Here is a 72,089-nt window from a genome sequence, read left to right as displayed (position 1 = left end):
TTATTAGCATTCTCAACTACAGTGACTCCTCCTTTCTTAGTCACAACCTGCACAGGACTCACCCATTGGCTATCAGAAATAGGATAAATGATGCCATGATCCAAGTATTTTAGGATCTCTTTCTTGATTGCCTCTTTCATCACAGGATTAGCCCTCCTTTGGGGTTCCCTAGAAGGTGTGGAACTCTCCATCAGATGTATATGATGTTGAACAATGGAGGGGCTAATACCTTTGATGTCAGACATGGTCCAACCTATGGCTTCCTTATTGTCCTTTAGAAGCTTAATCAACTCTTCTTCCTGAATAGAAGTCAAATCAGAAGCAATAATAACAGGAAGAGTATGATCATGTCCTAAGAAGACATACTTGAGGTTGGAGGGCAATGCCTTCAACTCTAATGTGGGGGGCTCAATAATAAAGGATTTGGGAATGGAAGTGGATAGGGGTCCAAGGGGCTCCAAAGGTGGTTGGATGCTCCAGACCTCAGATAAGGGAGTATCATCAACACCCTCCAATTCTTGTATACATTCTTGAAATCCCGAATCAAAATCAATCTCAAAGAATGTATCAATATCATCGGAAAATCCTTGAAGCATATGCACCTCTTCATCCATGTCAGGCTGCTTGCCCAACCTAAACACATTGAAGTCAACTAAAGTATAGCCAAAAGATAATTTCATGAGACCATTCCTGCAATTGATTAAAGCATTACTGGTAGCTAGGAATGGTCTACCCAATATGATTGGGATTTGGTTCTTGAAGTTGGCAGTGGGTTGGGTATCTAAAACAATAAAATCTACAGGAAAAATAAATTCCCCAACCTTCAACAGGACATCCTCAATCATTCCCTTAGGAACTTTAACCGATCGATCTGCAAGTTGAAGAGTAATTTTGGTCGGTTTCAGTTCTCCCAATCCCAGTTGTTGGTAGACATGAAAGGGTAAGAGGTTCACACTTGCACCAAGGTCCAATAAGGCATGATCAATAGTAGTATGATCTATAGTGCAAGAGATGGTGGGGCTTCCGGATCCTTATGCTTGGCACTCTTGGTGTGAGATTAGAGAACTAATGTTAGCAGCCAAGAATGCCTTTTTAGGCACATTGATGGTCCGCTTTTGGGTGCATAAGTCTTTGAGGACTTTAGCATAAGCGGGGATCTGGGCAATAGCATCCAACAAGGGGATATTCACCTGAACCTGTTTGAACACATCCAATATCTTCTCCATAGAAGGAGACTTCTTGCTAACCAACCTATTTGGGAAAGGGGCAGGTGGGGTATAAATTCTTTCAGGATTGGTCTTTTTAACTTCCTCAACAGAATCCTCTTTGGTTTCCTCAACCAAATCATCTGGTATATCTTTAGGTTCATCAGACGAACCTGAAACAGTAGGCACTTCAATGGCCTCTTCAGAAGGGGGAGAGTCAACAGGAGTATGAGATGATAAAGACTGAGGTGCACTAGCCTGTTGATACTCACGGCCACTCCTTAAAGCATAAACAACATTTACCTGTCTAGAGGGCCCTTGGTGTTGTTGGCCTTGTGCAACATTGATTGGAGGAGCTTGGGTACCTTGCTGAATATGAACCTGATGCCTAGGATTTGGCTCAGGCTGGCTAGGTAACTTCCCTGTTTCCCTCTCATGCAGGATTGTGACAAGCTGGGTGAGTTGTTTTTCCATGTTATTGTGGCTTATCATGAGAAGAGCTATCTTGTTGTCCATCTCATTCAGTCTTGTTGCCTCTCCTATATTGGTAAACCCTGGGGGTTGCTGATAAGGTGCAAGGAGAGGAGGCCTAGCAGAATTAATAGAAGATCCTGGATGAGGACGAGGGGGAAAGGGGTTATGAGACATTCCTTGGCTTTGTGGTGCATAGTTGGTCCTTTGGGCACCAACCTAGCCTTGATGGTTAAAGTTGGATGGGCCTGCTTGGTTCCCTTGATTCCATGAGAAATTGGGGTGATTTCTCCATCCTGGATTGTAAGTATTGCTATATGGGTTATTTTGGTAGAGAGCACTTACATTCTCAGTCTGGGAATTGCCCACCAAGGTGTTGGGGCATTCCTCGGAAAGGTGTCCAGGGGTTTGGCACCAACGCATCTTGACACATGGTTGACCTGGTTGACCGGATTAACTGGTATAGACTCTTTAAGAACTATGGACTCCAACCGTTTTATGAGGCTATCAAGTTTGGCCTCCTTGGCTGGCATACCCTCAATGAGATACCCCTTAGTGGTCCTTTCAGCCTCTTGGGAAGATTCCCATTCCCTAGTCTTATCAGCCAAGTTGGTTAAGAATGTCCATGCATTATTCTCCTCAGAAAAAGAAGTAAAGCCTGTTGGACACATAGATTCTACAAGTTGTTTGGTCTGATAATCAATACCCTCATAAATAATTTGGCATAGCTGCCACAAGTCAAAACCATGGTGAGGGCATTCTAAGAGGAGGTCCTTGAATCTTTCCATGAATTTAGAAAAGGACTCATGTGGTTTCTGCTGAACGGAGGATGTCACTTTTAAGCTTATTGGTCTTGTGAAGAGGGAAGAATTTTCTCAAAAAGACAATGGTGAACTCATCCCATGTATTAATGGAGTTTGTTGGCAGTCCATAGAGCCACTTCTTGGCCTGGTCTTTCAGGGCAAAGGGTATAAACCTAAGCCTAACTGCATCATCAGTTAAATTTTGGACCTTAATTAGAATACAGACCTCCTCAAATTCCCTAAGGAAGAGATATGCATCCTCATTAGCCATCCCATGGAAATGGGGTAGCATGCTGATGAAGTTGGTCTTGAGTTCATAGTTATTTCCTGTAACAACAGGCAGACTAATCCATGAGGGCTGTGCAGCCCTGGTGGGGTAAAATCTATCCTTAAGAGTCTTGGGTTGTTGGTCACCCATGGTCAAAGGTGGTAGAGAAGGTGGTCTTCTAATAAGACGATTACTTGAATCACGAGTCCACACCTTAGCCACCTAAATAGATATGAGGTCTCCTTTAGAAAAATTAAAGAAAAATAAAACACTTAAAAAAAAACTAGAAACAAGAGGGACCCCAAGGTAGATAGTGCATCTCTATCCCTCAAAAATCGAAACAATGGTTCAAAAGCTGTAAGGATGCCATATAGGTTGACAGCAAGGGAACCCGTATAGTCTTCTATAGCCACCTACGTGCGACTCCAATATGGATTCTGATGTAGAATGGAAGTCTACTATACGTTTATGTTTCCAACACTCTCACTATGTCGCTTTCCTGTTATCAAGAGTGGTCACCTCCAAAGATAAGTCACATGTCAATCCACCCAACCAAGTCAAGATGTAGCGTCATAGGTAACTTAATCCTATGAAGGACACCAAAAGATGGAGGGTTGAAGCATATGAAGGATTTTAGATTGGGCGCACACTATTTGAAACAGAAGAGAAACAAGAAGAGGTTTTCAAAAACTGATTTTTTTTTTTTTCAAAAAAAAAAGAAGAGAAAATAATAAACTAAAACACTTCGAACTACTTAAAAATCAGATAAATAAAATGGACAATAATCTCCCCGGCAACGGCGCCAAAAACTTGTTTGAGTTAAAATAAAACCGCAAGCGTACGGGTCAATCGTAGCTACGGGTCGAACACGAGGAGATATACGCCACTCTATTTAACTAACTTAAAAGTAATGCAAAATGAACCAAATTAAAGTGTTAAATTAAACTAATTAAACTAACGAAAATCAATGCATCCTAACTCATAAGCATCTAACAAAATTAAGGGATTAAATCGACGACCTAACACATGAGCATCTAACCTATCAAACTAAAGCTAATTGAAAGGAATAAAAATGTAGCCACACATACTAACCACATAAAAAGAAATAAGGGAATAAAAATGCATCCATAAACCACAACCATATTAAAATAAAAGAAATAGAGGGGGAAGAAGAAGAAGATAGAGAGAGATAGAGGAGATGGAGAATGAGATTGAGAGTTTAGATAGTAAAACCTGGATGTGCTTGCATGAATGTAAATGAAAAGCTTGAATACTTGCATAAACTTACCATGGCCTCCTCTCCTAAATCTTCAAGTCTTGTCATCAACTTAAGAACTTAGACTAGAAGGCTTAAAACCTAAACTAGAATTAAGAAATTACAACCCAATTGAAGACTTAAATTGAAATTAAAGCATAAACTAAACCTATTATAACCATTAACTAAAAATTATAAAAGCAAACTAGAACTTAGAAAAGCCAAAAATCACAAATTAGAAGGAGAAGAAGAGAAGAAATTTCACTAAGTGAATGAGCAAATTTTTACAAGAGAGGTAGGGGGGTATTTATAGGTGGAAGAGAGGAGAAGAGAGAAGATGGAAGTGTAGGAGAAATATTCCCTAAGAAAAGAGAATATTCTCTTCTCTTTCCTCTTTTACAATGCCTTGAATCCTAAGAAAAAAGAAAAAAAATAGAAAGAAGTAGAAGAGAAGATTGTTTACATAGACCTTCTATTTCTAGAAAAATAAACTTCCAATTCTAACAAGTGCTTCCTTTTCTTTGTAGATATCTTCTCCAAGCAATAAAATCAAAGCATCTTTGATTTTTCAACCTTCCATAGATGAGAAAATATAAATCTATCCCAAGTAGAATTCCAGAAGTGCCCTTGAGAAGTTGGAGGAGAGAGAGAGTAAGGGTGATGACTAGGATTCCTTCAAGAATAAATAAAATACCTATTCTGTCCTTCAGAAAACGTGGAGCATGGGGTGCTTATATAGGTCTCACCATTGTGTTCCTTGCGAAAAATCACACAAAATAGACCCAAATTTCATCCAATTCGGAGTTGGGGAGCCCAAGATATCTCAAGTTGAAGTTGGACTGTCCAGAGCCTTCCAAATGGAATCTTTCGGGTACAGTAAAGTAACTTCTGATAATTGCATTAAGACCCCTAAAATCCGAACTTCCGCTTCACTTTGTCCCCATCCGATTATAAATAAACCCATGCAGACCATTTTCATGCATCGTTACGGAAACGGCCATAACTTCTTCGTTTTAACTCGGAATTAAGTGCCGTTTGAACCATTGCGAAGCTGACTCGATGGGCTATGCATCCATTTACACTTCTAAAAAGCTTAAAAACATCTCCTTAGCATCATCTCCTTCATTTTCACAAGAATTCACCTAAACCCTGAAAAGCACAAGAAAGCACCGAGTAACTCTGTCCAATGTGGTAAAATGTATAATTTATGCCCTAAAATTTCACACATAAATGTGCTCATCAGTGTTCTTGTTCCAAGACTTCAAAGACTCCTTACACTTATCAAGCTTTTTAACAAGAATGGCAGCGGTTGAACCCGGTTGAGTAGACGACCAAGCTTTTGAGACCATATTTTTGTATTAAGGGTGCCTAATCCAAGCAGCTTCAAATCTGAAAGGGCGGGGACCAGTGGATCTTCCTCCTCTATGTTGATAAGGAGAGGATTATGGTCAGAAACAAAGGTTGATTTGACGAAGACCGCGGCATTATCATACTTCATCATCCAAGCCGAATTGGCTAATGCCCGATCCAACTTAACTCTGATATTTGCTGATCCTAGCCTCTTGTTGCTCCACGTGTAGATTGGCCCATTGGCTCCCAGATCCATAAGTTTACACCGGTCCATCATATCTTTGAAAGCTGATATATCACGAGCTCCATCGCGGTTCCCTCCCTCCTTTTCATGCCATCCTAGAAATGAATTGAAATCTCCAACACAAACCCAGTCATGTATACGAGCGCCTCCAAAAGAAATGATCGAGTCCCAGACACACTGCCTATGAGCTTCCCTTGGGTCACCATAGACACATGATAAAAGGAATTTCTTTCCTTGAGGAGTAACCACTTCAGAATCGATCACATTGCAATCAGTCTTGATAATTTTCAACCGAACATTGGGTTGCCAAAATAGCGCCAAACCCCTTGAAGCACCAAAGAATCTACCAAAAAGCAATTCTGAAATTTAAGCAAACGTTGAATCTTACAAATCTTCTCAGCATCACGCTTTGATTCCATAAGAAACACTACATCTGGGGAATCGGAACTCACCAAGTTCCGCAGAGCACGAGCTGTCCTAGGATTCCCTAATCCTTGCAATTCCAACTGATCACCTTCATGAGTCCCCGTGGAGCTGATAGACCCCAGCTTCCACGGGTGTAGACAGTAAAAAATGCTCATCCTTGGTCTGCACATCTTGCTTTAAATCTCCGCTACCCTATAGTTTAGGTGTGAAAAGAGTAGGAAGTTAGATATGCGCAATCGTTTCGCCTTCATATTCTTGAACTTTCTACAACAGTGAGAGAGTGGTCGACCCTAGAGTGATCCTTAGATTCCTTTTGAGCCTGCCTTCCCGCTATGATGTGCTTCGCTAAGGAAAGGTTTTTGTCCGTTATGTGATGGCCACTGGGGAGATAGGGACATGTAAGGTTGGGGATGAGGATAGAGGGGTGGTGAATCTCTTGGAGACTGTGCTGGGGTTGGACTTGGGAAGGGACAAAACTAATTTCATTGTTGGGAACAGGGGTGGGATGTAAGTTGGTAGATGGGGGGGCCAACTGCAGAGTGGGGACCATTAGGATAGGAACAGTACTCAGAGGTGTGTTTTTGGGATCAGTGTATGCATGAACCGATATTGTGGTTTACATGGGAACACTTTGATGACCGGGTGATAAGGAACCCATACCTAAGATAGAGACATCCACCATGTGGTGAAGCAAAGAAATAGCCGCCTCTGAATGTTTTGGGCGTTTGAGGAGAAAGTCCTGAATGGGTGATGGGAGGTTTAACGAGGGAAAATATGATTGGTTAAGTTGCATAATTGGGAAAGTATGAGAATTGGAAGATTGATGGGAAAAGGTGTCATGGGAGGGATTATAATTACTCATCGAGGTGTCGCATATGGCCAAAGCACAATCACATGGAGAGCCTTGCTGTTTGGCACACGTGTCTTGCTCTGTAGTAGAGACGCTGTGCAGTCTGCTATTCTAGCTCTCTGCCATCTGTTGGTACTAAATTGCAGGAAAGCAACCTTGATTTCGGGTACTGGGGGGACAACGTGTTGCACCCGGTCGATTGTCTCTCTCAGCTCCGGTCACGGTGTTGCTTCCTCGAATGGCACTACTCTCTGAGCATGTTGGGGATAAGTGTTGTGGATGCCCCTAGTCTCTGTAATCTTCAACTGGGATTATGATGGCTTGATGGACCAATCTTTCATCAGAAGGGATGCCTTTTTGCTCCAACCCGCACTTGGGTTTGGGGGTTTCCTTGCATCTACCAGAGCGATCACAACCATGAGCCTTTTGGTGATTCATAACCTCTTCAAAGAATTGAGTGCAACGTCGTTTACCTGTTCCTCATGCCCTATTCTGCCACAAAAGAAGCAGAAAGTGGGGAGTCTCTCGAACTTGACGACTATGGTGGATACACTCCCAGATTGTCTTTTGATATTGATAGAAAACTTCAAAGGTTTACTAATCTCCATCCGCACTCTCACACGGATATACTGCACTTTGCCCCCAAATTGCATTCCTTTGGAAGAACTGTACGTGTTTTGGACCCTTGTCTCACCCATTATAGAGAACGGGTTTAGCCCCCAGGAAATTATCTTTTTAATTGCATCGATTATTTATGGCTTCCCTACCCCCTTGTTTCTGTGATGACCCACTCATCCCATATGATCACTGTACTCATGCACTACACGATCGCACAAGCAATAGTGGTGCTCTAAATTATTTAATAGATCTCACTTTAGAACATAATGAAAAAATTACAAAAAAATTAGATACAACCCTCACTCTCCTGTCAGATCTGGTTGCCCAACAACCAGAAACACCTCCTGAGTACCCTACCCGGGCTACTTTTCTTGCTATAAGCACCCTTACTGAGGATATTCCTTCTTCTGACCCTCCTCAAGATGATAACTTCGTTTATCATAAGGAAATTATGGACCATTGGAAAGATCGGTATAAAGAATCTAAAAATCAAAATGAACAATCCCGACTTCTCCAGATGATGCAACAATTCTATGTTAACAACCAACAGAGTTTTGTCGCACATAATTTTGTGCTCTTCTCTGACGATGATGAAGACGACGAGATTCAAAACGAATCGTCATCTGACTCTGACTCCGACTCAGTTGACCCCGAGTCTAACCCGGACTCACCTCCCTACTGTACCCCCACTATTGGAGAATCTTCTTCTAAACGTAAGGTGGACCCCCAAGACCATCTTAACACCGACGCGGATTTCCAACCTCAAACAGGTTCCCACACTTCTTTCGGTACAGATGATGTCTTTACCACCACTCCCGATGTCAATATCTATACGCGTAAGGATGACCTCCACAAGTATGGATTAGCATCGTATGGCACATATTTGGACCTCACCAATGTTGCCATTAAAGACTATGATAAGGCAATCACAGAATGGGCTCAAACCTTTTCCCTGTTGATTACCAACAACAAAGCCACATGGAAAGCAGAACAATTTCTGGAATACCTATGTGGATCCCTGCAAGGTGATGTCTTGCAATTCATTAAAAAATTTAACCAGACCGATGATGGGAAAGCTACCAAAACTACCCTCCTCACTTACGTCTCAAACTTTGAGAAAATCTTGGTCGAATTCACTAAAATTCTAAAATCAGAATTTTGTGGTTACCATCACCCTGACAAGCTTGCAGAAGATGTCAGCTTCAACCTCACTAAGATTAAGCTAAATAATTTAAATGAATTTGAAGCTTTTTCTAAATAATATATGTCTCTTTTTCAATTGTTAGATCACTCTAAATCTGACTATTGGAAGGAACAATTCTTTCCTAAACTCCCTCCTCCTTGGAATGAATTATGTCACACGACATATCCCCAATTCATCAACGACTCCAAAAGCGTTGATACCCTTGGTAACCGAATCAATTTCGTGTTTCGCCATATCCTTGATCACTGTTTAAAGGCACGAGCTGCCAAACAGTTAAAACAGAAGGTCTCCCCTGGCCTCTGCAAGGATCTTCTTAACAATGAGTTTGAGTTTGGTACAAAGCCATCTCATGTCTCCAAGTCTAAGTCTAAGTCTAAAACCTTTTCTTTCTCTCAGAAGAAGAAACGGTATCATTGGAAGAAATTCCATAAAAACGACTTCCCTAAAGACTTTTCCTCTTCCCAGAACAAGCGTTTCACCAAAAAACGTTTTGTTTCCAAACGTACTCCGTACACTGGTAAAAAGGACAAATCTCAATGTACCTGCTACCTCTATAACGAAAAGGGCCATTTTGCCAATGAATGCCCAAACAAATCTAAGAATGTCCGTAAAATGATTCGTTACCTCGACGAATGCAACTACGAGATTCTTTTCTTCTCCGAAGTTTCTGACCCCACAGAACTTCTCTATGAAGTCTTCTCTGAATCCGATTTTTTTGATTCTGATGACGACTCTTCTGATTTCATCTTTATGGAACACGAGTCTACAACCGATTTGACTCCATCCCCAATTGAAATCCAACCGATTCCCTCACTTGAAAGTGACTCGGTTTCTCTAAACAATCTCCTCCGTGAAGATGTCTCTTTTGACCCTAACCTCTTCACAAAGCTTAAGTCTATTAAGCACGATGAGGTCTATAAGCTCTCCAAGCTTAACCTCTGGTCTAGGCGTTTCTTTGACCAAGCTTGTGGTAACACCACTGCTCAGTCTACAGACGACGCTACTCTTGAAATCTCCTTGTTCAATCCGGCTCAAATCCAACGATTAGTAGCCAAACATCCTAGATTGAGATACATACACATTGGTCTCATTCAGATTGAACTCACGGCGCTCTTTCGCCAAGGCATAGACACCCCTATTGTCATTGCCGTCTTTGACAAAAGATTCCTTGCCGACCCAATTAATGCTTTAATCGGTGGAATCGAGTCAAACCTCATTCACGGTTCAGTTTGGTTTAAACTGCGACCCAACTTCTTTCTCTCTGTCCAGGATCCCAATCTTTGTGATTCAGTGGTTCTTAAAATTAAGACCCAATGGACTGGCATGAAAGCTGACAGCCATAATCTTGCTGTTAGTTGGAAATGTTTACATGAGCTCACCAACGTTACCTCTACTAAACTACTGCCACTTCTGGATAAACGGTTCGTCAAACTTTTCAAACCACGTCCTTTCGAACACGAGATCCAACCTCGATTACTCGATTGGCATGATATCCAACTCCCCAATGAATGGATGCTTACTGATATTTTGGACACCTCTCCTCATATCACTGCTCCTCCTCCTCCTACCTTTGAACTCCAAGCTTCTGGTAACAACCTTTACTTCAAAAGACGTTCTACTGGTTCTAGTCCTTCTTTAACCCGGACTGCCAGCACCCCTTCGATTAGAACTGCCTCCGCAGGCTCCTCTGCCGCTGGATCTTCTTCTCAATTTTCCTCTTATGTTCCTCGAAATCTCTCTGGAACAAATCCCAAGTGGATACCTCCCTCTGCTCGAGCATTCAAAGCTCCCCTTGCACGAGATTTTGATGACACAGATTCTACTGCTGTCATTAACATCTTCCATCGTTATGTCACTCATGACAACGATATCTTCTTCCAATCCAATCAAAACCCTAAAAACTACACCTATGTTAAAGGACGGTTTTGACTTCCCTGGATTCCAACCTTATAACCTCGATGTCCTTCTGGATACCGGTGCTACCGGATGCATTTGCAAGACAACTGCAATTCCTGGTTATCTTTGGGAAAAAATGGAACAGCCTACTTACATTAGTGGCGTTTCTGGTCCAATAACGACCCTTGAGTACAGAGCTCATAATATCCCAATCTTCTCGCTAACAAGGAATTTTTGATTCCCAAAATTACTTGTTTCCCTAATATGCATGGTGATTTCATAATAGGCACTAACTTCCTCCATAAGTACTTGCCTTTCATTTTGCATTCCTCCTCTGTTCAAATTCACCATCCAACTGGTGATATTTCTCTTCCTTTACTGACTTCTCACAAATCTATCTGTGATGACTCAGCCTTCACTCCTAAACGGATCACAACCTCCGTAATTCAACAAATTACACAATCCGTTATTTGGCCAACTTCTGTCAAAACTGTCGTTCTCCATTGGCTTCTTGACCTGTTAACCCCAAATTTCATTGAAGAACCTCTTCTTTGGTGGGAAAAGAGCCCTCGATGGTGCTCCATCCAACTCAATAATCCCCATGCGATCATTCGAGTTAAACCCATCCTCTACCTCAAAGCCGATATTGAAGAATTTGACACTCAAATTTCTGAATTATTGGCACTCCGACTTATTGAACCTTCAACAAGTCCTCACTCTTGCCCAGCTTTTATGGTTCGCAATCATGCGGAAATAAAACGTGGCAAAGCTCATATGGTTATAAACTACAAACGTTTAAACCAGAATATTATCTTCGATGGATACTTCATTCCACGAAAAGACGTTCTCATCCACCGTGCCAAACAGGCTAAGATTTATAGTAAATTTGACTTAAAATCTGGCTTCTGGCAGATTAAGCTAACTGAGGAATCCAAACCTCTCACAGCTTTCTCCACTCCTTTTAATCGCCATTGCCAATGGACGGTTATGCCCTTCGGATTATGTACTGCCCCTCAAATTTTCCAACGTTGGATTGATTCCATCTTTGGTGACCTTCCTTTTTGAGTGGCGTATATAGACGACATTCTTGTCTTCTCTTCTTCTCCTGCTGAACATACGAAACACCTTCGTATCATCGGTGATTTATTCCTCAAGCATAGAATAATCCTTTTGTCTAAGAAAATCGAACTCGAAAAAACTCGAATCCAATTTCTTGGTCTCATCCTAACCGATCATGGACTCCAACTCCAAGATCACATCTTGATTAAAATCAAGGACTTTCCTTCTGTCTTACGAGACAAACAACATCTCCAGCAATTCCTCAGAATTCTGAATTATGGACAAACTTACATAAAGGACCTCTCTTCTAAAGAACAAAGTCTTTTATTAAAATGTTGACTTCACTTGGACCAAGTCTGACACACAGACAGTCCTCGACATACAAGCCGAGATTGCACAATCCTGTCCCTCGGTTTATTTCCCTCTTGCTGGTGATCTCCTCATTCTGGAAACAGATGCTAGCAATGAACATTGGGGCTGTGTCCTGAAAGCACGTCCCCTAAAAAACCCTTCTGACGAGCAAATTTGCGGATATAACTCCGGAAAATTCACCCCTGCTCAACAGAATTATAATATTTATGAGAAAGAGATTCTAGCCATTGTTAATGCTATTCAACGGTTTAGAATTTTCCTTTTACCTGAGAAGTTTCTGATTCGTACTAATAACCAAGCGGTACGTGATTTTTTGAAAACCAAAAATAAAGAAACTAATTCTCGCCGGATTAATTGGGCCAATTTTATTAATCAATATCAATATGAAATTGTCCATATTAAAGGTACTAACAATTTCTTGGCTGATTATCTTAGCAGGCCACCATGAATCCCCGGCATCCTCCTGATAAAGGTAAAGGTAAAGCTCACGCGACACCACATCGCAAGAGCAAGAAAAAAGCCTCTTCTCTTGGCTTACTCCCTACCCCCCGTGGTGGTATTCTCATTCGAGAACCCCAGGAAACAGCTGCGATACCCCCCCAAGGATCGCCATCTGGTTTCATTCGAGTTCCTGCCACAACAGCGGAATTCTCTCCTTCTCATTCTCAGCCTTTTAGTCCCTATTTCCTCCCCGGGAATAGTAAAGAACAGGACAGTCAGGACCCCTTTTATTTGTGGAATATAACCCCAGCCAGCTACTCCCAGATTGTACAACAACAATCAGCTGTAAATATTCCGCCTTCAATTTTTGGTCTGTCGGTGACAAACACCACTGATTTCTTTCATCATGATGGCATACCTACCAACTGGTACCATCAGATAAACGCCTTGTGGAAGACGCAGGTTGCTGACCAGAAAAAGCCGTTTCGTACTGCTCTTACCGCCTTCTCAAAGGCTCTTGGTATTTTCTATTCCAAGCAGCTCAGCCTTCAGTCTATTGTACTCGACTCGATTAGACAAACTGATTGGGACGATGTTACTTCTCCTGAGAAAGTACACAGCTTTCTTCGGATTGCAGATTGTATTGAAGACCATTTAAAAGATGCGCTCATTCATAAAACATTTAAAATCTGCTTATATTTAAAAGCTAAAGAAATCCTTCCCCGGGAAATATTTCCAATGATACAACTTCATTGTGAAGAAGAACAATACCAGCACTATAAAAATTTCTTGCTGGAATTTCCTAAAAACATCTTGAAGCTTTACTCACAACTTGATCTGGACTCATCTTCTACCAGGCTCCGAACCTTGGAGTATCTCTGCTTTGAATGGGGCCTAGTCGGACAACTTGTCTTCTCTAGTGACAATACCTCTGTCCTCGACCAATTACCCATGATGATCCAAACGATGGTCTCTTATGCCGTCGCTCATTGGAGATTTTCTGGTGGACTCCTCTTCACCATCTACAGCACCCTTGGTTGGCGTGAACGAGAACGCTTCTACCAGCCATACCAAATCTGGCACCTCCAACCAGCTGCCTGTTACACCCTACAGGAACCAGCCCTCATTACAGATGAAGCTGAAGCCCTCCACGTGGCTAATCTTGCTGGCCTTCATGCCGAAGATCTGTACAAGCAGTCTCTTATCGCTTTGCACAACGAAGCCTCACTGCTCACTTTCCCTAACGGAGCCCCCCGCTACCATTACTTGGTCTCTGACGGACGACGAATCTTCGCCACCCAGTTCACGATGGATTACGAAGTCCCTCTTGAAGTTACTGCTGATACCTACCAGCTTATCGATCAGCTCCAGACGTTCTCTCCTCTGCTTGACATCCCTGGCACCCTTCTTGCCGATGCCGCCGAAGCAGCCAAAACTTTAGCCACCGCTGAAGACGCCGCCGAAGAAGCCGCCGCTGATGCCTTCTTCAATGACCCACAAGCTGACGACGAAGATGTCAATCTCGGATCTGACTAATGCATCCCTGACATCAGCATGGACCCACTTGAACAGTGCCGCCGCCCTACGTCACCCATGACGTCATCTGGACCCATGAACAATGTTGAATAGTACCAGCCGCCCTACATCAACACACGTCAGTAGTTACTATTCCAGAATTGAAATAAAATTTTGGAATCCGTAACCGACCTCTCCCTGTAAATAAGGTAGCTCATTTCTTCAGAGAAAGCAGACGTTGCTCCGCCAGCTCTCGAGCTCCGCCTGTCTCACCCCTCTCTGATTTTCTCCTTCACCTTTCGATACCTCCTCAAGGTTCGAACCCATTGCATGTAAATTGGTATCAGAGCTTTAGTACGCTCTTTTCTTTTTCTTTCTTTGTAACTGCACCTAACCAAACAGGTATAGAATTTGCTAAAGATCAGAAGATAGGATTGACGATCTTGGGTAGATCCTCGATACTATCTAGCGGTCATTAGCAGGGGGTACAAACCTTGAGGAGGTATCGAAAGGAGAAGGAGAAGATCAGAGAGGGGCGAGAGAGGCGGAGCTCGAGAGCTGGCGGAGCAAGGTCTCCTTTCTCTGAAGAAATGAGCTGCCTTATATAGAGGGAGAGGTCGGTTACGAATTCCAAAATTTTATTTCAATTCCAGAATAGTAACTGCTGATGTGTGCTGACGTAGGGCGGCTGGTACTATTCAACATTGTTCATGGGTCCAGATAACGTCATGGGTGACGTAGGGCGGCGGCACTGTTCAAGTGGGTCCATGCTAATGTCAGGGATGACGTTAGTCAGATCCGAGATTGACATCTTCGTCGTCAGCTTGTGGGTCATTGAAGAAGGCATCAGCGGTGGCTTCTTCGGCGGCGTCTTCAGCGGCGGCTAAAGTTTCGGCGGCATCGGCAAGAAGGGTGCCAGGGATGTCAAGCAGAGGAGAGAACGTCTAGAGCTGATCGATAAGCTGGTAGGTATCGGTAGCAACTTCAAGAGGGACTTCGTAATCCATCATGAACTGGGTGGCGAAGATTCGTCGTCCGTCAGAGACCAAGTAACTGTAGCGGGGGCCTCCGTTAGGGAAAGTGAGCAGTGAGGCTTCGTTGTGCAAAGTGATAAGAGACTGCTTGTACAGATCTTTGGCATGAAGGCCAGCAAGATTAGCCACGTGGAGGGCTTCAGCTTCATCTGTAATGAGGGCTGGTTCCTGTAGGGTGTAACAGGTAGCTGGTTGGAGGTGCCAGATTTGGTATGGCTGGTAGAAGCGTTCTCGGTCACGCCAACCAAGGATGCTGTAGATGGTGAAGAGGAGTCCACCAGAAAATCTCCAATGAGCGACGGCATGAGAGACCATCGTTCGGATCATCATGGGTAATTGGTCGAGGACAGAGGTATTGTCACTAGAGAAGACAAGTTGTCCGACTAGGCCCCATTCAACAGCAGAGATACTCCAAGGTTCGGAGCCAGGGTAGAAGATGAGTCTGTACTGGTTGTGAGTAACAGTTCTCAAGATGTTTTTGAGAAATTCCAGCAAGAAATTTTTATAGCGCTGGTATTGTTCTTCTTCACAATGAAGTTGTATCATTGGAAATATTTCCCGGGGAAGGATTTCTTTAGCTTTTAAATATAAGCAGATTTTAAATGTTTTATGGAAGAGCGCATCTTTTAAATGGTCTTCAATACAATCTGCAATCCGAAGAAAGCTGTGTACTTTCTCGGGGGAAGTAACATCGTCCCAATCCGTTTGTCGAATCGAGTCGAGTACAATAGACTGAAGGCTGAGCTGCTTGGAATAGAAAATACCAAGAGCCTTTGAGAAGGCGGTAAGAGCAGTACGAAATGGCTTTTTCTGGCCGGCAACCTACGTCTTTCACAAGGCGTTTATCTGATGGTACCAGTTGGTAGGTATGCCATCATGATGAAAGAAATTAGTGGTGTTTGTCATCGACTGACCAAAAACTGAAGGCGGAATATTTGCAGCTGATTGTTGTTGTACAATCTAGGAGTAGCTGGCTGGGGTTATATTCCACAAATAAAAGGGGTCCTGACTGTCCTGTTCTTTACTATTCCCGGGGAGGAAATAGGGACTAAAAGGCTGAGAATGAGAAGGAGAGAATTTCGCTGTTGTGGCAGGAACTCGAATGAAACCAGATGGCGATCCTTGGGTGGGTATCGCAGCTGTTTCCTGGGGTTCTCGAATGAGAATACCACCGCGGGGGGTAGGGAGTAAGCCAAGAGAAGAGGCTTTTTTCTTGCTCTTGCGATGTGGTGTCGCGTGAGCTTTACCTTTACCTTTATAAGGAGGATGCTGGGGATTCATGGTGGCCTGCTAAGATAATCAGCCAAGAAATTGTTAGTACCTTTAATATGGACAATTTCATATTGATATTGATTAATAAAATTGGCCCAATTAATCCGGCGAGAATTAGTTTCTTTATTTTTGGTTTTCAAAAAATCACGTACCGCTTGGTTATCAGTACGAATCAGAAACTTCTCAGGTAAAAGGAAAATTCTAAACCGTTGAATAGCATTAACAATGGCTAGAATCTCTTTCTCATAAATATTATAATTCTGTTGAGCAGGGGTGAATTTTCCGGAGTTATATCCGCAAATTTGCTCGTCAGAAGGGTTTTTTAGGGGACGTGCTTTCAGGACACAACCCCAATGTTCATTGCTAGCATCTATTTCTAGAATGAGGAGATCACCAGCAAGAGGGAAATAAACCGAGAGACAGGATTGTGCAATCTCGGCTTGTATGTCGAGGACTGTCTGTGTGTCAGACTTGGTCCAAGTGAAGTCAACATCTTTTTTCAATTTTAATAAAAGACTTTGTTCTTTAGAAGAGAGGTCCTTTATGTAAGTTCGTCCATAATTCAGAATTCCGAGGAATTGCTAGAGATGTTGTTTGTCTCGTAAGACAGAAGGAAAGTCCTTGATTTTAATCAAAATGTGATCTTGGAGTTGGAGTCCATGATCGGTTAGGATGAGACCAAGAAATTGGATTCGAGTTTTTTCGAGTTCGATTTTCTTAGGCGAAAGGATTATTCCATGCTTGAGGAATAAATCACCGATGATACGAAGGTGTTTTGTATGTTCAGCAGGAGAAGAAGAGAAGACAAGAATGTCGTCTATATACGCCACACAAAAAGGAAGGTCACCAAAGATGGAATCAATCCAACGTTGAAAAATTTGAGGGGCAGTACATAATCCAAAAGGCATAACCGTCCATTGGTAATGGCGATTAAAAGGAGTGGAGAAAGCTGTGAGAGGTTTGGATTCCTCAGTTAGCTTAATCTGCCAGAAGCCAGATTTTAAGTCAAATTTACTATAAATCTTAGCCTGTTTGGCACGGTGGATGAGAACGTCTTTTCGTGGAATGAAGTATCCATCGAAGACAATATTCTGGTTTAAACGTTTGTAGTTTATAACCATACGAGCTTTGCCACATTTTATTTTCGCATGATTGCGAACCATAAAAGCTGGGCAAGAGTGAGGACTTGTTGAAGGTTCAATAAGTCGGAGTGCCAATAATTCAGAAATTTGAGTGTCAAATTCTTCAATATCGGCTTTGAGGTAGAGGATGGGTTTAACTTGAATGATCGCATGGGGATTATTGAGTTGGATGGAGCGCCATCGAGGTTATAAGGTTGGAATCCAGGGAAGTCAAAACGTTCTTTAACATAGGTGTAGTGTTTAGGGTTTTGATTGGATTGGAAGAAGATATCGTTGTCATGAGTGACATAACGATGGAAGATGTTAATGACAGCAGTAGAATCTGTGTCATCAAAATCTCGTGCAAGGGGAGCTTTGAATGCTCGAGCAGAGGGAGGTATCCACTTGGGATTTGTTCCAGAGAGATTTCAAGGAACATAAGGGGAAAATCGAGAAGAAGATCCAACGACAGAGGAGCCTGCGGAGGCAGTTCTAATCGAAGGGGTGCTGGCAGTCCGGGTTAAAGAAGGACTAGAACCAGTAGAACGTCTTATGAAGTAAAGGTTGTGACCAGAAGCTTGGAGTTTAAAGGTAGGAGGAGGAGGAGCAGTGACATGAGGAGAGGTATCCAAAATATCAGTAAGCATCCATTCATTGGGGAGTTGGATATTATGCCAATCGAGTAATCGAAGTTGGATCTCGTGTTCGAAAGGACGTGGTTCGAAAAGTTCGACGAACCGTTTATCCGCAAGTGGCAGTAGTTTAGTAGAGGTAACGTTGGTGAGCTCATGTAAACATTTCCAACTAACAGCAAGATTATGGCTGTCAGCTTTCATGCCAGTCCATTGGGTCTTAATTTTAAGAACCACTGAATCACAAAGATTGGGATCCTGGACAGAGAGAAAGAAGTTGGGTCGCAGTTTAAACCAAACTGAACTGTGAATGAGGTTTGACTCGATTCCACCGATTAAAGCATTAATTGGGTCGGCAAAGAATCTTTTGCCAAAGACGGCAATGACAACAGGGGTGTCTATGCCTTGGCGAAAGAGCGCCATGAGTTCAATCTGAATGAGACCAATGTGTATGTATCTCAATCTAGGATGTTTGGCTACTAATCGTTGGATTTGAGCCGGATTGAACAAGGAGATTTCAAGAGTAGCGTCGTCTGTAGACTGAGCAGTGGTGTTACCACACGCTTGGTCAAAGAAACGCCTAGACTAGAGGTTAAGCTTGGAGAGCTTATAAACCTCATCGTGCTTAATAGACTTAAGCTTTGTGAAGAGGTTAGGGTCAAAAGAGACATCTTCACGGAGGAGATTGTTTAGAGAAACCGAGTCACTTTCAAGTGAGGGAATCGGTTGGATTTCAATTGGGGATGGAGTCGAATCGGTTGTAGACTCGTGTTCCATAAAGATGAAATCGGAAGAGTCGTCATCAGAATCAGAAAAATCGGATTCAGAGAAGACTTCATAGAGAAGTTCTGTGGGGGTCAGAAACTTCGGAGAAGAAAAGAATCTCGTAGTTGCATTCGTCGAGGTAACGAATCATTTTACGGGCATTCTTAAATTTGTTTGGGCATTCATTGGAAAAATGGCCCTTTTCGTTACAGAGGTAGCAGGTACATTGAGATTTGTCTTTTTTAACAGTGTAAGGAGTACGTTTGGAAACAAAACGTTTTTTGGTGAAACGTTTGTTCTGGGAAGAGGAAAAGTCTTTAGGAAAGTCTTTTTTATGGAATTTCTTCCAATGATACCGTTTCTTCTTCTGAGAGAAAGGAAAGGTTTTAGACTTAGACTTAGACTTGGAGACATGAGATGGCTTTGTACCAAACTCAAACTCATTGTTAAGAAGATCCTTGCAGAGGCCAAGGGAGACCTTCTGTTTTAACTGTTTGGCAGCACGTGCCTTTAAACAGTGATCAAGGATATGGCGAAACACGAAATTGATTCGGTTGCCAAGGGTATCAACGCTTTTGGAGTCGTTGATGAATTGGGGATATGTCATGTGACAAAATTCATCCCAAGGAGGAAGGAGTTTAGGAAAGAATTGTTCCTTCCAATAGTCAGATTTAGAGTGATCTAACAATTGAAAAAGAGACATATATTTTTTAGAAAAAGCTTCAAATTCATTTAAATTATTTAGCTTAATCTTAGTGAGGTTGAAGCTGACATCTTCTGCAAGCTTGTCAGGGTGATGGTAACCATAAAATTCTGATTTTAGAATTTTAGTGAATTCGACCAAGATTTTCTCAAAGTTTGAGACGTAAGTGAGGAGGGTAGTTTTGGTAGCTTTCCCATCATCGGTCTGGTCAAATTTTTTAATGAATTGCAAGACATCACCTTGCAGGGATCCACATAGGTATTCCAGAAATTGTTTTGCTTTCCATGTGGCTTTGTTGTTGGTAATCAACAGGGAAAAGGTTTGAGCCCATTTTGTGATTGCCTTATCATAGTCTTTAATGGCAACATTGGTGAGGTCAAAATATGTGCCATACAATGCTAATCCATACTTGTGGAGGTCATCCTTACGCGTATAGATATTGACATCGGGAGTGGTGGTAAAGACATCGCCCGTACCGAAAGAAGTGCGGGAACCTGTTTGAGGTTGGAAATCCGCGTCGGTGTTAAGATGGTCTTGGGGGTCCACCTTACGTTTAGAAGAAGATTCTCCAACAGTGGGGGTACAGTAGGGAGGTGAGTCAGGGTTAGACTCGGGGGAAGACTCAACTGAGTCAGAGGACGATTCGTTTTGAATCTCGTTGTCTTCATCATCGTCAGAGAAGAGCACAAAATTATGTGCGACAAAACTCTGTTGGTTGTCAACATAGAATTGTTGCATCATCTAGAGAAGTCGGGATTGTTCATTTTGATTTTTAGATTCTTTATACCGATCTTTCCAATGGTCCATAATTTTCTTATGATAAACGAAGTTATCATCCTGAGGAGGGTCAGAAGAAGGAATATCCTCAGTAAGGGTGCCAGGGATGTCAAATCAAAGGTGTACCCAGTTTTCTCGCTAGCATGAGAATGCCGTTACGATCTCTAAGTTTGACCGCAACAAGATGAAACTACAAGCAGAACTCGCAGTGCGCGAATTGCCATTATTGTTCGTTGTTCCACTTTTCCAGAAGAATTAAATTCCTTGCAACCGACCAAGGCCCTTCCGGTAGGACATTCATCATGTCCATCTCATGGTGGAACTGGAATAAGTATTTGCGCTCCTAGAGAGGCAAAGTATCTACTTTAAACCTGGGGTTCCAAGCAGTTAACAGACCATCAACTACAGCCTGTTTCCTGAAGGGTTTGCCGTCGATAGTAAGACCCACCGAGAGGTCTCCCATGGTTTTGACAGTTCTTTTTCCATTTCTTCATCGAGGAGGATATCATCGTCCGACTCAACAAGATTCAGATGGGGAGGACAGTTGTTCAGAGGGTGAGTAAACGGAAGGAGATGTAGGTGTTGATGGGGTTTGCTGGTGAGGGGGAAGAAGCAAAGGGTCTAGAGCCAGAGGACGGGTATTGAAGTTCATGGCACCAGGAAGGGAGCCTGGTAGGTCAGGGAAAGGGTTGGCGTGTGTGGGGGCCAAGGGACCAGTGAAAAGACACTGATAGGAGAAGAGGGGGAGAAGGAAAAAGAACTGGGTCGGTCAGCAAGGTTATGTCAATAAGAAATAAAAAAGAACTCGAGAGAAACGTAAGTACGGAGAAGTATGGGGGAGAGCATGGCTTGTACCAGGGTACTAGACAGGAGACTAAGACTTCAAACGTGGAGGATGTCATCATATCTTTGAGCTCCAAAATTCTTACGCCATCGAGCTTGAAGATAGGTGCCGGACCTGGATAACATTCACGCATATAGCGGAGAGGAGCACGCACAACAGCTGAGAAAAAGGCCCTTCCACTCTCTTCAGATCTTCGAGTTGATTTGAAATTTTGAACGCTTTTGTTCACCGGTCACATAAACAAGTCTCCATTTTGGGCAACATCTCTGTTCTCCAAGGAAGTATTACAATGCCAACCACGTACATAATAATTATAAATGCCAACAAAAAAAGAAATATCATTACAGATGTGGAAAGATATCCTGGTTTTCTTTCCTTTTCCCCTTTTTTGTTTTATTCTTTTTTTTTGGGACAAATTTTGGGAGTTGAGGTGCGGGGTTGGGGGAAAGGATGGACTACAAAAGGATGAACAAATTTTGGACAGCTTCCACTGTAACCCCTGATATAACAGTACTACCCTCTCAAACAAAGCCAGTCTACAGCAGGACATAAACCGGTACAGATACAAATAGAACACCACTAAGAGCCCTTCTACCTTCTCTGCTTGTTAATTCGTTTACCTTACGAGCTGCGATAAAGGGGGAAAGCAAAAAGAGAGCAATAATTTCCTGTAGGCACAACCTTATATCTGTACTTGAACATAGGGTTGTATTCTCTCTTGTAGCTGCTTGATATCCAATAATGAATTGTAAAAGAGTGAATTTAGATTACCCATGACTAGGGAGGGACGATATACACATGATTATCCACCTTTGGTTTCTGATGTAAGAAGCCCCATCTGTTCTGTTAGCTGGTTCATATGCTCAGCCTTGTCCCATCCATTCCCCTCTGCTGATTCTTTCTCCTTGTTAGCACCTTCAGGTGTGCTCAAGTCAATCTCATCCGTCTCACCAGAAACCGGGCTCGCGGCGAGAAACTGCTCCCAGAAGACATCATTTATACCTGGAAGCTTAGAAAACCCATCAAGCAAAATCTTATCTATATCTGGGTCAGGTGAGAACTTATCACGTTCCATTGGTATTGTCCCATCTACCCCAACAGACATTGGATCCATGAACCCACCATTGCCAGTCTCATTCCCAATAAAACTTGCACCAGTAATATCAACATCGGTTTCTGGCACCATTCCCGGAATGTGGGTAAACTCGGGCATAACCATTTCTGTTTGGCATGAGACAATGGGCCCGTCTTGCACCCCAGCCAAAACACTCATATCTGAGAATGGAGCTGTTGTAGTAACCATGTCTTTCACTACAGGAGTTGATTGGATCTCAGATATGGCAGGTGAGGGGCGGATTTCTGGAAACCCCAAGGTAGTAACTGGCAAATACGACTGTCGAGAAGTGGGTGGGACTTCTGAGAGAGTCAACCCCGAGATCCTATTTGAAGAGCTCCCACTGTCTAATGCACTGGATGGTGAGGGTACATCATCAATAAAGAAACTATCGGGATTGCTGCTTGGAGATTCCCGCCTAGGAGAAGCATCAAGCTTAAGAATCTGCCTGAACATTGCTTTTGCTGCCTCATTCATCAGAGGCTGGAATTTCACAATCTGTCCATCAGGAGCCGCAGCATGCTCAACCACCGAGTTATCTTCCTGTTTGGGGAGTCTACGCTTTTTGTTCACTCCAGCTATACGCCGGTTGCTTTCATTCTGCTGCTGCACCAACTGTGCTAAGAAACCAGGGCTCTGCATGGCCTTTGCCAGGAATGACATCATTTGCTGCTGCCGTTGCTCCATTCCCTGAAGGCGTTGCCCCATGGTCTGCAACTGGTTATCAGTTGCCTGTTGCTGTTGCCTCAGCCTCACCAGCTCCTGCATAAGCACATTTTTGTCCCTTTTGAGTCTTTCGACCTCTTCCTCAAGCCCAAACTTCCCCACCTCAACACATGCTCCAACGGAAGAATTCTGCCCCTGAGGCTGTTGATGTTGGATATGTACATGGGAGGGTTTTCGCCTATTAATACTCTTCAACAAATGTTTTTGCCCTCTTAGAAACCCCTCATTTGCAAATTCCCATCGGTCTGGATCAACCTTCCTGAAGCCCTGCTCAAAGAAAATGAAACAAAATACAATATCAGCATTACCTAGAACTAAAGATATAACTCTGAATCAAGCCGTCAACCACAAGCATCCATTAGCAAAGATTAAGAATGAAGAAATATTGATCAGCAACTACATTCTATTACTAGGGATAGCTACAGAACATTAAAAAGCTTGGGGATACTTTCTAGCATCCCATTGACTACTGAATAATGTTCAGGAACTACATTCAAGTTCCTTTAATGCTCTGTTTCCAGGCAAAAGCCATGTCAAAGGAAAATTTGTAAGAAAAATCATATAAAATGTTGGGATTTCAGTTGAAAATTTTCCTTCTACAGGGCTTCTACCTGAACAAACAGCCCCCAAGGAACAAAGATATGCTCATAGTCCAAAGTCACTACAATCACGTTAGCAGCATGAAATATCTAGGTTCCTTTTATCATTACTTCTCATCTTCCTCGGATATTAAGAAACATAATCCAGTCTCCGAGGAATGCAAAGAGGTGCTCTACAGTCTGCACAAGCCTTGTTTTGTCACATAGCAGCTGAACCGAACAATAAAATGTAGGGGCATAATATTAAAAGGAACCTCATAAAGATTGACACGGGAAAGTACACTTTACAGAAATGATGTCCCAACAAACCTCAACTCAATGGCAAGTTTCAACCAAGACACATAATTTTGGAAATAATTTAACCACTGAAAATACAAGTAAAAAAGGCTCAATGCACAGTGGGCCATATGGTCTAGATGCACCACAAAATTGACACAATGTACATGTAGAAATTAGTGAATGGCTTAATTGATCAATGAGATCAGTCAAGCTCTCTATTTATAATAATAATAATAAAAGAGATTACAAAGGGAAACACTGTTCATGACACTGTTCACGTGAACAGTATCCCAGCCCAAATATAACTCTAATTCTAACTAGTTAAATAGAGCTAGAATAGAACTAGGAAAGGGAAAATAACTAAAATAGAAATAACACCCCATGGGTCGATCTTATATCATGGATCGACCCATGTCACAAGTAATACCCAAATACCCATATTCCAACACTCCCCCTCAAGTTGGTGCGTAGATATCAATCATGCTCAACTTGCACATTAGAGGTTGAAAAACTTTTCCACTTAAGCCTTTGGTGAACACATCAGCCAACTGTTCCCCAGATTGCACATAAGGAACACAAACCGTCCCATTATCCAGATTCTCCTTGATAAACTGATGATCAATTTCAATATGTTTCGTCCTATCATGCTGCACTGGATTATGGGCAATGCTTATTGCTGATTTACTGTCGCAGTAGAGTCGCATAGGCAAAGTAATAGGAATACTCAAATCTTGTAACAAAGTCTTGAGCCACAATAGTTCCCAAATACCAAGAGCCATAGCTCTAAATTCAGCCTTTGCACTAGAACGGGCCACTACTGTTTGCTTCTTGCTGCGCCATGTAACACAATTTTCACCCACAAATGTACAATAACCTGTGGTGGATTTTCGATCATGGGAACCAGCCCAATCTGAGTCAGTGTAGGCCTCATTCTGTAGATGATCATGACGAGAGAATAATACTCCTTTACCAGGAGCCGACTTCAAGTATCTCAAAATCCTGAATACTGCTTCCAGATGATTAGACCGGGGATCATGCATAAATTGACTGATAAGACTCACAGCATAGGCAATATCAGGCCTAGTGTGAGATAAATAAATTAGTCGCCCAACTAGCCTTTGATATCTCCCTTTGTCCACTGGTTCACACCATCAGTGTCTCGGAAACGAGCATTTGCCTCAATGGGAGTATCCAAAGGAGAACAGCCTAACATGCCAGTTTCAGAAAGAAGATCTAGAGTGTACTTGCGTTGAGATAAGAACAGCCATTGAGAAGAATGGGCCACTTCAATCCCTAGAAAATAGCGAAGTATGCCTAGATCCTTAATCTCAAATTCCTTGGCCAAATAATTCTTCAACTTGGAAATTTCAACAGGGTTATTTCCAGTCACAATTATATCATCGACAGATACTAGGAGGAGAGTAATAATGCTGCCCGATGTCTTGATAAATAAAGTGTGATCTGCATTGCTTTGTTTATAACCAAATGTCAACATCGCTGTCTGAAAAAAACCAAACCATGCACGTGGTGATTGTTTCAGACCATACAACGCACGCTTAAGTTTACAAACCTTGCCATGAGTTGCAGCAGATGAGAACCCAAGAGGGACATCCATATATACCTCTTCCTCTAATTCACCATGGAGGAAGGCATTTTTAACATCAAGCTGCTGTAGACTCCAGCCTAAGTTCACAGCACAAGAGAGAATTACCCTGATAATGTTCATTTTGGCAACAGGTGCAAAAGTCTCCAAATAATCTATCCCATATGTCTGAGTAAATCCGCGAGCAACCAGCCTTGTTTTAAAACGATCAACAGTTCCATCAGCTTTTTGTTTAATTACAAAGACCCCCTTGCAGCCAACAATCTTCTTTTGTGGTGGAAGTGTGACAAGATCCCATGTACCACTCTTCTTTAGAGCTAGCATTTCTTCGATCATGGCCTCCTTCCACCTAGTATCTGCAAATGCCTCTTGCCAAGTCTGTGGTATGGAAACAGAGGATAAAGAGGAAACAAAAGCATGAAATGATGGGGATAAAGATTCATACGAAACAATCTGTGATATTGAATGTTGCGTACAAGACCTTTTTCCCTTTCTAAGAGCAATGGGTAGATCAAGTGATGGATCAGAAGTAATAGGAGAAGTAGCAGCATCTAAAGGATTAGAAATATTACTAGAAGAGGTGTCATTCGATCCTGGGTCAGAGGACAACTCTTGGTCTGGTAATGCTGCAGTGGTGGGCTGTTGTTGCCCTTTTTTCTTTCGATAATACTGCTGTGTGAAATCTTTCACTGGCTGTACCTGCTGCTCCCCTTGAACATCATTACTTAAAGGTACATGATAGTCATCAATAGGTTCATGTAGAGGAGGAATGGGAATCGGTACTTCCTACTCTGTACTTCCTCTAGAGTAGGAATGGACTCCCCCTGAAGAGGTGCCGAAGATGGAAAGAAAACCACAGCCTCATGAAAAACGACATCCATGGAAACAAAAACACGACGAGATGTAGGATGATAACATTTATACCCCTTTTGGGTGGGAGAATAACCAATGAAAATACAGCGGAGACCGGGGGGATCAAGTTTGCCATGGGCATAGTGGTTTCGAACAAAACAAACACACCCAAAAATTTTGGGAGGAATAATATAAGAAGAAGACCCCTTCAAAAGATCAAGAGGAGATTTATAGTCACGTACCCGAGAGGGCATCCTATTGATAAGATAAGCAGCTGTTAAAACAGCCTCCCCCCAGAAATGAGAAGGAACATGCATTTCAAACATAATAGAGTGAGCTACATCAAGAAGATGTCTATTTTTGCGTTCAGCCACTCCATTTTGGGGTGGAGTGTCAACGCAACTGGTTTGATGAATAATACCCTGAGTAGCAAGAAATAATTGAAAGGCTCCATCTAAATATTCACGACCATTGTCACTCCTGAGAGTTTGAATGGTAGCTTGAAACTGAGTTTGAACCATACTATAAAAGACTTTAAAACAGGAAAAAACTTCACTCTTGTGTCACATTAAGTAAACCCAAGTGGTGCGTGTGTGGCAATCAATAAAGGTGACAAACCACTTAAAGCCAGAAATAGAAGAGGTACGTGAGGGACCCCGGACATCGAATGAATCATAGAAAAAGGCTTAGAACATCTTTTATTTGAATTAGAATAAACGAACGAGTTTGTTTTGCGAAAACACAAGCCTCACATAATAAAGAGTGAGGGTTACAATGCTGAAATAAAACAGGAAAAATCTTAGCTAAGGTTCCTAAAGGTAGATGGCCCAGTCGACGATGCCATCGGTGCAATTCAGATAAATGATGTTCAGCGGAAGTAGCAGTAAGAGCCTGGCCAGACATAGTAACAGCATGAGAGATAAGATCATCGTCAAGCAAGTAGAGACCACCACGCATTTTACCAGTTCCAATCGTTCTCCCTGTCCCCAAGTCCTGAAAGACACAATGTGAAGGATAAAAAATAACTTGGCAATTGAGATCAGATGTCAAACTACTGATAGAAAGCAAATTAGAAGTTAACTTAGGAACATGTAAAACAGAGGACAAAGATAAAGAAGGAGAACAATGGATGGCTCCCTTCCCTGAGACAGAGGAAAGAGAACCATCGGCTATTTTAATTTTATCTTTGCCTAAACAAGGAGAATAACGAAAAAATAAATTGGATTGACCAGTCATGTGGTCAGTGGCTCCGGAATCGATTATTCAAGGATGAGATAATGCCGAAGCACAATGACCAGCAAAAGAAATACCTGGTTTGGAGAAAACAAGGTTCGATTCAAAAGAGGGAACCACAGTCGAGGTAGAGGCAGGTGCAGATGAAGAGGTGAAGGTAGTCATCATACGACGAAAGGCAGCAAGTTCCTCTGCAGAAAGTGTGGTAGTAGGGGTTGTTTTAACTATGCAGATCTTCAATCTTCGAGAAAAATAAATCTGCAGTTCTAAAAAAAATCTGCAATGCTTCAGTCTTTAAACATGGATCTCACTGTGCATGGAAATCATAAAATAGGATAAAGTAAGGAGGTAAACTCTAGGGCAAGTACTAGATCATATTTCGATCACCTCAAAGTACTGCCCCCATGAAATAATGGAAACGAGAAAAGGAAAGAGAGAAGGAGGGTCTCGGTTGATTTAGGGTTTTAGGGTAGTGGGTTAGTTGATCTAGGAGAGATCAATTGTGGAGGGAGACGATGGAGGAGAGCAGAATTAATTTCTCAGATATCGAGTTTAGGCTCTGATACCATGTAGAAATTAGTGAATGGCTTAATTGATCAATGAGATCAGTCAAGCTCTCTATTTATAATAATAATAATAAAAGAGATTACAAAGGGAGACACTGTTCACGACACTGTTCACGTGAATAGTGTCACAGCCCAAATATAACTCTAATTCTAACTAGTTAAATAGAGCTAGAATAGAACTAGGAAAGGGAAAATAACTAAAATAGAAATAACACCCCATGGGTCGATCTTATATCATGGATCGACCCATGTCACACGTAATACCCAAATACCTATATTCCAACAGTACAGTGGGTCTAGGGAGGGTCATAGACTCATAACATACATAGTCTTAACTCTTAACCCCCACTTTGCAGAGAGGCTGTTTCATGACAAACAATAACTTGGATGAGAACACTAAATATAAGATCCTAATGTAAGCATGTCTGACCATTTCACAGAAAGATGCCTGTTTGCCTATTGAGGATAGATTTCATTGGCATGGAACGTCCAATAAGTGAATCTTTCTCCTACAATGACTTCATTTTCCCAGCTCACTATACCAGAGGAAGATCTCATGTCATGGAGCAAGGTGACAAAAAAAAAATAAGGTATTTCTCTCATTCTCTTTTTTTTTTTTTTTTTTTTGGGTGGGGAGGGGAGTGAGGATGGATCCACAAACCAACCACATCAAAAATTAAAAAAGATCCTCAGGTGGAAGGGGCAAATTGTTGCTGAGATTAATTCAGGAAGAGGATAGAAGAGAAAGGAAAAGAGCTTTTAGGGTGGAAATATATGCTTGCGACATTTAAGGGAGGCCAATGGGAATATGAGAGAGAATAATGTGGAGATAAGAGCAAGATTATAAAAAAAAAAACAGAGCATCACAGTGCACAAAGATCCCACTACTGCGGGGTCTGGGAGGGGCAAATGTACGCAGCCTTAACCCCCTGCTTCGCAGGAGAGGCTGTTTCCAAGTTTCGAACCTGCAACCAACAGGTTGCAATAGCACAATTCAACTGTTGCGGCAGGTCTCATTCACTAGATAAGAACAAGATATATATATACAAAATAACAAGCCCTCATATATGATTCTTTATCCTATAAAAAGCAAAATCAAGAAAGAAAATCTACCAGTATCCACAAAACACAGGTTCACAGATATATTGTGTAACCAATAAATACTGATCCACAAATTTTCAAGTCAAGACGCATACGCTAGACATGATTTTCTCTATCTATTGACTTTGCTTAACTAAGAAGAAGATAGCAGGAAGAGATAGCAGGCAGAGATGATAAAGAGTAGGGTTAGAGACTAGAATTCACCAGCAGTATCATAATATAAATTTCCAGCAGCAACGAACCAACAAATACCACAATCATAAGAAACACATGCAAGAAAGGAACCAACCATGGCGCCAACCAAAGGACCAGAATTGAGACATGAATCCTAAATTTGGAATTTCAGTAACCATAGAATGTGACCTTGATACTTACAGCCCTACATAAAATTGTCTTTAATTCAAAATCCTACAGTGACTGAAATTCCAAACCAAACCCAATAACACTAAAATAACCATATTAAAATTAAAATCCATTTTCTAGAAATAGTCCTGTGGCTCTTTATTAAAGAGAAAAAAGAATTAGAAACTACTAGCAAAAAAATAAAACCTACCCTAGCAGCACGGTGTAAATAACCCCACTAGACACCCCAACAGCCTACCTGATCCTCAAGGAATTCCAGTCATCCAGTGAGAACCCACAGATGAAAAAGAAATTGCTGGCCTGAACTCCATGGCCATGCAATCAGTGTGTTGATGCTTCTGCATCAAGACTAAAAGAAAACTAGGTATAACAAGAAGGAACAAACAAAGCAGCTAATCCATTTTTTATTGATGTTCAGCCTGTAGGAAGAAGAAATGCTCATGAAAGAACTCCCCTCTGCAAAGCCGAAATTTACTAGATCCTATTCCCTTTGGCAATAAAACAAGGACAAATATGAAAATAAAATGAAGAAAAAATTAAAGAATAATATTTGAAATAGCCTTTAAACCGATCAATACATATTGATTCTCGATGTAAATGATATTGATGCAGATCATTGGTACTTCAGGAGGAAAACCAGCACCAAATGATGGATTACAGTTGAGCTTTTGAACCATTTTCTGGTTCAAAATTGAACCATGTTTCAGTCTGGTTTACTCCAATCATGGGGTTTAGTTTAAGTTGTTTTATTTTATTAAGTTATTGTTATTTAATTGTTTGTTAGGGATAAAAAAGAGTCTTGCCAGAATAGAACTCATATTCCTTCTTTGGAAAGAGTTTTAATCACGTGGAAATCAGAATTCTGTTGTGGAGATTCAATAGGACCTGTTGTGGTGATTCAACAGGATGATTGGTGGTGATTCCAACCTACACCTTGGGTAGTGATTCCCAGGTGATGCAGTGAAGCTGTCTTGCACCAGCATAAATCCATTTGGAAGCCCAAACCGAGACAAACAGGGTCCAAATCTGGTTTTGGTCCAGTAGGACATTTAGGCAATAATTATGGTTGATATTGTAATCTATTTTATTCTATTTTTTTTGGTAGGAGTTAGATACATAGGAGACTCCAGTTTTCAAGTTTCCTTGTTCAAGTCTACTTAAAGTTTCCTTGTTGGAGTGCAATCTTTTCTATTAATATGCAAGCAACCCACGTATTGGACAGATTCAAGAATGAAATACCGAGTAGTGTCAGTGTGCCTGTGTCTCCTGAAAGCAGCCTGTTGGCTGACTGTTCTCCTGCCCTCCTGTCTCTCTCATCTCTCTTCTCCTTTTTATCCACTTCTTCATCATTGATCCTACCCTTCTTCCCCCGCTGTATTTCTTTTGGTTTTTCCTCCTCCAAATTCCTACAGTCTAAGGTATGATCAATTCCTCCTTCCTCTCAAATTCTTTTCCTCTTTCTTATCAATACTCTGGTTTTTTTTTTTTTTTTAAATTCCTGCTACCTGCTGTATTCTGGGATTAAGCATAACCTGCTAGAACTCTTTGGATCCTAATCAGTTGGGTCTAAGATTTGGGGCAACATCAGTCCTCCATGGAATGAGTCATGCCCTCAAATCTAACCCCCAAAATCCTTTTATGTTGCATGAAATTCAGATTTAAAACCACCTCTCTCAGCCTGTTTTACTGCCAGACTAGGTTTCACCAACTTTTATTGGACCCTTAGTGATGTAGAGGAGATCTCAAACGAGTTCCTGGATCGTCTAGACCGGCAGAAGGCCACGCAGTCGGGCCAAAAATACTGATTTGCCAGCCTCACTGCCTATACCATAATTTTGACTCGGGTGGAGTTATGAGAGTCATAACCTCAATTCGGAATGGCAGCCATTGCTCTACAAGCATCGGCGACCCAGAAACCTAACGTTTTCGGGTCCAGCAGTGGATTAGCCCAAATCATCTGTTTTAGGGGTTTTCAGGGCTCATGGAGTTTGGTACGCAATTTAGAGTTTTTCCTAGTTTCCTGTTTTTACGTTTTTGCCCTTCCTTTTTTTAAGCTGACCTATCTATATAAGGTCGCTTAAGGACTTTTGTAAGGTTAACATCCATTTTCAATCCAATAGATTCGGATTTGCTCTTCTTCCTCATTGGAACTAGGGTTTCATTTACTTTGTGGATTCAAGGGTTCGTCAGTGCTAGGACGATATTTAGCCCACCACACTTCCGACTACGTCAAGTGGTATCAGAGCTTTTCAGCGACATGGCATGTTGAACGACGGAGAAGAAGCACCTCACCGAAACAGAACCAGGCGTGGAGTTGAAGCCCGGTGGGCGGCGTTGGAGGCTCAATGGCAGGCCATGGAGCGTGAGTTTCAACAGATCCATGATGCTATTGCAAACCTGAGACTCAACGGGAATCATAGAGGGAATAATTGTGTTGAGGATCTTCACCTAGGTCAAACTGTTGTTCATCAGGGTCCGATTAATCCTCGTAGACATCCCACCTTGGGTGATGATGATTCAAAAGATGAGGAGAGTGGATTCGCAGCACATAGGGAAGCACAGAGAGAATTGGGAAATCAATGAGTATCGTCTGGGGGTGGATGTACCTAATTTCTCTGGAAACTTGGCCTTTAAAGCTTTCCTAAACTTTGTCTATGAGGTAGAGAAGTTCATCGACATGATGGTTGTACCAGAAGAGAGACAAATCAAGATAGTGGCATACAAGGTGCACGAGGAGCTGCTTCTTGGTGGAATCAACTACAAAACTATCGCCAACGACAGGGTAAGTTTTTGCCTTCAGACTACCAACAATACCTATTCCAGCAGTATCAAAATTGCAATCAAGGTGCTCGATCGTGGCCGCATAGATAGAAGAATCTCCGGTTGTCTTCTCGTTATGGTTTGTCTAAAACAAAGGAGCAACAAGCATGGAACAAAAACTTGACCGAAACTTGTCGAAACCACCGAGTTAACTCGGTTTCCCAGGTTCCCGAGACGAGTTGAAGGGGGATTTTATAAAATCCCTGGATTCGATCGGGTTTTGACTCGTTTCGACTTGTTTCGACCATATTTTGGTGGTTTTGATACATATGCCCATCGAAACTAGGGGAAACTTGGCTCGAAAGGACAGACAGGTATTTATGCCAGAAACTGCCAGAAACCAGGACAAACACTTAGTTATGTCTAATATCATTTAAGTAAATACTTGTGTTAAGATATTGGGGCCCGATTGTGTAAGCCACGATAGAGGGAGTCCCTCTATCATGGGCATCTTGTTTCTATTTCTGTTACTTCTATTTTAGGAAGATGGTTTACTTTATTCTTCTACTTTTCTAGGAGAGATTTTCCGTCTTATTCTTTCCTATTCTGTTTAGGAAAGTTTCTGATTGTAATACTTAGCTTCTTTTATTATAAATAAGATATCAGTGAGGGGAGACTGCATCGGCTCTGAGTTCTATCTCAGCAGGCTCTCTTCTTCCCTTCTCTTCTTCTTCATTTCCTTGTTTCTCCTTGCCACTGATTTTATACTCTGATGTTGTAACATGGTATCAAAGCCTACAAATCAGTAGCTCCACTCTCTTTCGATTCTGGTCTCTTGGTGGTCCTCACATAATCTTTTTTTTTCTCCTGGCGGCAGCAGCCTATGCTGCATATCTTCTGCCCTAGTTATTAATGACATGAAGAAAACTAGGGCTGCATACTACTACTAGTCTTATAATCGATCCATGAAGGGATTTTGAAAGAAAAAAAAAGCGATCGATTGTCTGCTACTATGGTGCCTGCGGCTTCTCTAATTTTTGGGTTTTCTTCAACAAGTCATCAACATATCTCTGTTGTCCATCGCATGATGTGGATGAAATTTTCAGACATTGGTGGCTACTACTAGTACTCCACTCGATCAAGAGTTGGAGGTTTTCTACTGGCTGCATTTGCTTCTACAATTTTTGTTCTCTACACCTTGCGGCTGCTCTGTTTCTGAGGTTTATTTTGTATCTTCCATCTACCTTTTTAAGGTTGTTCCAGTCTGCTGCTCAGAATAAGCCCTTGGGGATCTTCCTTCCTCCATCTACAGCAGTTATACTTCAATTTTTAAGGTATTCTGCCCTGCAATTCTGCCCTGAATTTTTTATGTTCTAATGCTGCTACTCTGCTCGACTTCTGGTATTTATCTGCTGCTGCTACTTTCTCTTGGTTTCTATCTTGTGTTGCTTTGTCTGTGGCTGCTACTGCTTTCTGTAACGGCTGATCCAAAGCCTACTGTGGATAATGTCCATATCCAAATTACAAGTATTAAACTGAATGGTGTTTCTAATTATATGTTGTGGTCACAAGCTGTACTTGTTTATATCCATGCCAAGGGAAAAATGAATTATCTTACGGAAGATCCTCCTACTGTTGATCCAAAAGATTCCACTTCCGTTACAACACATCATGATTGGATGCGTGAAAACTCCATACTCAAAATCTGGTTATGGAATACCATTGAACCCTCCATTGCCGCCAAATGTTATGTTCCACAAGACTGCCAAGGGTGTATGGAATGACTTAAAGGAGAGTTTCTCCCAAGAGAAAAATATCTCTTGTACTTATGAGTTATATGAAAGATTGTTCAGCTTTTCTCAAGGGGATAAATCCCTAAATGACTATTTCAGCAGCTACAAGGGCATCATTGAGGAACTTCAAAATCATCAGCCTCTTACCACTGACTTGGAGCAGCTGAAACTACAAAGGGGAGAATTTCATGTTGCTAAATTTCTTGCCGGTCTTCATCCTGATTATCAGTCGGTCAAGAGTCATCTCCTTGCTGGAGAGAAAGTCCCATCGTTGAATGAAACCTTCTCTCGCCTTCAACGCATGTCTACATCTACTAAGGCTGATTCCTCTCCTTCTCCAAAGGAAAGTTCAGTTTTTTTTTCTGGTTGAGGTCTTGGTCTTGGTCGTGGTCGTGGCATTGATGGACGTGGTGGACAACACATTGATAAGTCCAACCAGTTTTGCACTCATTGTGGCAGGCAGAAGCATACTATTGATACTTGTTGGGCCAAGCATGGCAAGCTTGAGTGGGCCAATGAGTTGGCCAATACTGTTATGATTGACCATACTCCTGACAAGATACCTTCTGGCGAACCAGTGTCTGCACCTAGAGCTACTTCCATTGTGTCTATTCCACGTGATGATTATACTCAGATCTTGAAACGATTGCAGCAACTTGAAGCCACTACAGCCAATCCCACTGCTACTCTTGCTCACACAGGTAATTCAGCCTTCCTTACTACTACCACTCCATGGATCATTGATTCCGGTGCTTCTTCCCACATGACGGGTAAGGCTGATTTATTTACTTCTCTTTCTAAAGTTAGTCAGTCCTCTCCTGTTGTTCTTGCTGACGGTTCCACTATTACGGTGACAGGTCATGGTACTATCTCTCCTACTTTGTCCATGACTTTGTCATCTGTTTTACATGTTCCTCGCCTACCTTTGTCCTTATTGTCTGTTAGCCAAATTACTAAATTTCTAAACTGCTCTATCAATTTTTTTCCATCGCATTGTGTTTTTCAGGACCTTCAGACAAGGAGGACAATTGGTGGCGGGGTTGAGCAAGCTGGTTTGTACTATTTGGACAGCACAGGCCCATCTACTGCTGCTACTACATCTATTGGTGGTTCTTCTCCTCTTCAATGGCACTATCGTCTTGGTCACAGATCCTTGTCCAAGCTGCAACTTCTTGTTCCCAGCTGCAAATCCATTACCCGTCTTGAATGCGAAGCCTGTGAATTAGGCAAACATCATAGATCTTCTTTTCCTCCTCATGGGGGGCCTAGTAGTGTGGTCTTATTTCATTTAGTTCACTCAGATATTTGGGGTCCATGTCGTGTTAGTAATAGGTTTGGTTTCCATTATTTTGTCACCTTTGTCGATGACTTTTCTCGTTCTACTTGGGTCTACTTGTTAAAGGACCGGACTGAATTTCTTAATGTATTCAAGACCTTTTATCAAGAAATAAGAATGCAATTTGGTGTTTCTATTAAAATTTTCAGATCTGATAATGCCCTTGAGTATGTTCAAAAAGATGTTTCCCAATTTTGTGTGGATAATGGTATGCTTCACCAAACCAGTTGCTCACATACCCCCCAGCAAAATGGAGTGGCTGAACGTAAGAACCGGCATTTGTTAGAAGTTGTCAGGTCTCTTATGCTTCACATGCATGTTCCCAAAAATTTTTGGTGTGATGCTATCCTAGCTGCTTATTTTTTAACTAACTGAATGCCTTCTTCTGTGATAAATAACCAGGTTCCATTTAGTGTTCTTCATCCTAGTGGTTCCCCTTTTCCTCTTCCACCTAAGGTTTTTGGTTGTGTTTGTTTTGTCCAAATTCTGCATTCTCATGTTGATAAACTCTCTCCTAGGGCAGTTAAGTGCATCTTCCTCGGTTATTCTCGCACCCAAAAAGGATACAAGTGCTATGATCCGTTATCTCATAAACAATATGTGAGTGCTGATGTCACTTTCTTTAAAAATACATCATATTATTCTGCTGCCCCTTCTCCTTCTCCTTCTCCTTCCCCTATAGGTCCAGATATCCCTCTTCTGGTTATTCCTCTTGATGTGCCTACACCACTGCAGGTATATCAGCGGCAGAAGAGCCTTGTGCCTCCTACTAGTGCTGGCCCTACTCCACCTGCCATTCAATCTGATCCAAATCTGGAGGTCTCCCCTGACCTTCCCATTACTCATCGGAAAGGTAAGCGTACACTTACAAGTCCTTAGCTGCTTATCCTATTGAGAACTATGTATCTATTTCCCATCTCCCTTCTCATCTTCATAACTTTGCTTTTTCCTTATCTACTAATCCTGTTCCCCGTTCTCTCTCTGAGGCCTTGTTTCACTCTGGCTGGAAGTTGGCTATGGATACCGAAATGGAGGCCTTATTGTCTCGTGGAACATGGACTTTAGTGGATTTACCTCCAGGGAAAGATATTGTCAAGTGCCGTTGGATGTACACTGTCAAATTCAACCTTGATGGTTCGGTTGAACGTCTTAAAGCTCGTCTTGTGGCAAAAGGGTACACTCAGACCTATGGTGTTGATTATTTTGAGACATTTTCTTCAGTCGCTCGTCTGAATTCCGTGCGTGTTCTGATATCTGTGGTTGTCAATTTGAGTTGGCACTTCACCAGATGGATATCAAGAATGCCTTCCTCTATGGTGATCTCCAGGAGGAAGTTTACATGGAGCAACCTCCAGGGTCTGTTGCTCAGGGGGAGAATTCTACCAGAGTGTGCAAATTACATAAAGCTATATACGGGTTGAAGCAGTCACCCAGGGCTTGGTTTGACAAGTTTAGCACCGTTGTTACTCGATGCGGGTTCTCTCAGTGTTATGCTGATCACTCCGTATTCGTTCGACACAAAGATTCCAAGGTTGTTGTGCTAGTAGTCTATGTTGATGTCATAATTATTACTGGGAATGATGAGTCAGGAATTGCAGCAGTTCAGTCCTATATACATCAGCATTTTCAAATGAAGGATTTAGGTCCTCTCCGGTATTTCCTTGGAATTGAAGTGTGGCGTAGTAAAAAGGGAATCAGCCTATCCCAGAGTAAATATGTGCTGGATTTGTTGTCTGAGATAGGCATGCTTGCCTCTAAACCGGCCGATACTCCCATGGATCCTCATCAAAAGCTAGAAGTTGATGGTGGTGAAGACTTTGAAGATATACACCAGTACAGGAGATTGGTGGGTAAACTTATTTATTTGACCGTTACTCAACCGGACATTTCCTTTGCAATGGGAGTCATTAGTCAGTTTATGCAATCTCCCAAGAAGCCTCATTGGGAGGTTGCTTGTCGTATTTTGCAATATCTGAAAGGAGCTCCAGGAAAGGGACTGGTTTATACATCACATCAGAGAGTAGATCTGATGGGGTTCTTTGATGTTGACTGGGCTGGTTCTGTTGGTGATAGGAGGTCCACTACTGGGTATTGTACCTTTGTTGGCGGGAATCTAGTCACTTGGCGTAGCAAGAAACAATCTATTGTGGCTAGATCCAGTGATGAGGCTGAGTATCGGGCTATGGCTCATATTGCAGCTGAACTAATGTGGTTGAAGTCCTTGTTACAAGAGTTGGGTTTTTTTGTTCTAACTCCCATGAAGATGTTTTGTGATAACCAAGCTGCCATCTGCATTGCAAGCAATCCTGTGTTTCATGAAAGGACCAAACACATTGAAGTTGACTGTCACTTTGTGAGGGATGCTGTTATGAAAAAACTCATCTCCACACCCTTTGTCTCCTCAGCAGATCAGCTTGGTGACCTGTTTACTAAGCCCTTGTTTGGTCTGGCGTTCCGGAAGAAATATGGCGAGCTGGGCATGGGTGATCTGTATTCTCCAGCTTGAGGGGAAGTGTTAAGATATTGGGGCCCGATTGTGTAAGCCACGATAGAGGGAGTCCCTCTATCGTGGGCATCTTGTTTCTATTTCTGTTACTTCTATTTAGGAAGATGGTTTACTTTATTCTTTTACTCTTCTAGGAGAGATTTTCCTTCTTATTCTTTCCTATTCTGTTTAGGAAAGTTTCTGATTGTAATACTTAGCTTCTTTTATTATAAATAAGATATCAGTGAGGGGAGACTGCATCGGCTCGGAGTTCTATCTCAGCAGTCTCTCTTCTTCCCTTCTCTTCTTCTTCATCTCCTTGTTTCTCCTTGCCACTGATTTTATACTCTGATGTTGTAACAACTTGTATTTCATTTACTTAAGATATTATTCATAAATAAGCAAATACTCCCCTATTTGAATCCAATAAAAATAGTTAAAATATAAAATTCCAAAAGGAAAAAAAGTCAAACCCCCAATTCAAGAACAAAAACTGGATTTTCGACGGTAGGTTCAATTTTCAACTTTCTAATGCTGGGATTTTTCTCAAATCTAAAAATTCCATAAATCTTAATATGATAAAACATTGCTAAAAACCAAAACTGCGGTAAAATATTCATTTGTTTTGACGTCCAAAAAAATATTTTCATTCAGAGCGATTTTGACAGCATTCGCACACACCAAATTAAGTTTGACCGGTACATAACTCCTTCAATATAAATCAAATTTAAGCAATCTTGGGCTTATTGGAAAGCTATCAAAACAAAGCTTTCTAACAAATCCAAGATTGCTTAAATTTCATTTATATTGAAGGAGTTATGTTCCAATCAAACTCTATTTGATACCACAAGTAATATTTTTAGTGTTCTCTATGTGAAACTAATGCATGGATTGACTTTAAAATGTCAAAAATATGGAGCAAAACAAGAATCAGGGCAAAAAAACAACTTCTGGGCCTCGAAACCAAGGTTCAAGTTAGCCTGGAGAAAGTCCCAAGTTTCGACCAAGATATGATCGAAACCGAGACAAACTCATTTTCTGGCTGGTCGAAACCTAGTCGAAACCCGAGTTTTAGAACATTGGCAACAAGCAGCACGATATATCAATGGGTAGAAGTACTTGATCCAATATCACATGGATATACAAAATGTGCTCTCAATGGATGAGGCTCATAATATGGCCCTGAAGGCAGAACGACTATCAACAAGGCAACCTACGCATTGCTCCTAGATGGATATCTCACGTCCATCACCCAATAGGGAGAGGTCACCGCCTACTGTTCCCGCCAGATCTTTTGCTCCTAACCCTAGTAAAAGTTCTATTAATGGTTGTTTAACAACACGCAAGTGGTTGGGAGCAACGCGAGGAGTAGAGGGGCTCTTAATAAGTGTTATAAATGCGGAGAGGTCATAGATCCAAAGTGTGTCCCAAACGGCGACCAATTAGCCTAACCGACCACAAAGAGGGTATAGACGAGACAAAGATGGAACTAGAGGATGTTGAGTTCCTTGAAGAAGAGGACGAGCTGATCTCGTGCGTCATTTAGAAGTTACTGTCAACCCCCAAACAGGCCGAGTTGTCCCAACGCCATCAGATATTCCACTTTCAATGTTCGGTGAAGCAGGTGTGCAATCTGATCATCGACAACGGGAATTGTGAGAAATACAGTCTCAAGGTGTCAAGCACATGCAATTTTTAACAGAACCACAACCTCTCCCTTATCGGATCAGCTAGATCAAGAAGTGACCATTCATTGAGGTAATAGAAATATGTCGAGTTCCGTTTCTATAGTGAGGATATTATGTCGTGATGTTGTGGATATGGATGTGTGCCATCTTTTGCTTGATAGACTGTGGAAACATGATATTAACACCCATTGGGGAAGGCAAAATATTTACACTTTCTAGTGGAATAAGAAGATTGCCATTGTACCGAGAGAAGAGCGAGGTCAGCCAACACAACACTTCATAGCGGTAGGGAATTCGTTCCTCTCTATCTCTGCTTGTCGTGGTGAGTTCATTGCGGATATAAAGAGGGCCGGTATGGCATTCGCTTTGGTGGTAAAAGAGGAAACAGCCCAGCTAATTGATATTCCAGTTGAGGTGCAGCTCTTACTGGAGGAGTTCAAAGAAATCAACCCAGACGACGTGCCCAAGGAGCTACCTCCTATGAGGGATATCCAACACCACATTGACCTGATTCCTAGGGCTAGTTTGCCAAACTTGCCGTATTACCAAATGATCTAGAAGGAGAGTAAAGTCATGAAGAGAAAATCAAAGAGTTGCTACAAAAGGAACACGTTCACGAGAGCATGAGTCCATGCATTGTTCCTACCCTCCTCCTTACACCAAAGAAGGATGGCACTTAAAGGATGTGCATGGACTGTCGGGCTATCAATAAAATAATAATAAAGTACTGGTTATCAATTCCACCATAGTTTTCAAGGCGGCAAGGAGACCTAAGGCAGTAAAGGGGTGCCTAAGTGCTTAGGCATTGCCTAGGCGACCAAGGCACCCAAGTGTTACTTTATTTCCCATCTTTTCAACATTATTTAGTATGTTACAATATATATACCTTATATCATCAAAAATCAACATTAAGCCACATCAAGTCATCAGAAAATCAACATTAAGCCGCATCAAGTCATCAAAAATCAATATTATTCAACAGCAAGTCATCAAAAATCAACATAGAACTAGAAGACAGTAAAACTAAAAAAGCAAGCTATTGGAAGTTTGAAACAATCAAAACATACAATTGGTTTATACTATTCTTGGAATGGCCATTGTCATGGTATGCCTAGTCTCATATTTAGTTTATATTGTTCTTAGAAAATATGATCTTATTTATAAGTAATTAAGCAACTCTAGATTTAGAGAAATGTTCTTGTTCTCTAAGAAATTTGACTAGTCAAATGACTTTATTTTTACATGAGACTTTTTGTACTAGGTAAAGCACAAAACTGACTGTCCAACAAATCCAAGATTGCTTAAATCTGATTTATATTGAAGGAGATATGTTTTGGTCAAACCTTATTTGGTGTGCGAGAATGCTGTCAAAATCCATCTGAAGGAAAATATTTTTTTAGATATAAAAAAAATGAATAATTTACCACTCTTTTGTTTTTTAGCAACGTTTTACTACATTAAGATTTATGGAATATTTAGATTTGAGAAAAACCCCAACATTACAAAGTTGAAAATTTTACTCGCCGCCGAAAATCCCGCTTTTGTTCTTGAACTAGAGGGTTGAGATTTTATCCTTTTGGAATTTGATTTTGTTAACTATATTTATTGGATTCAAATAGGGGATGATGCAGTTACATCACCAAAAGAGGTTTATTTTGATGGAAATAAGTCTAGGGTTAGGTTATACACATGTTGGGCCTTTGATCCAATAGGTTTTCTATGTAATATGCCACTTTAATGGGCCTAAATATGGGTAATTAGGTTGCATACGGGATTCCTTCCGTAGTTTTATTTTTATGTAATTAGTGGTCATGTGATCACTCAAGTGATCATGTGACTTGGTCAAGTGGTCATGTGACTATTTAGCTTGGGCTAGATTAGGACTCTATAAGTCCAGCCATGTTCTGAGTGTATTTCTTTTGTTATTTAACTTTCCTAATCAATTTAGTTATCTAATAGGTTAAGGAATACGTTAGGCCTTTCCTTTTTAGTGTAGGAGTCTTTTTTTTTTTGTCTTTTATGTAAGGTTGTAAGGGGGAAAGTATTGAACACAGATTTTGATATTAATGAAAAACTTTTGCTGCTCTTCTTCTCCATTGAAGATTTTTGTCTTGTGTCTGATCAAAGCTGGTGGAATCGGTGTTTGATCTGATTGACACCTTGTCGTGAGAAGCCCGGGTTGTTCGTTGGTGGGATTGGTGTTTGATCCAATTGAAACCTTGCGGTGTTAAGCCCGGGTGGTTCCTTTGAAGATCTCCTTCAAGTTCTAGTTCAATATTCAATTTTTATTCAAGTTTTCATCTTCAAACAAGCGGCTGTAAAGATTTCTCTGCAACAACAGTGAGTTAGAAGTATTCCCCATCCCTACTATTCTTCTTCTAATCCTCTCACATCCCAACCCTAACAATCCCCCTTTTTAATTCTCACTTTTACTACACCAACTATCGAACCAGACCTGTCTATTCATCACGAAACCACAAATTCAGACCACATACTCCTCCACCATCAAGCTCCACTCGATCATAAGCCCTTCCACCATCTTCCATTAAAACCCTAAAATCCCACCTCCTCAAATCAAAACCATAATGTCTGCCCAGCCCCAACCAACCGTTAGAACAATATACAAATCTGACCGTTTATCCCTCATACCCTCCTAAGAAAACCATTCAAATTGGGTTAACTTCTGTCCAGCCCATAGTTGTCACGGCGTCACGGCGATCCAAGTCGGTGGAAGGGTGTCACGTCGATATATCGACATGTCGCCCGCCATGGCGTTGCCATGGCGAGCATGTCGACCATGTTTAATTTTTTATTTTCTGTATTTTTAATGTCATTTAGTATGCTATAATATATGTCCTATAACATCAAAAATCAACATGAAAGTGTACTACACTACTACTAATATACTATGCCACTATGGTTTAATTCATGAAAGTGTAACTAATATCCATTAGTGTATATGAAAGTATGAAAAATTGAAAATATAGATTAACCTATCAAATAATTGAAAGCAATAGTAAAAATCAAATGATAGGCTAACCTGTTTACTGAAGCTTGATAGCAATAGTCTTTCTTTAGTGTATGTGATTTGGAGCAAAGCATCTAAGCTATTAAATGGTTTAAAAAAAAAAATTTTAATCTAACTTTTATATGTACAAATATCGACCGATATGCCAACATATCGTGGTATGGCGTCCATGGCGACGCCATGGCGTCGCCATGGAAGCCATATCGAACGATATATTGACATCCACCATGGCGTAGCTCGATATGCCCCCTCTCCCAACGCCAGGACGCCATGGCGGCGCCATGGCGACGCCATGACAACTATGGTCCAGCCAAACCCTAGAAATCCTAAAACCCAAAATCCTAATCCTAACCCTAACCCTAACCCTAACTTGCAGCCCATTCAAATTTACACACTTCCATCCATCAAAACATCTCAGGACCTTCACTGATAGACTCCCTACCTCAACTTGACATAACCTATACATCAAACCCTAACCCTAATTTCACCAAAAACCTATTTTTGGCCTAGCCGATTCACCTGTTCATAACAGATCCTGGTTGATTGGCTCCTAGTTGGTCTCCTACCAATCTAGGACTACATTAAATGGTATCAGAGCCATGGATGAACATAGTAGACCATTGTTCCCAATAACAGCCAATCCTTTGTCAACAATACTTGAGATGTTTCAAAAGTTTTCTGCTGAACAGAGAACTATAGTTGGATAAATGAAAGCTATGAATGAAAATTACAACAAATTGAGCAACGACAGGTTACTCCCTCCAATTAGGGACAACAATCTACCCACGGAAGAGGACAAATATCAAGGACAATCCCAAGTTCATCACCCTAATAGAAGGACCAGAGAATACAAAGACTACAGGGGAACAACCTATACCTCCAGAGGTGTTCGAGTTGAGGAACTATGATGGCAGACCAGATCTACAGGTACTTTATAATTGGTTAGCTGCTTCTGATGATTATTTTGATTGGTTTGATATGCTTAGCACGTACTAAGCTAATGGGATCAGCACATAACTGGTGGAGAACTCATGTGAATTATATTGACTACCGCGGTAGACCGCTCATTACATGGGCAGAGATGAAGGAAGACCTAAGTAAGAAATATTTACCAAGGACATTCAGAGCTCGACAACAAGGTCAAATAAGTTCCCTTCGACATCACCACCAACAAAAGACCTCCATATCTGAAGACAACTTGAAGCCTCCATCAATAAGATTCAGTTTGCAAGTTGAAGAGTGTTTGAAACTGGTATCACCAATGTTAAGTCAACGGCTGAATACAAATTTAATTTGCCAATGGAAATTGAAAGTGCACAAGTTGAAGACAAAGCTGTAGTGATCACAGTGAATTGTGATGAAAATAAAAAGACAATGCCTGAAGCTTCAAAGACGGAAAGTCAACAAGTAGAAGCTTCTATTGAAGAGGTCAATGTCGAAGAGATCAAAGTAAACCAAGCCGAAGAGATGGTTCTGAATACTCCACAAGAACTCATCGACATTCAAGATGTTGTTCTTGAAGAGGTAGAGTTTATAGCTTCAAAGACGGAAAGTCAACATATAGAAGATTCTACTGAAGAGGTTAATGTCGAAGAAACCCAAGTAGACAAAACTGAAACAGCAGAAGATGAAGAGGTGGTTGAGAGCACTCCACAAGAAATCATCGACATCCAAGATGCTGTTCTTGAAGACTTTATGAGTACGACATTCATGGTTGATATTGATGGTTGATCCAACTCAGACCCTTCTAAATGTGGGAGCCTTATGCGTTGGGTGCGGCCTTTATTCATGGTTGATATTGATTCAAAGGTAGATCACATAGAGTTTGTTCTGCCACCATGGTTCTTTGAAGAGAAAGCTCCAAGCCTTGAAGACTACATTCCTGAAGTCCACAAGCAACCAGAATTCTGTTTTGGAATGGTCAAGTCTGCAACCCACGTTTTGTTTTTTCAAGATAGGGAGAGTTGATGCAGATACATGACCAAAAGAGGCTTATTTTTATGGGAATGAGTCTAGAGTTAGGTTATATGCATGTTGGGCTTTTGATCCCATGGGTTTTCTATGCAATATACCACTTTTATGGGCCTAAAATATGGGTAATTAGGTTGCATACGGGATTTCTTCCTTAGTTTTATTTTTATGTAATTAGTGGTCATGTGATCACTTAAGTGATTGTGTGACTTGGTTAAGTGGTTTTGTGACTATTTAACTTGGGCTGGATTAGGACTCTATAAGTCCAGTCATGTTTTGAGTCTATTTCTTTTGTTACTTTACTTTCTTAGTCAGTTTAGGTTACCTAATAGGTTAAAGATTGGGGTAGGCCTTTCCTTTTTAGTGCAGGAGTCTATTTTTGAGTGTTTGATCCGATTGACACCTTGCGGTGGGAAGCCCAGGTGGTTCGTTGGTGGGATTGGTGTTTGATCCAATCGACACCTTGTTGTGTGAAGCCCGAGTCATTCCTTTAAAGATCTCCTTCAAGTTCTAGTTCAAGATTCAATTTTTATTCAAGTTTTCATCTTCAAACAAGTTGTTGCCAAGAATTCTCTCCAACAACAGTGAGTTAGAAGTATTCCCCATCCCCACTATTCTTCTTCTAATCCTCTCACATCCCAACCTTAATGATCCCCATCCACGACACCCCAAATTCAGACCACATACTCCTCCACCATCAAGCTCTACTCAATCCTAAGCCCAGCCACCATCTTCCATTAAAAACCTAACAGCCCACTTTCTCAAATTAAAACCCAAAACCCTAAGTACACCAAAAACCTATTTTTGGACTAGCTGATTCACTTGTTCATAACAGATCTTGGTTGATTGGCTCCTAGTTGGTCCCTTACCAATCTAAGACTACATTAGGGGGTGTATTAGATTATTTATGAATAATAACAAAACTCAATCTTATCCCAACTTAATGGGGTCGGCTACATGGATCCAAGAAGAGACAAACTTTTAAGAATATAGAAGTAAAGGGAAATGGCATTCAACATTGACACGGATCCAAAAAGAGACATAAAGGGAAGTGGCATTCAACATCAACACAAACTCTAGGGCATCGACCCTTTTCGGCTACGTACCGCTTCTTAGCTGCCCAACATTCTGCTCAAGGCCTCAAAAAGGAGTGTAAAACAACAGCAGCATCACAACATGGCCCAACTAAGTGGGGTCGACCACATGGATCTTTGCTCTCCAATCAGCTCTATTTGAAGTCATACCAGGAACAAGGCCTAAGCTAAGCATTCTTTCTTCACCACTTGTCCAATAGTTATCTTAGGTCTGCCCCTGGCCCTTCTGGTTCCCTCAATCTGAATCAGGTCACTCCTCCGAAATGGGGCATCCGGAGGTCTTCGTTGAACATGGCAAAACCACCTCATACGACTCTCTCAACGTTCGTCATTGATCAGAGCTACACCCAACCCAGCTCTACTATGGTGATTCCTTACTTTATCCTTCCTAATTTTCTCACACATCCATCTCAACATCGTCATATCTCTGCAACACCAAGTTTATCTATATGACACTTCTTCACAGCCTACCTAGCATTCCGCACCGTACATCATAGCTGTTCAAATGACAATCCTATAGAATTTTCCTTTAAGCTTTAACAAGATACGCTGATCACATGCAACCCCAGATGCACCTCTCCACATCATGAACCCTATCTTAATCCGTTGGGTAACATCGTCTACTATGTTTCCCTCCTTATTTACGATTGATCCCAAATATCTAAAGTGATCACTTTGCGGGATCTCCCTCTCACCAATATTCACCACCTCCTTTTCCATCTCAGAGTTGCTAAAGTTACACACCATATATTCGGTCTTAGTTCTACTTATCTTTAGACCTATTTATTCCAAGGTCGCCATAGTTCCACTTTGGTGTTAATCCCTACATTTGTCTCATCTACCAATACAATATCATTTCCAAAGATCATACACCATGGGACCTCATCTTGTATGCCTCTGGTTAAGTCGTCCATTATAAGCGCGAACAAATAAGGGCTTAAGGCTGATCCTTGGTGTAACCTAATTGAGATTGGGAATTCACTTCGTTGGCCCCCCGCCGTTCTAACGCTAGTCACCACATCAGCATACATATCTTTAATAACGTCTATGTATTTACATGACACTCTTATCCTCTCTAGGATATTACAGATTAGATCTCTAGGAACTTTGTCGTAGGCTTTTTCTAGGTCTATAAAGACCATTAGGAGATCTTTCTTGCCCTCTCTATATCTTTCCATGAGTCTCCCAAATAGGAAAATTGCCTCCATTGAGGATCTTCCTGACATAAATCCGAATTGGGTTTTCGAAATAGTTGTCTGCTTTCTCAGGTGGGTTTCATTAACCCTCTCCCATATCTTCATCGTATGACTCATTAACTTTATGCCTCTATAGTTATTTCAATTCTGAATATCTCCCTTGCTTATATAAATTGGGACCACAATGTTTCTCTTCCATTCATTAGGTATTTTCCTAGTGGTCATAATCTTGTTGAACAATTTGGTTAGCCAAGAAAGACCACAAAATCCTATAATCTTCAACACCTAAATTGGGATCTCGACTAGCCCTGGAGCCTTGCTTACTTTCATCCTTCTTAGCGCTTCTTTAACTTCATGTATCCTTTTTTTACGTATATATCTGCACAAAGTGTCCCTATGAAAAATGAAGCTTTCCGCAGCCATACCACTCGAGGAGTCTCCATTAAGAAGCTCGTAGAAGTACTCTTTCCACCTCTCCTCAATGTCCTCATCCTTTATTAGAACTCTACCATCCTCACTTTTAATACATCTAACATGGTCCTTCGAATTCAGATTATAATAAAATTCGTCATATTTCTTCGCCCTTGCTTTCCCAACAATCATCTTAGTTTCGTTTCTGGCTATCTTGTATCTTGTTAGATCCTTTACCTCTTTAGACCTTTGCCATGTTTTAAAACAAGCTTTCTTGGTCGTAATGGTTGCTTGGACCTCATCATCCCTCCACCAGGTCTCTCTAGGAGCTTGTCAATTGCCTCTCGTTTCTCCTAGAACCTCTATAGCAACCTTCTTAATACAGGCCACCATCTCGTCCCACGTCATATTGGGGTATCCCTCAAGGTCCCACTTTTCTTGTTTGACCACTTTATCTGTAAATGGAACCGAGGACTCTCCTTTTAATCTCCACCACTTTATCTTAGGGCAAATAAGCTTTTTTCCCATCCTTATTTATGAATAATATCTTAAGTAAATGAAATAACAAAAAAACATTTACTTAAATGATATTTGGCATGAATAAGGGCCAAGGTGTTCAATACCAATAAAGGCGACAACCGCCTAAACATCAAAAATCTGCCTGGACGCCTGACGCCACCTAAGCGACGCCTTGACAACTATGAATTCCGCGATTAGATGACATGCTAAACAAACTGGGGGATTCCAACGTGTTCACAAAGATAGACCTTCGCAATGGATATCACCATATTCGTTTTAGGCCTAAAAGCGAGTGGAAGACCGCTTTGAAGACCAAGGAAGTCCTGTATGAGTGATTAGTGATGCATTTTGGATAGTCCAATGTGCCCAATAGCTTCATAAGGCTGATGAATCAGGTATTGAAGCCTTTTATTGGGAAGTTTATCGTGGTTAATTTCAATGACTTCCTGATCTACAATTACAACGAGGATGAACATGGGAAGTTTGTCGTGGTAAATTTCAATGACTTCCTGATCTATAGTAACAACGAGGATGAACATTTGGGTCATTTGAAACAGATATTGACAGAGCTACAGAATAATAAATTGCACATCAATCTAAAGAAGTGATGTTTCATAACGGATCATCTGATCCTCCTGACGTTCGTGGTTAGTGCTGAAGGAATTCACGTTGATGACAAAAAGGTACGCACTATCAGAAAAAAGCCAATCCCAACTACTGTTACGAAAATGAACAATTTCTAAGAGAGAGCAACTCTTTATCGCCAATCCATTTGACATTTGAATAGCATAGTGGCCCCAATCACTGATTGCATGAAGAAAGGGAAGTATTAGTGGACCAACGACACTACCTAGAGCTTTGCTTTGATCAAGGAGAAGTTGATAATTGCACCAGTTTTGTTCTACCCAACTTTGAGAAAGTGTTCGAGCATGTGTTTGATGCTTGTGGAGTGGGCATTGGTGTTGTTTTATCCCAAAAGGGTCGACTAATAGCATTCCATAGTAAGAAGTTCTAAGCCATCTCTGGCGATGAATCAACAATTCGAAGTGCTTTTCTACCGTATTCTTGATGAACCAGCGTTTATATATAGATGTAGGAGGATTGGTTTGGGAAGTAAGAAGCCCCTTTGACATCTCTTCATCTGCAAAATACTCAAGATCCTCTGTTTTCGATTATCTAATAAATCACTTAATGAAAGTAGATTACCTTCTCAAAACATCCACGATCTCTTCCCGGTCACGTTTTCATGTTCCAATTGAACACTATCCCTTTTTTATTATTCTCAAAGGAGAAGATCCTGATCTCTCTCAATATCTCTCTCAATTCGAAGATCCAGACTCCGTTTTTTGATGATCTAACTCTAAATGATAAATAAAGAAGTGTGAGTTTGGGGGAAGAATCCGCACGAATCGAATTTTTTGAGGAACGTATCCAGAGAGAATTGGATTTGGTTAGACAATGTGTGGTGCCGGATGCAGTTTGGTATTCTTTCTACCATTATCTTAGTACGTAGATGGTTTTAAAATGAATAGTTGGCAATCTTTTCGAGTGGGCATCCTTTCATGAGCAATTTGCTTATGTGGTTAAGCATAATTCGGGTGCTACTAACAGGGTTGCTGATGCACCAAATCAGAGGGCTACTCTTCTAGTTACATTAATCAGTGAGGTTGTCTAGTTCGAATGTTTGGAGTTGTATGAGGCTGATGAAGACTTACTGAGAACTGAGAGAAATGTTTATAGAAGCAACATGCAGGGGACTTTCATGTGTAAGACGACTATTTGTTCAAAAGGAATCAGCTCTGGATCCCATGGATGTCCTTGCGGGAGAAGGTGATTCGAGACCTATATGGTAGTGGCCTAAGTGGACAATTGGGCCTGGGGCATGATAAAGCGGTGGTGAATCTTGAGGAGAGGTACTATTGGCCCCAACTGAAGGACATCGCAACCATCATGAGAAGCTGCCCAGTGTGTCAAGGATCATAACACATAGCTGTACATGCCACTGCCGATACCGAAGGATATTTGGGAGGACCTTGGTATGGATTTTGTGATAGGCTTGCCAAGGACCCAACAGGGTGTTGATCCCGTGTCCATGGTGGTCAATAGATTCTCGAAGATGGTACAATTCATTCCTTGTCAAAAGACCTTGGATGTAGTTCATGTGCCTAAGTTCTTCCAGGAGATTGTGAGGCTCCATGGTGTACCCACTTCTATTGTTTTCAAACTCGACACCAAGTTCCTTGCTGTTTTTTGGACCACCCTGTGGAGGAGGCTTGGGACAAAGCTATGGTGTCCGTAGTTGTAGACTGTATTTGATTAGGAGGTTACATTTTCTATCATTTGATCATCATTGTACGGGACCTTGGAGTTGGGGCTCCCAAGGTTTTTGATAAATTGTCAAGTAGAGAATTTGACCACAATTGTGGATATGTGTCGGGAGTTGAAGTCCTTGTCTTTGTACGATCACATACAGAAAGGGAAGAGTCTTAGTTGTTGTTGCAATTGATACTCAGTGGTGTATTAAGCAAGTGCAAAACCTCAAGCGGTATTGCTCCGTGAATGTAGACAATTTTCCGAACCACGTAAAAACTGTGTTGTGATTGTATGCTTGGAATTAGAGTGTATTTGTTTTGCAGTATGGGCAGGCAGGTCCTGTTAGACCTGGCCAATCTTGGCTGCAGGTGTGTCAGAGGTGCATAGTGACAGTGTTGGCACAAGGGTACAGCTTAGGGTTAAACATTTTTGGAAGTACTGACTCAACCCCCCCCCCCTTCTTAGTGTGTTGAAGCCAGTTCAACACCAATCATATTATCCCTTTGCAGATTCATCCCATCCCAAATTAGGTAAATGTTCCAATTAATCTAATTTCCAAACATCAATAAGTCGAATTAATTCCATATTTTAAACACCAGAAAGATACTTTTTTTGGTTGGGGGGAGGAGGCATGGCGGAACATGTACTTACTTCCACAACAAACAATTAAAAAATATTACTATACCCGATAATAACATTATTCACACCAACTTTGTATATTCAACCCAACTTCAGCCATAAGTACCAACTCCTATATCAACCCAAACTACAATTTCTGACCTACCAAATACCATAAGAATAAAAAGAAATCTTTAAAATGAACTTCCTAACACGAAATGAAATTGATATTTAACTATTTCATAAAGTACAAATAAGTATTTTGGTCATAACTCACCAAGACAATACCCTAATTGCTTAATCTTGGCCATGTTGTTGGTGTTTTATTGAGAGAAGTGATTAGGCTGCAAGTGTGACAGCCCTATTCGATTTATAATAACTGATATAGGTACAAGTACATTAATGCCCCTATGGACAAATTTACCTTATACCCATATTACACCCGATATTACAACACTCCCCCCTCAAGTTGGTGCATATATATTACACATGCCCAACTTGCAAACAATATGATGAAACAACTAACTGATCTCCAGATTTTACAAAGGGAATACAAATCAGCCCTTGATCTAGCTTTTCTTTAATGAAATGACGATCTATCTCCACATGCTTGGTGCGATCAAACTAGGCTGGTAATTGCGAACTTGGTGTCAAAGTAAAGCATCATAGGAAGGGAAACATGAAGGTCTAGGTCTTTCAGGAGACCTTAAAGCCACGTCAAGTCACAGATGCCATGAGACAAGGCACGAAATTCAACTTCAGCACTGGACCGAACAACTGCCTGCTACTTACTCCTCCAAGTAATCAGGTTGCCTCCAACAAAGGTGCCATAACCGGTGGTAGATAGCCAATCATCTAGAGAGCTGGCCCAATCGGCATCATTAAAGGCCTCAGCTCAGAAATGGCCATGAGAAGAGAGGAGGATTCCCTTTCCTGGTGCAGACTTCAAGTAGCGCAAGATCCGGAACACAACTTCCAAGTGTCAAGAGTAAGGATCATGCATATACTGGCTTACCAGAATAACAGCAAAACCAATGTCAGGACGAGTGTGAGATAGGAAATCAGCTTTCCAACCAATCTCTGATACTGTCCCTTATCCACCAGGTCACCAGTCTTACTAGTGAGATGAACATTCGCTTCAAGAGGAGTATCTGAAGATCTACAACCCAACATCCAAGTCTCAGATAGGTTGTCAAGGGTATATTTCCATTGAGATAGAAAGATACCTGTTAAAGTCACCATGTTGGGGGTACATGACCCATATGTACTGTGGGGGTACATATGTGTCATGTACACTTCACACCTCACCTTCTATTGATCTAACCTTCTATTTCCTAAACTTTCTATTTCTCTTAGGTTTCTATTTCAGCTAAGTTTCTATTTCTGTGTAATTTGGTTTAGGAAGGTTTCTCTTCCATGTGATGTAATCTTTCTCTTTAAATAATACAATTGAGAGGGGAGAGACAACCAAGATAGTCTGCGACTTCTCTTTGCAGTCTCTCCCATCGTCTCCTTCTTCTCTACTCCTCTTCTTCTTCTTCTTCTTCTCCTTCTTTATCTCTGGTTTATTAATTGCTTTATTGTTACGATACCCTTGGTAGAAAATAGCGCAGCTCACCGAGGTCTTTGATCTCAAACTCTTAACCAAGTCTTTAGGCGAGAAATTTCTTCTGTCATTCCTAGTGACAATAATGTCATCAACATACACAATGAGGATAGCAATCTTGGAGCCAGTTCGCTTAATGAACAAGATATGATCAGCATTGCCTTGTATGTAACCTACGGACACCATAGCTTTGCGGAATCTCCCAAACCAAGCACGAAGAGACTGCTTCAGCCCATACAATGCTCTCTTGAGCTTGCAAACCTTTCCCTCAGTTTTCAGGCATAAGAAACCAAGAGGCATTTTCATGTACACCTCTTCTTCCAATTCACCATGAAGAAATGCGTTATTGACATCAAGTTGTAGCGAATCCCAGCCTAGATTCATAGCACAAGAATCACACGGATGGTAGTCATTTTTGTAACTGGTGCGAATGTCTTCTAGTAATCCAAACATAAGTTTGGGTAAATCTTCTTACAACCAGCCTAGCCTTGCATTGGTCCACTGTCTCATCCATATTTTTCTTTACAGTGAAAACCCACTTCCAAGTTAGTGTCCTTTTCTGAGGAAGAGTGACCAAATCCCAAGTACCATATTTCAAGGCTTGCATTTCTTCAACATGGCTACCTTCCACTACGGTTTTTTAATAGCTTCCTTCCAATTTTGAGGAATGGAAATAGATGACAAGATACAAAGGTATGACATAAAAGAGAAAGAGAATTGTACGAAACCACCTTAGCAATAGGGTGTTGAGTACAAAATCTCGTTCCTTTTCGAATGGCAATGGGTAAGTCAAGAGATGGGTCAAAAATAATAGGAGAATTAGAGTAAGTATTACCTAACCGAGAGTTGTGACCTAGATCAGGAGATAATAGCTATGCCTATGCTTGGCTCTGACTCCTCTTCTCCAGTTCCTTTAGTTTAGGGGATTCTTCTCCTATTCACATTCAGCCGTTCATGGAAGTTTATGTCCGTCGTCATCGTGAGCAGCAAATAGACACCACCCCAATGGCTTGCCAACTCATGAAATGCAACATCCATAGAAACAAAGACTCAACAAGAAGGGGGGGGTGATAGTACTTGTAGCCCTTCTGGACAGCAAAGTAGCCAATGAAAACACACTTAAGTCCCCAGTGATCTAGTTTGCCATGAAAATAATGATTCCGGACAAAACAGGCACATCCGAAGACTTTAGGAGGAATAAGAAAGGTGAAAGAACCCTGGAGAATCTCAACTGAAGCCTGAAGTCAAGGATACAGGTCAAGATCAGCTTAATGAGATAAGCAGTAATGAGAACAGCTTCGCTCCAATACTGAAGAGGAACATTCATTTCAAAAATAAGAACACGGGCCACCTCCAACAGATGCCTATTTTTGCGTTCAGCAACACCATTTTGAACATATGTATCAACTCAACTGGTGTGATTGATGATCCTTGAGTGAGTAGCAAGAAAAGACTAAAAGATCCCTTAAGATATTCCCCACCATTCTCACTATGGAGAATGATGCAGAACCAAGGGTGTATTCAAGGAAAAAGAAGAAGAAGAAGGCTGCTGCCTACCTTGGCAGCCAACTGTTGGTGTAACACTGTTCACGTGAACAATGCTGTTCTATTGGGTTGCTATGTTTTAATTCTTGAGTCCTGTAATAAACCAGTGAACCGGTTGGTTCAGCTGGTCTAATTTAAGTTATGGTCCCATAGGGTAGTTAAGTCCTTTTACTTGTTTAAGTTGTCAATAGAAAGTCAGTCTCACATCAGCCATGAGTTATTTGGGCTGATAGTGTCTTGTATCTCAAGAAAGGTTCAAAATTGGAAGTTTCTAATTTTGAGACTTTCCAATTTTGAACCCTTCACCTCTTTTCCTCAGTTAATAAAAGCAACCCAGGGGCTGCAAGAAGCCTACGATTTGATATTCAACTACTGCTACCATGCAAGTTTACTTCTACTGAAGTTTTCCCTTGGTGTTTGATCCTTGGACAAGGATCTGGTGTCTGATCTAGCTGACTCCTTGCGGTGGGAAGCCCAGGAGGTCTCTTCCAGTTGCTATTCTTCATCCCCTTCAAGCTTTCAAGACCTTAGAAGACCATTCTACTACAACCGAGGCTCACTGTTGTTGCCTGCACTGCAAATCCTTGGTTAGTTTCTATTTTTTGACTAACCTTCTAATTCCATTACTCCCCTCCCCTGCTCAATCCAACCATCAACTTCCTCCCATCTTTCAGCAAACCTTCCCCCCACTAAGACCTCCACTCGATCCTTGTTTCATTCCATTCTACCAAGCAGATTATCTGCTACAAAATTTCTCCCAAAACCCATTAAAACCCTTCTTTCTACCCTGTTACTCAAATCGGCAGAGAAGAACAACCTGCTCCAGATTTGTTTGACTAATCCCTTGACTTTCCTGTTATTCCAGACCTATTCCCTCACCTTCTCCTTATCCTAAGCGTACCCATTAATCTTCCAATCCAACCCAATCTTACCCCATCAAGCTGTACCCTTTTCCCTGATTTCAGATCCTGTTTTGGTACTGCTTGAACCTTCAATCCTGTCCTACATTAAGTGGTATCGGAGCCCATGCCAGGGAACAATAATTCTAGACCTTCTGGTCCACCTGATCCAATGGCAGCTATGCTGGAGATGATTACCAAACTGAGAAACCAGATCATTGATGGCCAGAAGCTTATGGATGAGAGACTTTCAGCAATGGAGGCTAGAGTTGCTGCCCCTAATAATGTCACACACCTTCCATTAGATGAAGAAGTCCAGCCGGCTCACTCTAGTACTCTACAGCCAACTTTCCTAACCGGAGGGGTGTAGGAAGAGGCCCACAAAGGGTTCCAGCAATACAGCCGACCTTTGAAGAGCATCTACAGAGTTATTTTACTGGTGATCAGCCACACTTCATAGGCACACTGGTGATTCTCAAAAGGTTAAACTTGAACTCAAGGAATACTCGGGAAAACATGATCCCCAAGTGTTCTATGACTGGTTGGTAGCGTTGGACGACTACTTTGATTGGTATGAACTGTCAGAGGCACGAAAGATGAAGCTAGCACGAACAAAGCTAGTTGGAGCTGCACGTGAGTGGTGGAGAACTCATGAGAATGATTTGGAAGATCGTGGTAGAGCACCTACCACATGGGAGGAGATGAAAGAGGAGTTGAGGGACAAGTATTTGCAACCCACTTTTAGAGCACAACTACAAGACAAATTAAATTCTCTTCGCCAAGGGAATTTGACAGTTGCGGAGTATATGGAGCAGTTCGATTCTCTATCTTCTCGTATAGAGATTATGGAGAGAGATATTCAAGTCTTGTCACGATTCAGATTGGGTCCCAAGCCTGAAATTAATAGGGCCATTGGCGTTGTTGATGTGGTGAATGTTAGGACTGTTTTGAGAAGGCCCTACGTGCTGAAGAGTTATTGGCTTCCAATGACAAGAGGTTTGGATATCAGACTGGGGAGAACAAGAAGAATTTTCCAGCACAAAAACCTGCTACAACAGCCCCTAATCGACCCACAACCTTTACCAGACAAGATAAAGGTAAGGCTCCTATGACTAGTGCATAGTTATCAAGGCGGGAAAGCGACCATGGCATTTTAGAGGGGCAAAATTCAAGGCGACACCGCCATGGCGGCAAGGCGCCTGCCATGGCGCCCAAGGCGACCAAGGAGCATGGACGCCATGGCGACGCCTTGGCGACACCTTGATAACTATGGACTAGTGGCAACAAGGCACAATGTTTCCATTGTCAAGAAACTGGGCATTATGCTAAGTATTGTCCGCTCCGCCAAAAAGTAAATGCTGTTGCTGAAGTTGATAATGCATCGGAGGAGGACGATTCTGATCTACTCCCATACCCAGTCGATGATGCTGATTATGGTGGAGCTGAATTCGATGAGGATGATGCTACTGATGACGGTACTTAGGAGAGGATTGGCGGCACACTTGTATTTTTTACAGTCGCATGAAGACAGACGATAAAAATGCCTTGGTGATAGTTGACAGTGGCAGCTGCGTTAACGTCACTTCAGACACCTTTGTGAAGAAGGCAAACTTGAAGGTGGAGAAGCATCATCACCCATATAAGGTATCCTTGTTAAATGGGAACACCTTGGAAGTAAATCAGCGCTGTTCTGTACCGCTGAAACTTCATAGGTATGAGGAAGAAATATGGTGCAATGTGATCCCTATGCGCCTCACTGATGTTTTGTTTGCTAGACCATGGATGTATGACAATGATGTCATGGTTGGCGGGAGAAAACATCAGTGTGTATTCCAGTTCAAGGGAGCTCACGCCGTCTTCCATCCAATTAATGTACCTGCTGAGTTGTGCCAACGGAAAGCATTAAGGACCAACCAAAAGAGCACCGGTGATGAGAAGAAGGTACTGGCTGTACCACACAAGGAGCTGCTGACAGTTCCTCAAAAGGAAGTTTTACACACCAGCCATGATACGGGACTGGTATTAGCTCTTGTTACCAGGGAAGTTACCCCACAGCCTGAGGTAACACTTTCCCCACCCATCAAAGAGTTACTGTTTGATTTTTCTGATCTTGTTCCTGATGAGCAGCCAGATGAGCTACCACCTATGAGGGATATCCAACATGCCATTGATTTGGTACCTGATTCGGTGCTACCAAATTTACCAGCTTATCGCCTCAGTCCTACGCAGCATAATGAGCTCAAACGGCAGGTTAATGAGCTGCTTCAAAAGGGTTTTATTGTGGAGAGTTTAAGCCCATGTGCTGTACCAGCTTTGCTTACTCCCAAGAAGGATGGATCGTGGCGGATGTGTGTGGACAGCAGGGCGATAAATAAAATAACTGTCAAGTACCGTAACTGTCAAGTACCGGTTCCCCATTCCACGGCTTGACAACATGTTGGACATGCTGTCCGGAGCGAAGGTCTTCTCTAAATTGGACCTTAGGAGCGGTTACCATCAGATTCGTGTCCGCTCGGGAGACGAATGGAAGACCGCCTTCAAAACCAAGGACGGGCTGTATGAGTGGAAAGTCATGCCCTTTGGTTTGACGAATGCACCTAGCACTTTTATGCGAGTTATGACTCAGGTACTTCGTCCTTTTATTGGTCAATTTTTTGTTGTTTATTTTGAGGACATTTTGGTGTACAGCAAGGACCAAAATGACCATATTGACCATCTTAAACAAGTCTTGAGAGTTCTTCGTCAAGAGAAGCTGTACTTGAACCTCAAGAAGTGTTCGTTCATGCTGCCCAAGGTGGTATTTCTTGGCTTTATTGTTTCAGCCAAGGGGGTGGAAGCTGATCCGGAGAAGGTTAGAAGCATCAAGGATTGGTCGGTACCTAAGACACTCAATGAAGTTCGAAGTTTCCATGGTTTGGCTTCATTCTATAGGAGATTTATTCGAAATTTCAGTGCTGTTATGGCCCCTATTACTGAATGTATGAAGTCTAGTAAGGGGAAAATTTGAATGAACAGCAGCGGCAATGAAGGCCTTCCACCTTATCAAAAAGAAGATGACTGAAGCACCAGTCTTGCACCTACTAGATTTTGACCGAGTATTTGAGGTTGCTACAGATGCCTCACATGTCGGCTTAGGCGGTGTATTAATGCAAGGAGGGTACCCAATCGCTTTTTATAGCGAAAAATTAAATGATGCCAAGAAGCACTACTCGACATATGATTTGGAGCTGTATACAGTTGTTCAAGTGTTACGTCATTGGCATCACTATCTTATTAGTAAAGAATTTATTCTTTACACTGACCATGAAGCACTCAAATCTTCACTCTCAAAAGTTGATTAGCAACAGGCATGCCAAGTGGGTAGCCTACCTATAGGAGTTTGTATTTGCGCTGAAATACAAGGCTGATAAAGAAAACACAGTGGCTGATGCATTGAGCCGCAAGGTCCTTACCCTCAATACCTTTTCTGCCCATGCAGTTAGTATTGAACAAATACAAGGAGAGTATGCTGCTGATACAGATTTTAGTGTGATCTATGATGAATTGCAGAAGGGTAGACAACATCCTAAATATTCTGTCAATGATGGTTACTTATTCTTGGGAACGCGCCTATGCATTCCAAACCCTTCCCTACGACATCATATCATAAGGGAACTACATGGAGGAGGTTTGGGAGGACACTTTGGGAAGGATAAGACCATTATTCAGGTGACGGACCATTATTATTGGCCACACATAGCAAAAGATGTTGATCATGTGATCAAACGGTGCCAGGTAGGTCAACTTGCAAAAGGAGTAGAGCAAAATACAGGTTTATACTCTCCCTTACCTGTCTCTCATGCACCATGGATTGATATTAGCATGGATTTTGTCCTTGGACTGCCGCCTACTAGAGAACGATATGATTCCATTATGATCGTTGTTGATCGTTTCTCTAAATTGGCCCACTTTTTGCCATGCCGCAAGATCTTTGATGCCTATCAGATTGCCAAGCTGTTCTTCAAGGAAGTGGTGCGAATTCATGGCCAGCCCAGCAGCATTGTGTCTGACCGTGATGTTAAATTTATGAGTTACTTCTAGAAAACTTTGTGGCTGCGAACAAACACAAAGCTCCAATTCTCCACATCTTTTCACCCACAAACCGACGGATAAACTGAAGTGGTTAATTGGAGTTTGGGTAACTTATTGAGGTGCTTGGTTCGTGATTACGAGAAGACATGGCCGTCCATACTTGATATCGCCGAGTTTGCTTATAACAGCTCCGTGAATCGGACTACCGGTCGCACTCCTTTTGAGATATTGCTTGGAGTTCAACCCCGGCGGCCTATAGACCTTGTTCCACTGCCACCACAAGCACGCATCAGCATTGAAGCTGATGAATTTCTGCGCCATATTACAAAGGTGCATGCTGATGTTCGGCGACGAATAGCTCTCAGCAACGATGTTTACAAGGCTACAGCTGATCGTCATCGCCGCTACGTGGAATTTGACATCATTGAAGAGGTTTTGGACGACATGTACAAAACCACTCGTCGTGGCCCTGATTACCATGCCTTTCTTGTCAAATAGCACTTGGATACATGCCGATGACTTCAACAAGCTTGATCCAGACTTGTACGAGCATTATATGGCCTTCACCCATTCGTCGGAGACGAATGTTTTCAAGCCGGGGAGAGTTGATGCAGAACCAAGGGTATATTCAAGGAAGAAGAAGAAGGCTGCTGCCTACCTTGGCAACCAACTGTTGGTGTAACACTGTTCACGTGAACAGTGCTGTTCCATTGGGTTGCTATGTTTTAATTCTTGAGTCCTGTAATAAACCAGTGAACTGGTTGGTTCAGCTGGTCTAATTTAAGTTATGGTCCCATAGGGTAGTTAAGTCCTTTTACTTGTTTAAGTTGTTAGTACTTAGTAGAAAGTCAGTCTCACATCAGCCATGAGTTATTTGGGCTGCTAGTGTCTTGTATCTCAAGAAAGGTCCAAAATTGGAAGTTTCTAATTTTGAGACTTCCCAATTTTGAACCCTTCACCTCTTTTACTCAGTTAATAAAAGCGACCCAGGGACTGCAAGAAGCCCACGATTTGATATTCAACTACTACTACTATGCAAGTTTACTTCTACTGAAGTTTTCCCTTGGTGTTTGATCCTTGGACAAGAAGTTGGTGTCTGATCTAGCTGACTCCTTGCGGTGGGAAGTCCAGGAGGTCTCTTCCAGTTGCTATTCTTCATCCCCTTCAAGCTTTCAAGACCTTAGAAGACTTGAAGGGCCATTCTACTACAGCCGAGGCTCACTGTTGTTGCCTGTACTGCAAATCCTTGGTAAGTTTCTATTTTTGGACTAACCTTCTAATTCCATTACTCCCCTCCCCTGCTTAATCCAACCATCAACTTCCTCCCATCTTTCAGCAAACCTTCCCCCCACTAAGACCTCCACCATTCTACCCAGCAGATTATCTGCTACAGAATTTCTCCCAAAACCCATTAAAACCCTGTTTTCTACCCTGTTATTCAAATCAGCAGAGAAGAACAACCTGCTCCAGATTTGTTTGACTAAACCCTTGACTTCCTTGTTATTCCAGACCTATTCCCTCACCTTCTCCTTATCCTAAGCCTACCCATTAATCCTCCAATCCAACCCAATCTTATCCCATCAAGCTGTACCCTTTTCCTTGATTTCAGATCCTGTTTTGGGACTGGTCGAACCTTCAATCCTGTCCTACATTAGAAAATTTTGATGGTAGAGTTAAATTGGGTACGGACCATGGTGTGAAAAAGCTGAAAACAAGGAAACAATTCACCCTTTTGATGCATCAAAATAAATCCAAGTGACCCGTGTATGACAATCAATAAAAGTCACAAACCAACGTTAACCAATAATAGAACAACATCAGACAGGGCCCCATACATCAGAGTGAATTAACACAAAAGGAGAAGAACTTCTATTATTCCAACTAGAATAAGTTGCACGAGTTTGCTTGGCTAAAACACAAGCATCACAACAGAAATCCTTGGGATTACATTGATGAAATACACTAGGACAAGTGATGTAGATCGAAATATGAAGAAAACGAGGCCAAAACACTATTCACATTACTGTTCACAAGAACAGTGTCACAGCCCCTTATTTTGGCTTGGTGAGAATATTATTAGAAGATTATGTGGAGCCCAGGATCATTGCATGGTACTTTATGCGTGGGGATTTAGGAGTAGTTTAGTTTCTATTTTAGCATAGTTTTTATTTTGTTAGTTATTTGTTTCTAAATTAGAGTTTCTATTTAGTTGTTTATCTGAGTTGGAGTTTCTATTCTAATTACTTTCTATTTTGATCCCATTACTTGTAAAGCAAGTCTCAGCCATATATGAGACTGCTATTTTATTTCTTTCTATTTTTAACTCATCCTCTTGAGTCTTTTTATATATTGTAATCTGGCATAGACGCACCCCCACGAATTAATGAAGTTCCTTAGATTGCTTTGTGCATGTTTTAGTTAACCCATTGTAAGGATGAAGGGCAGAGGGCATGGCTGAGAAAGCAGAAACCTGAGGGCTGCTGAGAGCCTGGGTAGTGAGAGCTAAATTTCCTTTCTCTTAACCTATTTTGGTGTTTCACTGATATCTCCACATCAGGCCATCAGAACTGAACCAAATTTGGAATTAAGTATCCCCTTAACATCATCTACACTCGATCCAAGTTGGATGACTATCACTTGGCTGGTTTGGCTAGAAACCCTACCTTTCTAATTTGAGTTTGTTCTTATTTCAAATTTGTGGGTTTTTGGGACTAGCATTCTAGTCTTACATTAAAAAGTTTTGACCAAAGTGCCAACAGGAAGATGGCCTTAGCGCCTATGCCAAAGAAGTAACTCAGAAGATACTGAAGGAGAACCAGTCTGATGAGCTTTGACCCACTGGAGATATGTCATCGTCAAGCAAATAAAAACCACCATGCACCCTACCACAGCCAATTGTTTTTCCCCTCACCATCCTGAAAAACACAGTGAGAAGGGAAAAAAGTCACTTCACAATTCAGGTCGGTAGATGACTGACAAAAAGAAGGTTAGAAGAAAAATTTGGAACACGAAGAACAGATGCCAAAGATAAAGAGGGAGAACAAGTGATACAACCCTTTCCAGAATCAGTGGAAAGAGAACCATCAGCCACAATAAACTTATCTTTACCAAAACAAGGGGAATACCGAAAAAAGACACTAGAAAAGCCAGGCATATGATCAATGGCACCAGAGTCAACAATCCAAGGACGAGAGACAACCAATGCACAAAAGAAATACCTGAGTAGGCAAGGTAGGAGTCAAAGAAAATCAAAGCAGATGTAGAGGCGAAAGCGGGAACAGTGGAAGGCTCCAAGCGAGTCATCAAACACCTAAGCATAGCACGCTCATCATAGCAAAGAGAGGTACTGGTAGTCTGGTACTATCAAGAACCGGTTCAGAAGCCTCTGTGTGATGTACAGCCTGGGAGGATCGACCATGGTCACGACTTCGTGAGGAAGAGGAGGTAGGACAGTCATGTAGTTTCCAGCAGAAGTCCTTGGTATGACCAAGGTTTAAAGTATCGGGTATCGTATTGGAAGGGTGATTTTAAAAGACGTATTATATCGTATTGTATCGTATCGTATCGTATCGGAGATATATAGCGTACGCTACAGTTATGCATGGAAATGGTCAAGATACATATGGAAATACACTTTTGGAGCAAAAAACAATATAAATAAGCAATATATAACATGCATAATGCATAAACACTAAAATGGAGATCAACGTATACCGAGACAAGAGACTTTCATAGACTTGAGTACAAATCCTTGCAAATGAACAAGTTTGATGCATCTACAACTTAGTTTTATCTAAACCTATCGATTTATATCAAAAAATAGGATTAAAATCCATGATTTAAACACAAAAATAAATTTTTTCTAAAACCTACCTTTTTGTGAATCCTTTTTCTATGAAATCTCCTTCAATCTCTGATCTAAAAAACAAAATCATAGTCTGATAGTCACATTGGCCTTTAATGGGCGTATCAACATGTATCGGTATATATCGACCCTATCGATATGTATCGAGTTGAATTGAATTGTATCGGTCTGTATCGAGCTGTATCGGATGATACGTATCGATACTCTCACAAAACCTTTAACGTACATATCATAAGTATCGGTCTGTATCGTATCGTATCGTATCGGTCTGTATCGACCGATACAATACAATACCAATCGAGATTTAATATTTTCTAAAAAAAAATTATATCGGTATCAACCGATACCGATATGTATTGGTCTGTATTGTATCGTATCGGTCAATACTTTAAACGATGGTATGACATTCCTTAGCACAGTAGTAACACCTAACTGCTTCCCTATTAGAGGAGGCACGATCAGTAGAGTGATCACTAGATCGAGGGGGACCATCCTTAGGCTGAGTGGACCCAGAGAGTAAGGTTGATTGGTCCAGAGTAGTATGTAGTAGCATAGCATTGCGGCAACTGTCCTCTAACTTAATCAATGAGTAAGACTGCTCCAAAGTAGGGAAAGGGTCCTAGTTAAACCTGGGCACGAATCTAATCGTACTCAACATTCAGCCCAGCTAGAAAATCATAAACCTAAAACTTAACTTCCTATTTCTTGAAGATGGTGGCATCAGCAGTACAGGTTGCCTGAAAAGTATCATAGAAATCAAGCTCCTGCCACCGACTTCATAGCTCAGAATAGTACTTGGAAAGAGTCTGGTCCTGCTTGGTTTCATGAAGTTTCTTGCGCAACTCATAAACTTGAGCATTATTCCCAATCTGAGAATATGTCTTGTGAGCTGCCTTCCAGATTTTGGCAGCAGTATCCAGTAGAAGATAACCTTGAGCAATCTACGGTTGCATAGAGTTGATGAGAAAGGCCATCACCAGGGAGATATCCGAAGTCTACTTCCTCTGTGAAGCAACAGCAACAGTGGGCCTTGCAATGTTACTTGTCAAATAAGTGAAATAACTTGTATAGCCACGGAATCAATGGAGAGGTAACAGGAGCTAGACTACAACAGGTAGTTGCTCCCATCCAATCAAACAAAGCTAACAAGGAATGAAGGGAAGTCATTATGAGTCCCACGACACCCGATCCTTCAATCCCAATGGATGCAATAGAATCAGCTGACATAGTTACCACTCAAGTTGATGAAAGAGGTAGATCGAGAAGGGAGGCCTTGAAGAGATCGAAGAGCAACACAAAAGACCAACAAAAGGTCAAAAGAGGGATAAAAACCCTGAAAAAGTCTATTCATGCCTCAAAACCCTGGAAAAGTCGATCTACCCCAAAACTCTGAAAAAAAGTCGATCTCAAACTCTAAAGAAAAGGTTATGTTCATATATAAGTCTCTCAGATCATTATTCAAGGGAGATCTGAGAGCCCAATGGGAGAGAGGAAGACCATTTGTGGTCTAGGATAGGCCTTTCGAGAGTAGAAGATGAAATCGAGAGACGAAAGGTGTTGGGAGAAGTGGAAGAAGAGAGTCAGCAGAGGGTTAGGATCACGAGGTAGATCTCAGCTCTGATACCATGTTTGATTGAGAAGAATGATTAGGCTGCCAGTGAGACAGCCCTATGTATTTATAATGAGTGACATACAGGTACAAGTACATTAATTCCCCTATGGACAGATTTACCCTTATACCCATATTACACCTGATATTATATCAATTGGGCAACTCAATAAGGCCTTCAATGGTTCTAATCTTTTGATTGCAAGGAGTATGAAGGAAAAAACAACCAACAAGATTGAATGGATCTTGTGATGTAGGCTCGGTCCAAAAAATTGGTCTTATTTTGCTAGTATTTAGTTATGGGTATTTGTTTTAAGTGATTTTACTAGTAATGGGTGCAATTATATGGCCCAAACTTTCGGTCCATAGAAGGTACACGAGACTAGTGTCTTAAGTGTCAGAGTTAGATTAGGATACTAATTAGCTAGGTAGAGTTCTGTTTTGAGTTTACTTAATTAAGTCAATATAGAAGAGTGATAAGGAGTCCTATTATAAGTCAGTAGTGCTTAAGTCCATTAGATTACTTAGTGCTTAAATAATTCTGTTAAAATTTGTTTGACATGTTGAAGTTTACTAGGGTTCTATTTTTGAGTTTTTTTTATAGAAGGATGTAACCCCTATTAGATTATACAGTTAATAGAATTTTATTTGTGAAAGTTTGTAAGCTGTTAACTCTTCTCCCCTACCGCTTTCTTCACTTTTCTTCGCAAAACTGTTTATGGTACTGTTCATGGGTACCATTCACAGTCCAAAACAGCCCTCCTATCTCGAATTTTTATCCTATGCAGTTACTGCACGGTGCAGTACTGCATCGTGCAGCGGCTGCAGAGGCCATGTGCACCATGTGGGGCCCGCTGTGCCACATGGCCTCTGCTGCGCCGCACGATGCAGTACTGCACCGTGCAGTTACAGGAGAGGATAACGATTCCTCCTATCTCCTCTTTCTTCCTTTTCTTTATTCTCTCTATCTTCCCCAACGCAGGCAGCTCGAACATACTAACCAGCAAGATACACAGCCTTTGGTTTGTCAGGAAAATAGCCTATATCCGGGCCTGTGTTGGAGCCAATCAAATCGCTGATTCCTAATATGGAATCTGGGCTGGATGGCTGCATCATCATATCATAGACATAATAAATTATTGGATCTGCATGGTTTCTGCCACGCCTTTGGTCTTGGTGCATCTATTGTGAGTTGGTGACCTGACCCATTGGTGATCCAAAACAAACATGATACTAATGTCACAATAAGCAGTACTGATGCAGATCTCATCACAACGGAAGAGAAGGGCTTCAACAAGCCAATCAAGTTTATCCCACCTTGCAGTTTATGTTCTGGGGTCCATTTATTGGACCAGATTCGAGTATTATACAGTCCGTCTGTTAGTCCTTGCGTGGGAGGGTTATTAATAGTAATCATAGTGTTCAAGGGGGCATCCAGGAGGATCTCTAGGGGCCTAGGCAACTGCCGCCATAGTGCAGAGCACCTTGCACTGGTTTAATTGGTATCGGACCAGGTTCTGGCAATTATTATGCCAAATATCATTTAATTATATTTCATTTACTTAAGATATTATTCATAAATAAGCAAATACCCCTACTTGAATCCAATAAAAATAGTTAAAAAATCAAATTCCAAAAGGATAAAAAGTCAACCCCCCGGTTTACGAACAAAACTGGATTTTTGGCGGTAAGTGAAATATTCAACTTTCTAATGCTGAGTTTTTCCTCAAATCTAAAAATTCCATAAATCTTAATATGGTAAAAATTGCTAAAAAACCCAAAGTGCGGTAAAATATTCATTTTGTTTTCTCATGTAAAAATAAAATCATTTCATCAGTCAAACTTCTTAGAGAACAAGTACATTTCTCTAAATCGAGAGCAGTTTAAGTACTTATTGATAAGACCATAGTTTCTAAGAACAGTATAAACCAAATGTATGTTTTGATTGGTTCAAACTTTCAATAGCTTGCTCCTTCAGTTCTGCTGTCTTCTAGTTCTATGATGATTTTTAATGACTTTATGTGGCTTAATATTCATTTTTTATTACTCAATGTGACTTAATGCTGATTTTTGATGACTTGATGTTGCTTAATATTGATTTTTTATGACTTGATGTGGCTTAATGTTGATTTTTGTTGATATAAACATGGTTCAAGATTGCACGAAATATCGCCGATATATCGGGATATTTCGAAAATCTCGACAGTACCGAGACGAAATGGCAAGGAGAAATGGAAAAAATTCATATTTCGGTGATATTTCGTGATATTTCTTGTGAGTCTTGCACTCTTGTGAGTTGTGAACTTGTGACTTCGTGTATTGACTATTGAGTAATGAGTATTGACTATTGAGTATTGAACTATTGACTATTATGGAGTTTATGAGTTATGAGTTATGAGTTATGAGTTATGAGTTATGAGTTATGAGTTATGATTTATGACTTATGAGTTATTTTTGTTTCATTACTTTGTTTAAATTTCTTACATGTCTTTTAGTACCTAATCAATGTGTATTTAACTATTTATACACCAGGGTCGGCGACCATACACTGTCAATCAAGGGTACAAACCCAAAACACCACTTTGAGTTCATTTTTTTGCAATATGAAGGTTTAAATGTGTTTATTTAGCTTAAATAAGGGTGTACATGAAGTATTAGGCCTTAATATGGCCAGAAACCCACCGAGATGGAGTGCCAAAATATGGCAGAAAAAATACCATATTTCGGCAATATTTCAGTATATTTCGGATAGTTCGGCCATCTCGACCAGCCCGAGATACCGAGATATCGCGAGATTTTAAACTATGGATATAAGGCACTTATTGTAGCATACTAAATAATGTTGGAAAAGAGTGGAAATAAAAAAAAAATAACACTTGTGCGCCTAGGCGGGCGCCTAGTCGCCCAAGCGCTTAGGCACAACTCCACCGCCTTAGGTTTCCTTGTCGCCTTGACAACTATGATAGTAATTAATTTCTATTTTTGTTATTAAATTACTGTTTGTTTTAAGTTGTTAAGTTAGTTTCTATTTTGGTGTTTATTGTTTGGTTGGAAGGTAGGACATCTTTTTTTTGGGGTGATTGAAGGTAGGACTTTAGTAAGCCTTATTAGTTACTACTTGGGAAAAGTTTCTATTTCCTAAGAGTCCAAGGTTGTAGGGATCTTCTAGGACACACAAGGAAGGCTTCTAGATTGTTCGTTTCTCCAAGTTATAGAAAAGAAAGAAGGGGGAGACCTACCCCCAAGATTCGATGAAGTTAATAACCTTGGCTTTAGCCTGTCACATCTGTGAGATCTATATTCCCATGGCTAAGAGATGCAGTTCTGCAAGGTGAGATGCTGATCCAGGCTTGAATGAGAAGTTCAAGTCATATTCCTTCCTTTCTATCTTCTTTGTTCATTTTATCCTAAAGTGAGTAAAGATCATTTTTTTTAGTTATTTTGGTGATTCTTCTGTGGTTATAAAGGCTCTTCATTCTATTAAGTGAGACTTCACTGATCTCAAAAAACTGCTGGTTTACTGCCTTCCAACCATACCTGTGGTTCCCTGTTTCTGTTGTTCCTTAACTGTAACGTTAGAGCACTGTTATCTCAACATCTAGCCCTCCTGAGATATTTTGGGGTTTCGAACTGGTACCCAAACCCTACCTTCGACCCAAGTTGGGACTTGATGACTTGATCTATCCAGTGGATAGGGAATTACTGGTAGTTATTAAATTCTACAATCTAGTTTCTATGTTGTTGAGTTGATGAACTGTGGAATCTGGTCATCAGATGAAGTTGGTTCTTATATATTGTATTCTACATGATAAATGGAGAATTTGGTTCTTGCTTGATGCTGATCAGCTTTGTGGATCTGAAGTTATAGCCTTGTTTCTAATTCTGGAATATAGTTTCTATTTTGGTTCTTCTATCCATATCTCTATATCCAACCATTGGATTGGAATCAAACTTTGAGGGTTTGGAGTACTAGGGAAGACCTAGTTATACGATAGTGATTTGGGACTGTTCTGAGATTTATTTTGGGAGTTATGGAAGATCTCCTGCTGCTAGTTGGAGCTCCTACAGTTCTGCCTGTTGGTAGGATTTTGAAACCTAGTTAGTGTTGGGTTTAATCCATCAAGTACTAAACTCTCAAACACAAACATAGTGCGCATGTGGTGATCAACAACAAACCTGATACTACTGTCATCATAAACAGTTAACATAGTATGATACAAGATAATTTTTCTGAAGGCAAAATCCTAAAGAAAAGAAAAAAAAATGTATATAAATTGCAAACAGCAACCGGTTCTCCCAAAAGAATCCATTAAAAAAAAAAACCCTTTTGCATGGTACAATGTCGATAACCAAATAACATCAATCAAACACATTTGAGTTGGCAAATCCACTCAAATCCAAATATTAGGAATACAAACATAAGCAAAAGCATCAACTACGAGATTATGTCATGCTAAGGATGTTGTCATAAAAATTACACGTAGCAACTACTTAACAAACCAAAACTGGACTCAAGCACAAAATAAGTTCCATTTAACTTAGACGCTGCCACACTATAATGTTCGTTTACATCGTAAGAGTACAAAGACATGAACTTAGCTACTAGAAGCAATGACCAAGCAACTAATCACCTCAATACTCCCAAACTAGATCAAGTATCGCTGGAGGCAGGAAAATGCAACAAAACTCCATATATTATATTAAATCATCAAAGAAAGAGGAGAAGCTGAATACTTCACATGCCTCGAAGCATTTTATTAAATGGTTTTAACAATTAGTCTCTACACAAACAACCTAAAGATCATCGGAAGTGCATCTCGCAGGCAAATCTCATGAACTCAAACGTTATCAGACAAATATCACAGGATTACTACATATATTCATTAGTTTTCATCTCGATAGTCTGACCAGAGCACATTGTGATTATCTTATCTTGCAAGTTTCATGGTCCATGCACCTGTTTATGGCACCGGAAAGTCAAAAGCCATAAATATATCCCACATCTATATTGCGAAGCTTACTAGTGCTTCTGATGAAGACAGAATATAATCCCATAAATAATTAACAAAGTAACCTATCAAGTGAGCAATTGATCCAGTAAACCTCTATCTGCAATACTAGTTTTCTTTGTAAGTATATCTAACCTCACATATATCCTACAGCTCTAACTTGTCTTCTCCAGTTACACTGCTTACTCTCCCAACCAATCACTCCGTTTCATTTGATTACAATAACACTATTTACATATGAACCAGCAATTTCATTGCAAAAATCAGAGGCTTAATACAAGAAACTTCAATTATGGATGCAAGAAAGGCGTACGTATGTGTTCAACTGTCTGACGAAACTGGAGAAGTTGTTGTGCTTGAAATATTTGGGCAAAAGATCCCTGGCGAATTCAGGCGGATTCCAGACAACGAAGCTGCTGTTGCTAGGGCTCCAAGAAACTACCGAATCCGTAGACGGATCATCGACCATGTCATAGGTCTTGCTAAGGAAGGGCGGCAGAGTATTCGCGCTCGGAACTGAGCTCGTGGTCGTGGTTGGCACTGATGTGGTAGTGTTTCCATGAACCCCATCCATGACCTCCACTTATCAAAAGAGGATAATCATCAAACCGAATTGTCGAGAATTGATCATGCAATATTGAGATTCTTGGACGAAGATTTCCCTTCCCTTTAATGGAAACTATGGGTTTGAAGGAGTAAATGGCGCCATTACTGAAATGAGAAACAGAGACAAAGAGGATTGGATCTTGGCTAACAATAAAGAATTCAAAAAGATAAGGTAGTGATGCACTATCGAAGATTTGAGATTTGGAAAAGGCGGAAGAATAAAAACCCTAAATTGCAGGAGAGCTGCAGTTGTACGGTCACTGAAGTTGAATGGGTGAGAGAGAGAGCTGGAAAGGGTTTTGAAACAGAGGAAGTCAGGAAGACGGACGGAGGAAACGGACACGAACCGGTGCTTCAGAGATATCTACGTCGCGACGGGTTGGGTTGTAATCGAGTCCCAAACGAGGAAAATGCCCCAGTCACCGCTTAATTGCGGTTGCACTTTTTTTTTTTTGAAAAAATTTCACGAACACCCCTATAAGTATATCATATATCATTGATACCCCAAAAACTATCAAAATATCAATCTTCCCCCTGACGTTAAGCACAATTAGTACCAAAGTTGAAATTGTTGGGTACATTTTATACCCTAATATATATTCTAATATAAGTCTACTAGAATAAAAAATCAGGTTGTGGTGGGTCCCACTGAATAGAGCTCATCTAACTTAAAATCCTAGTCTTTCCTATAAATACTAGCTGGAGACAGCAATCTGTATTATTCCAAACTTGATATGCAGGATGTATTGTTTTAAAATTGTTAGGATTTTGGGTTTAAGTACAAAGTTGCTTAAAATAATACACTTTGCATATCAAGTTTGGAATAATACAAGTTGCTGCCTCCAGCTAGTATTTATAGAAAAACTAGGATTTTAAGTTAGATGGGCTCTTTCAAGTGGGACCCATCACAGTCTGATTCCTTATTCTAGTAGACTTATTTATATTAAAACATATATCAGGGTATGGAATGTATCCAATAATCTCCCCTCCTATGTTCTACATATAGTCAACACCCAAGAATAGATAAACATTATTCAAACGAAATATTGAATCAAATAAACAGAATATTTAAAACTTTAACAGATCATAAAGTAAACTTCTAAAAATAAAACCTTTGAATTTTAGATCGAATCTAAACCCAAACAACTAGAAGTTCTATATGCAAGTGAACTAATTAAAAGAAAAAAAATACTTGCAATCCTTAATGGCTTTACTCATCAAGTAAGTCATCATCATCGAGATTCAAATTTAAATGTTCTCCTCCATCTTCGTCATTCTCTGTAATTTATCGAATATAAATTTCATAAGAAAAATGAATTCGATCATTTGCATAAAGATATAAGAGTATCTAGTTTAACAAGAAGAACTTAGTACAATTCATATAACAGCTGAAAATGAATCAAAAGACAATAAGCATTATCGTCAAGTTTCTATACAAGAACAAAACCCTATATAGTCTCTTTCATAAGGATCATAACATGTTTCCTTTTGGAATATTATAATTGTCATAACAATCACAGATGTAGTTTTATCAAGTTTAGAATGACACATCATACTATGAAGGACTGAAAGACAAACATAATATCAACGAAACATATCAAAACAATTTTCATATTTTTTTGTGGAATAACAAGGTAAGGAAACGTCATATAGAAATTTGCTACACCATCAGATTTGGAATGATTTCACAAACCTCCATACTTAGTAATCTTACCAAATTATCTGAAATATGTAAATTGTCACGAATGATTATTATGGCTAGATAAGATTCGAATAATTCAAAACAACATAGGATTAGATTAAGACCTGTCTAAAGGGTCTTTAATCCCATTTCCCTCGTAGTTTTGATTGTTCGATCTTTGTTCAGTTCCTTTGTAAGAGCATCTATCATATTTTCCTTCGATTGCACATTGATCAAAATGATGATTCTGTGTTCTGTTAGTTAATTCAGCATTATCTGTTTCAGTTTGATATGTCTTCTCTTCCCACTAAAGAGTGAATTATTAACTATAGGTTTTGTAGCTTGATTATCACAGAATATAAATGGAGAGTTTAACTTCAAACTTCCCAATGGAATATCTATAATGAGATCTTTTATCTACTCTA

General features: G+C 41.0%; 1 protein-coding gene across 1 annotated transcript; it reads right to left on the bottom strand.

The window, feature by feature from the left end:
• Positions 1 to 21,778: 21,778 nt before the first annotated feature.
• On the bottom strand, positions 21,779 to 69,966 carry LOC122665044 (heat stress transcription factor A-1-like). Its single transcript, XM_043861100.1, has 2 exons — positions 69,691 to 69,966; positions 21,779 to 23,232 (listed from the first exon to the last, which is right to left on the bottom strand). The coding sequence occupies exons 1-2, from the start codon at positions 69,949 to 69,951 to the stop codon at positions 21,928 to 21,930; spliced, it is 1,566 nt and encodes a 521-aa protein (XP_043717035.1). The 5' UTR covers positions 69,952 to 69,966; the 3' UTR covers positions 21,779 to 21,927.
• Between the last annotated feature and the right edge of the window lie 2,123 nt (positions 69,967 to 72,089).

The sequence above is a fragment of the Telopea speciosissima genome, chromosome 6 (genome assembly GCF_018873765.1).
Source record: "Telopea speciosissima isolate NSW1024214 ecotype Mountain lineage chromosome 6, Tspe_v1, whole genome shotgun sequence".
In the NCBI taxonomy this organism is placed as follows: Eukaryota; Viridiplantae; Streptophyta; class Magnoliopsida; order Proteales; family Proteaceae; genus Telopea; species Telopea speciosissima.
This window is presented reverse-complemented; position numbering and strand designations above follow the sequence as displayed.

Coding starts and splice junctions, on each gene's coding strand:
- LOC122665044 (XM_043861100.1), bottom strand. CDS start 69,951: ATGGATGGGGTTCATGGAAACACTACCACATCAGTGCCAACCACGACC. Junction 23,233..69,690: donor TCAGACAGTTGAACACATAC/GTACGCCTTTCT, acceptor TTCTTTGAGCAG/GGCTTCAGGAAGGTTGATCC.